Raw genomic sequence first — 72,089 nt, forward strand, 5'->3', positions numbered from 1 at the left:
TATATGAGGTTCCCGCTCAATGTTTGAACTTGCGTGTCCTAAACTGAAACTGATCAGTTGATAGGCATCAAACCCATGGGAACCTTGATAAGAAGGTTAACTATTTAGTGGTCTGGCCATGACCCTCCTGGTCATCTAACACTAAATCTCTACGTACTCAGTATGAGATGGCACTTCTCTACAATTAGTCCTAGCGTATTCAGCAATTCTATATATCAACCAGAGAGCAAATCCAATTAACTATAGGCAGACTAATATGACCCAAATTTTCTTATTAGCCCAGTAAAAATCTTTTCCCTCAACTAAACCTGCTGAGCCTTGTATACTCAGAGATCTTATTTATCAACCAGAAGACTAAAGCTATCATTAGTATGCAGGCTAATGTAATCCCTACTACCTCAAAGTTCTTTAGCACCATTAGAGGGCAGTTTGGGCGTATCAGACAGAATAGAAGGTGGATAGACCTATCCTGTCTGTAACGGCGTTTTAACACCGTAATAGTACCTCTAGCACTCTCCAAGAGGACGTACGCAGCCTTCTTTATGCGTATGCCGCCAGAGACGTGTCCTCACATGAATCCTGGCAAGCCAGTTACCATGGAGAGACGCTCCCAAGGGGCAAAAACACAGTAAAGAATTCCTAGTACCCTCAAGGTTGGTTCAATCATTCATGCGCAATCATACGTAGCAGCTTTTAGGTTTCTCCCTCCAGCATACGTATTATGTATCACAAGGATATTCTACGGTTCTTAGCGCTGGTATGTAAGAAGACAGACTATACTGTACCCCAAAAGCCGGTTCAGAGCATTTAGCAGAGGGGAGACACAGAATTTGTAAGAATCAATGGCTCTTACCTTCACCGGTGATTTTGATCTGTGTGTCCTCTAGGCCGTCAGTCTGCGGGTGCCGGATTTCAGGATACTGGGGTCTTCTGTTGTAACCAGCCCGCCCAAGGAGACGCCAACTGATGAGTTTGTGATTTGATCTTTATCTCTCAATGGGAGATCGATATGCTGGAAGGTTGCCAGATTATGGTCTGAGGCCTACTCGAGTAGCGGAGAACAAACACACACAGAGACAGGGTATGTATCTGCAGGATGTTCCCCCTTTCCTGATTTAATTAGGTAGCTTATATGCTCATTTGAGTAGGCGGTAACATTACATCATCACATTTCATTGGACAATTGATCATTCAACAGTAAGCATAAATGGTTCCAACCAATCATATTCATATTCGTTAACCAATCAGATTGTACTCGGCTGTTAATTATTAGTATTTGTGTAGACGTGCTGAAAGCTTTAATAGGTCTTGGGTAAATTACACAAGACCCCAATATCATTCTCATTAATCTATCCTCATGACAGTTATAGCTCCATTAGCCTCATTAACCTGTCTTACTAAGTATTCATGGCCCCAGTATCTACCTAATAGTGGACGTGTAGTTTCAATGTCCAACTGGGTGCAGTAAACAGTTTATCCATCACGTACAATTTCTTATGAAGAATAAGGTTATAGGTAATCATTATCATGAGACAGCATTTTCATATACAGAGTATGCATGTAAGACCCCAGAAATACATTGATATTAAAAGGACATACAGAATTCCCTGTCACATGTGATGAAGCTAGATTTGCATTTGTGCTGTGGGTTTCGCTTTAAGAGCTGATATTATGTGGCAGAGGCTCTGTGCTGGGGTTCAAGTGAAGTTCGTAGGCGTTGGCATAGTAACTGGGTCTGCCTGCGCATATCAATGAGCTCAACTGTCATTTCAATCGCCTCAGGGCACGTTTTGCCATTTCCTATTGAAAAGCATTGGAGACAGTGCATTCCAATGACGGGAAAAAAAAATTTCAAACGCAAATTGCGCAAAAACTACAAATCCGATCGACACGAAAAATACTTAGCACACCTCTCATGGACGCTGGCTTCGAAACGACACCTCAACGGAGTCTGTGCGTGTAGCGGTTCGGGCCGCATTAATTGCGGAAATCAACTTAATAATAATAATAATAATAAGAAGAACTAGATGTGTATTTCCTGAAGGAAGTACAGATAGTGGTTTGAAATGGTGCTCGGGCTGCCCCTTTAAGATAGATTTGCCTGCTGCCCCTGCAAGACTTTCAACTCAGGATCCGTTTTAACTGTGGGTGCCTCTCAGGGGCCACTTTGGCCAGTGGGGCCCCTCAGGGTCTGATTTGGTGGGTGGGGCACCTCAGGATCCGATTTGGTGGGCGGAGCCACTCTGGGTCCGATTTGGTGGACGGGGCCACACTGGGTCTGATTTGGAGGGCGGGGCCACACTGGGTCCGATTTGGAAGCCAGGGTTTCTCAGTCTCCAATTTGGAGGCTGGGGTGGCTCAGCCTTCGATTTCGTGCGCCGGCCCTCTAAGACTCATTTTGGTGCGCCGGGCCTTTAAGAATCACTTAGGTGCGTCGGCACCTTAAGAGCCAGTTTGGCGCACTGGGCTTCTAAACCCACTTTGGCGCACATTATCTTTCAGGGGCATGCGTCATATGATGAAGCTAGATTTGCATTTGTGCTTTGGGTTTCGCTTTAAGAGCTGATATTATCTGGCAGAAACTCTGCCCTGCTGGGGTCGTGTAGAGTCCGTAGGCATTGGCATAGTAACTGGGTGTGCCTGCGCATATCAATGAGCTTAACTGCCACCTCACGATAGCCCCATGTTTTCCCTATGGCAACATTTTCCCATTAAAATGCATTCAGACAATGCATTCCAATGACAGGAAAATGTTTTTTCAAACGCAAATTGAGCAAAAACTACAAATCCGATCGACACGAAAAATACTTAGCACACCTCTCGTGGACGCTGGCTTCGAAACGACGCCTCAACGGAGTCTGTGCGTGTAGCGGTTCGGGTCACATTAATTGCAGAAATCAACTGAATAGTAATAATAATACTAGATGTGTATTTCCTGAAGGAAGTACAGATAGTGGTTTGAAATGGTGCCCGGGCTGCCCCTTTAAGAGAGACTTGCATGCTGCCCCTGCAAGACTTTCAAGTCAGGATCCGTTTTAACTGTGGGTGCCTCTCAGGGGCCACTTTGGCCTCAGGGTCTGATTTGGTGGGCAGGGCCCCTCAGGGCTTGAATTGGTGGCCGGGATCCCTCAGGGTCCGATTTTGTGGGTGTGGCCCCTCAGGGTCTGATTTTGTGGGTGTGGCCCCTCAGGGTCCGATTTTGTGGGTGGGGGCCCTCAGTGTCCGATTTTGTGGGTGGGGCCACTCAGGGTCCGATTTTGTGGCCGGAGCCCCTAAAGGTCCGATTTTGTGACCGGGGCCCCTCAGGGTCCAATTTCGTGACCGGGGCCCCTCAGGGTCTGATTTTGTGACCTGGATCCCTCAGGGTCCGATTTTGTGGTTGGGGCCCATCATGGTCCGATTTGGTGGGCGGGTCCCCTCAGGGTCCGATTTGGTGGGCGGAGCCCCTCAGGGTCTGAATTGGTGGGCTGGGCCCCTCTGGGTCCAATTTGGTGGGCGGGGCCACTCTGGGTCTGATTTGGTGGGTGGGGCCCCTCAGGGTCCGATTTGGTGGGCAGGGCCACTCTGGGTCTGATTTGGTGGGCGGAGCCCCTCAGGGTCTGATTTGGTGGGCAGGGCCACTCTGGGTCTGATTTGGTGGGTGGGGCCCCTCAGGGTCCGATTTGGTGGGCGGGGCACTTCAGGGTCCGATTTGGTGGGCGGGGCCACTCTGGGTCCGATTTGGAGGCCAGGGTCAATCAGCCTCCAATTTGTAGGCCAGGGTCAATCAGCCTCCGATTTGGAGCCTGGGGTCACTCAGCTTTCGATTTGGCGCGCCGGCCCTTTAAGACTCATTTTGGTGCGCCGGCCCTTTAAGAATCACTTAGGCGCGTCGGCCGTTTAAGAGCCAGTTTGGCGCACTGGGCTTCTAAATCCACTTTGGCGCACATTCTCTCTCAGGGGCATGCGTCATGTGATGAAGCTAGATTTGCATTTGTGCTCTGGGTTTCGCTTTAAGAGCTGATATTATCTGCCAGAAACTCTGTCTTGGAGGGGTCATGAAAAGTTTGTAGGCGTTGGCATAGTAACTGGGTGTGCCTGCGCCAGGGCCGACTCCAGGTTTTTGAGGGCCCCGGGCGAAAAAGTCTCAGTGGGCCCCCCCTTAACACATACCACGACTCATGCCGTGTGACATCCGTGGTGACCGCCAAAAACGGACTTGTCTCCGCGTGGATCACACGGACACGCATGTGATCCACACAGACACTCGCTCTGTGGCAAAACACGTTCATGTGAAGGAGGCTACTGATTAGTAGTGTACGCATGAAAGAAAGAAGAGAGAGAGAGAAAGAACAGAGAGAGAACAGAAAGAAAGAAAGAGGGGAAATAAAGAACAGAGAGAAAGAATGGAAGGAAGAACAGAGAGAGAAAGATACAGAGAGCGAGAGAAAGAAAGAAAGAACATAGAAAGAACGAACAGAGAAAGAAAGAGAAAGAAAGAAAATAAAGAACAAAGAGAAAGAAAGGAAGAACAGAGAGAGAAAGAGAAAGAAAAGAACAGTGAGAAAGAGAAAGAAAGAGGGTAAAGAAAGAAAGAACAGATAGAGAAAGAGTGGAAAGAAAGAACAGAGAGAAGGAAAAAAGAAAGAAAAAGAACAAAGAGAAAGAAAGAGTGGACAGAAAAAAAGAACAGAGAGAAAGAAAGAAAGAAAGAAAGTAAGAGGGGAAAAAAGAACAGAGAGGGAGAGAGTAAAAAAGAGGGGAAGAAAGAACGGAGAGAGAAAGAACACAGAGAAAAAGTGTCAACAGAAAAAAAGAACGGAGAGAGAGAAAGAAGGAGGGGAAAGAAAGAAAGAACAGAGAGGTAGAGAGAAAAAGAAAGAGGGGAAAGAACAGATAGAAAGAAAGAGGGGAAAGAAAGATCAGAGAGAGAGAAAGAAAAAGAGGAAAGAGAGAACAGAGAGAGAGAGAGAGAGAAAGAACAGAGAAAGAAAGAAGGAAAGAAAGAAAGAGAACAGAGAGAGAGAAAAAAAGATTAGAGAGAAAGAACAGAGAGAGAAAGAAACAGAGAAAGAAAAATTCTATAAAGATACTATAGCAGCCCAGCTCCCATTGTAGTGCCCACCTGAGCCTCCTGGTGCAGGACATATCATGATCCGCTCACATGCCCGACATGCCCGATTCCAAGGCGATCCCGCTGTCCGCTCTGTCAGAGGAGGACACGGTGATGGATCTGAAGCATTCACTGAAGTGCCTCCATGGTTCCGTCACAATCTCCTACTGAAATTACCTCATTTCTGGTCAGCTTCCAGCACATCACTTCCGGCAGAACGTTACGTGCAAGTTTTAAATTGCTCCTTGGGGCTCCACTGTGTACTCCTGTGTCCCGCGGGGAAAGTATGCTCCCGGCTGGGGCACTCTCTCTCTCAAAATCAGGACTGTCTCGCTGGATCCGGGACGGTTGGGACTCGGGAGGTATAAATGCTCCCCACCATACACCTCGTACACACACGGCTCCGCTCCGTACACCCCCGGCTCTGCTCCGCTCCATAAACACACGGCTCAGCTCCGTACACACAGGGCTCCGTTCCGTACATCTCGTACACACACGGCTTCGCTCCGTACACATCGTACACACACGGCTCTGCTCCGTACACCTCGTACACACACGGCTCTGCTCCGTACACCTTGTAAACCCCTCCTGACCCCACCAAACAACACACACGGCTCTGCTACATCCACCTTGTAAAACCTCTCCTGACCCCACACAAGTACACGCACGGCTCTGCTACATCTACCTTGCAAAACACCTCCTGACCCCACACAAAGTACACACATGGCTCTGCTACATCCACCTTGTAAACCCTTCCTGACCCCACACAAGTACAAACACGGCTCTGCGACATCCACCTTGTAAAACCCCTCCTGACCCCACACAAGTACACACACGGCTCTGCTACATCCACCTTGTAAACCCCTCCTGACCCCACACAAGTACACACACGGCTCTGCTACATCCACCTTGTAAACCCCTCCTGACCCCACACAAGTACACACACGGCTCTGCTACATCCACCTTGTAAAACCCCTCCTGACCCCACACAAGTACACACACGGCTCTGCTACATCCACCTTGTAAACCCCTCCTGACCCCACACAAGTACACACACGGCTCTGCTACATCCACCTTGTAAAACCCCCTCCTGACCCCACACAAGTACACACACGGCTCTGCTACATCCACCTTGCAAAACTCCTCCTGACCCCACACAAGTACACACACGGCTCTGCTACATCCACCTTGTAAAACCCCCTCCTGACCCCACACAAGTACACACACGGCTCTGCTACCTCCACCTTGTAAACCCCTCCTGACCCCACAGAAGTAAACACACGGCTCTGCTACATCCACCATGTAAAACCCCTCCTGACCCCACACAAGTACACACACGGCTCTGCTACATACACCTTGTTAAACCCCTCCTGACCCCACACAAGTACAAACACAGCTCTGCTACATCCACCTTGTAAAACCCCTTCCTCCTGACCTCACACAAGTACACACACGGCTCTGCTACATCCACCTTGTAAAACACCTCCTGACCCCACATAAGTACACACATGGCTCTGCTACATCCACCTTGTAAACCCCTCCTGACCCTACACAAGTACACACACGGCACTGCTACATCCACCTTGTAAAACACCTCCTGACCCCACACAAGTACACACACGCCTCTGCTACATCCACCTTGTAAACCCCACCTGACCTAACACAAGTACACACACGGCTCTGCTACATCCACCTTGTAAACCCCTCCTGACACCACACAAGTACACACACGGCACTGCTACATCCACCTTGTAAACCCCTCCTGACCCCACACAAGTACACACACGGCTCTGCTACATCCACCTTGTAAACCCCTACTGACCCCACACAAAGTACACACACGGCTCTGCTACATCCACCTTGTAAAACCCCTCCTGACCCCACACAAGTACACACACGGCTCTGCTACATCCACCTTGTAAAACCCCTCCTGACCCCACACAAGTACAAACACGGCTCTGCTACATCCACCTTGTAAACCCCTCCTGACCCCACACAAGTACACACACGGCTCTGCTACATCCACCTTGAAAAACACCTCCTGACCCCACACAAGTACACACACGGCTCTGCTACATCCACCTTGAAAAACACCTCCTGACCCCACACAAGTACACACACGGCACTGCTATATCCACCTTGTAAAACACCTCCTGACCCCACACAAAGTACACAAACAGCTCTGCTACATCACCTTGTAAACCGCTCCTGACCCCACACAAGTACACAAACGGCACTGCTACATCCACCTTGTAAACCCCTCCTGACCCCACACAAGTACACACACGGCACTGCACCATCCACCATGTAAAACCCCTCCTGACCCCACACTAGTACACACACGGCTCTGCTACATCACCTTGTAAACCCCTCCTGACCCCACACAAGTACACACATGGCTCTGCTACATCCACCTTGTAAAACACCTCCTGACCCCACACAAATTACACACACGGCTCTGCTACATCCACCTTGTAAAACACCTCCTGACCCCACACAAAGTACACAAAGAGCTCTGCTACATCACCTTGTAAACCCCTCCTGACCCCACACAAGTACACACACGGCACTGCTACATCCACCATGTAAAACCCCTCCTGACCCCACACAAGTACACACACGGCTCTGCTACATCCACCTTGTAAAACACCTCCTGACCCCACACAAAGTACATACACGGCTCTGCTACATCCACCTTGTAAAACACCTCCTGAGCCCACACAAAGTACACAAACAGCTCTGCTACATCACCTTGTAAACCCCTCCTAACACCACACAAGTACACATATGGCACTGCTACATCCACCTTGTAAAACACCTCCTGACCCCACACAAAGTACACACACGGCTCTGCTACATCCACCTTGTAAACCCCTCCTGACCCCACACAAGTACACACACGGCTCTGCTACATCCACCTTGTAAACCCCTCCTGACCCCACACAAGTACACACACGGCTCTGCTACATCCACCATGTAAAACCCCTCCTGACCCCACACAAGTACACACACGGCACTGCTACATCCACCTTGTAAAACCCCTCCCTGACCCCACACAAGTACACACACGGCTCTGCTACATCACCTTGTAAAACACCTCCTGACCCCACACAAGTACACACACGGCTCTGCTACATCCACCTTGTAAACCCCTCCTGACCCCACACAAGTACACACACGGCTCTGCTACATCCACCTTGTAAACCCCTCCTGACCCCACACAAGTACACACACGGCTCTGCTACATCCACCTTGTAAACCCCTCCTGACCCCACACAAGTACACACACGGCTCTGCTACATCCACCATGTAAAACCCCTCCTGACCCCACACAAGTACACACACGGCACTGCTACATCCACCTTGTAAAACCCCTCCCTGACCCCACACAAGTACACACACGGCACTGCTACATCCACCTTGTAAACCCCTTCTGACCCCACACAAGTACACAAACAGCTCTGCTACATCCACCTTGTTAAACCCCTCCCTGAGCCCACCATCCCACACATAAACGTTACCTCATCCATCCAGACCAGCACCATAATGACAAGCGACCAGCACAACAGAGTGCTGCAGCCACCCTGATCATGTGACCCCTGACTCCTCCCCTCCTGTGACCTCATCACAGGTCCGGTGTCAACACCGCACACAAGATTACAGGCGAAGGAAGCGATGATCATTGCTGGCAGTAAGGCTGTGTGCACACGATGCAGATATCCAGTGGATCCGCAGCTGATTTTACCGCGCAGAAACGTTGCATATCCGCATTGTGATGTACAGTAGCCTTAAAATCAATGAAAAAAAAAACGCTGTGCAGACGCTGCGGATTTTTCAACGAGGTTTTCCTGCGGTTCAAAATCCGCAGCATGTTACTTCTTTTGTGCGGTTTTCCATCTCCCCTGTCTCCAAATCCGCAGGGGGAAAACCGTACAAAAACCGCAATAAAACCGCAGGAAAAATGGAAGAAATCCGCAGGAAAAATGCAGGTCATTTGACCAGTGGATTTATTCCATTCTGAGCGGAAAAATCCGCAGGGCCAAAAAGTCGTCTGCACTCAGCCTAAGGGGCTGCGTCACTGCGTGGGTCCCTCGCGGAGGGCGCAGGTTGGGGTCAGTACATGGGGGCATGGCGGCGGCCGGGGGTATCCCAGACAGCGTGAGTGGGCCCTCCCATTTCGCCAGGGCCCTGGCATTTGCCCGGGTGCTGACGCCGGCCCTGGCCTACGCATATCAATGAGCATAACTGCCACCTCACGACTGCACCGTGTTTTCACTATGGCAACATTTTCCCATTAAAATGCATTGGAGACAGTGCATTCCAATGACAGGAAAATGTTTTTTAAAACGCAAATTGCGCAAAAACTACAAATCTGATCGACACGAAAAATACTTAGCACACCACTCGTGGATGCTGGCTTCGAAACGACACCTCAACGGAGTCTGTGCGTGTAGCGGTTCGGGTCGCATTAATTGCGGAAATCAACTGAATAGTAATAATAATACTAGATGTGTATTTCCTGAAGGAAGTACAGATAGTGGTTTGAAATGGTGCCCGGGCTGCCCCTTTAAGAGAGACTTGCCTGCTTCCCCTGCAAGACTTTCAACTTAGGATACGATTTAACTGTGGGTGCCTCTCAGGGGCCACTTTGGCCTCAGGGTCTGATTTTGTGGGTGGGGCCCCTCAGGGCCTGATTTTGTGGGTGGGGCCCCTCAGGGTCCGATTTTGTGGGTGGGGCCCCTCAGGGTCCGATTTTGTGGCCGGGGCCCCTCAGGGTCCGATTTGGTGGCCGGGGCCCCTCAGGGTCCGATTTGGTGGCCAGGGCCCCTCAGGGTCCGATTTTGTGGCCGGGGCCTCTCAGGGTCCGATTTGGTGGGCGGGGCCCCTCAGGGTCCAATTTGGTGGGCAGGGCCCCTCAGGGTCCGATTTTGTGGGTTGGGCCCCTCAGGGTCCGATTTTGTGGCCGGGGCCCCTCAGGGTCCAATTTTGTGTCGGGGCCCCTCAGTGTCCGATTTTGTGGTTGGGTCCCCTCAGGGTCCGATTTTGTGGCCGCGGCCCCTCAGGGTCCGATTTTGTGGCCGCGGCCCCTCAGGGTCCGATTTTGTGGCTGCGGCCCCTCTGGGTCCGATTTTGTGGCAGGGGCCCCTCTGGGTCCGATTTTGTGGGTGGGGCCCCTCTGGGTCCGATTTGGTGGGCGGGACCACTCTGGGTCCAATTTGGTGGGCGGGGCCTCTCAGGGTCCGATTTTGTGGTTGGGTCCCCTCAGGGTCCGATTTTGTGGTTGGGGCCCCTCAGGGTCCAATTTTGTGACTGGGGCCCATCAGGGTCCGATTTTGTGGCCGCGGCCCCTCAGGGTCTGATTTTGTGGCAGGGGCCCCTCTGGGTCTGATTTTGTGGGCGGAGCCCCACTGGGTCCAATTTGGTGGGCGGGACCACTCTGGGTCCAATTTGGTGGGCGGGACCACTCTGGGTCCAATTTGGTGGGCGGGGCCACTCTGGGTCCAATTTGGTGGGCGGGGCCCCACAGGGTCCGATTTGGTGGGCGGGGCCCCTCAGGGTCCGATTTGGTGGGCAGGGCCTCTCTGGGTCTGATTTGGTGGGTGGGGCCACTCTGGGTAAGATTTGGAGGCTGGGGTCGCTCAGCCTCCAATTTGGAGGCCGGGGTCATTGAGCTTCCAATTTGGAGGCCGAGGTCAAGGAGCCTCCGATTTGGAGGCAGCGGTCGATGAGCTTCCGATTTGGAGGCTGGGGTCGATGAGCCTCCGATTTGGAGGCCGGGGTGGCTCAGCCTCCGATTTGGAGGCTGGGGTGGCTCAGCCTCCGATTTGGAGGCCGGGGTGGCTCAGCCTCCGATTTGGAGGCCGGGGTGGCTCAGCCTCCGATTTGGAGGCCGGGATGGCTCAGCCTCCGATTTGGAGGCCGGGGTCGCTCAGCCTCCGATTTGGAGGCCGGGGTCGCTCAGCCTCCGATTTGGAGGCCGGGGTCGCTCAGCCTCCGATTTGGAGGCCGGGGTCGCTCAGCCTCCGATTTGGAGGCCGGGGTCTCTCAGCCTCCGATTTGGAGGCCGGGGTCGCTCAGCCTCCGATTTGGAGGCCGGGGTGGCTCAGCCTCCGATTTGGAGGCCGGGATGGCTCAGCCTCCGATTTGGAGGCCGGGATGGCTCAGCCTCCGATTTGGAGGCCGGGGTCGCTCAGCCTCCGATTTGGAGGCCGGGGTGGCTCAGCCTCCGATTTGGAGGCCGGGGTGGCTCAGCCTCCGATTTGGAGGCCGGGGTGGCTCAGCCTCCGATTTGGAGGCCGGGGTGGATTAGCCTCCGATTTGGAGGCCGGGGTGGCTCAGCCTCCGATTTGGAGGCCGGGGTGGATCAGCCTCCGATTTGGAGGCCGGGATGGCTCAGCCTCCGATTTGGAGGCCGGAGTCGCTCAGCCTCCGATTTGGAGGCCGGGGTCGCTCAGCCTCCGATTTGGAGGCCGGGGTGGCTCAGCCTCCGATTTGGAGGCCGGGGTGGCTCAGCCTCCGATTTGGAGGCTGGGGTGGCTCAGTCTCCGATTTGGTGTGTCGGCCCTTTAAGACTCATTTGGGTGCGCTGGCCCTTTAACAATCACTTTGGCGCGTTGGCCCTTTAAGAGCTAGTTTGGCTCACTGGGCTTCTTTTAAATCCACTTTGGCGCACACATTCTCTCTCAGGGGCATGTTTCATGTGATGAAGCTAGATTTGCATTTGTGCTGTGGGTTTCACTTTAAGAGCTGATATTATGTGGCAGAATCTCTGTTCTGGAGATGTCATGTGACGTTCGTAGGCGTTGGCATAGTAACTGGGTCTGCCTGCGCATATCAATGAGCTCAACTGTCATCTCAATCGCCTCAGGGCACGTTTTGCCATTTCCTATTGAAAAGCATTGGAGACAGTGCATTCCAATGACGGGAAAAAAATTTTTCAAACGCAAATTGCGCAAAAACTACAAATCCGATCGACACGAAAAATACTTAGCACACCTCTCGTGGACGCTGGCTTCGAAACGACACCTCAACGGAGTCTGTGCGTGTAGCGGTTCGGGCCGCATTAATTGCGGAAATCAACTTAATAATAATAAGAAGAAGAAGAATAAGTTAGCAGCGTTCGGATTACAATATAGTGGTTTTTTCAAACCACTATAACTAGATGTGTATTTCCTGAAGGAAGTACAGATAGTGGTTTGAAATGGTGCCCGGGCTGCCCCTTTAAGAGAGACTTGCCTGCTGCCCCTGCAAGCCTTTAAACTCTGGATCCACTTTAACTGTGGCGGCCACTCGTGGGCCGATTTGGTGGGCGGGGCCAGAGAGAGAGAGAAAGAACAGAGACAGAAAGATTCTATAAAGATACTATAGCAGCCCAGCTCCCATTGTAGTGCCCACCTGAGCCTCCTGGTGCAGGACATATCCTGATCCGCTCACATGGCCGACATCCCCGATTCCAAGGCGATCTCACTGTCCGCTGTCAGAGGAGGACACAGTGAAGAATCTGAAGCATTCCCTGAAGTGCCTCCATGGTTCCGTCACAATCTCCTACTGAAATTACCTAATTTCTGGTCAGCTTCCAGCACGTCACTTCCGGAAGAACGTCATGTGCAAGTTTTAAATTGCTCCTTGGGGCTCCGCTGTGTACTCCTGTGTCCCGCGGGGAAAGTAAGCTCCCGGCTGGGGCAGTCTCTCTCTCAAAATCGGGACTGTCTCTCTGGATCCGGGACGGTTGGGACTTGGGAGGTATAAATGCTCCCCACCATACACCTCGTACACACACAGCTCCGCTTCTTACACCTTGTACACACGCGGCTTCACTCCGTACACCCCCGGCTCTGCTCCGCTCCATAAACACACGGCTAAGCTCCATAAACACACGGCTCCGCTCTGTACACTTCGTACATACACAGCTCTGCTCCGTACACCTTGTAAACCCCTCCTGACCCCACCCAAGAACACACACGGCTCTGCTACATCCACCTTGTAAAACCCCTCCTGACCCCACCCAAGTACACACATGGCTCTGCTACATCCACCTTGAAAAACCCCTCCTGACCCCACACAAGTACACACACGGCTCTGCTACATCCAACTTGTAAAACACCTCCTGACCCACACAAGTACACACACGGCTCTGCTACATGCACCTTGTAAAACCCCTCCTGACCCCACACAAGTACACACACGGCTCTGTTACATCCACCTTCTAAACCCTTCCTAACCCCACACAAGTACACACACGGCTCTGCTACATCCAACTTGTAAAACACCTCCTGACCCACACAAGTACACACACGGCTCTGCTACATGCACCTTGTAAAACCCCTCCTGACCCCACACAAGTACACACACGGCTCTGTTACATCCACCTTCTAAACCCTTCCTAACCCCACACAAGTACACACACGGCTCTGCTACATCCATCTTGTAAACCCCTCCTGACCCCACACAAGTACACACACGGCTCTGCTACATCCACCTTGTAAACCCCTCCTGACCCAACACAAGTACACACACGGCTCTGCTACATCCACCTTGTAAACCCCTCCTGACCCCACACAAGTACACACACGGCTCTGCTACATCCACCTTGTAAACCCCTCCTGACCCCACACAAGTACACACACGGCTCTGCTACATCCACCTTGTAAAACACCTCCTGACCCACACAAGTACACACATGGCTCTGCTACATCCACCTTGTAAAACCCCTCCTGACCCCACACAAGTACACACACGGCTCTGCTACATCCACCTTGTAAAACACCTCCTGACCCACACAAGTACACACACGGCTCTGCTACATGCACCTTGTAAAACCTCTCCTGACACAACACAAGTACACACACGGCTCTGCTACATGCACCTTGTAAAACTCCTCCTGACCCCACACAAGTACACACACGGCTCTGCTTCATCCACCTTGTAAACCCCTCCTGACCCCACACAAGTACACACACGGCCCTGCTACATCCACCTTCTAAACCCCTCCTAACCCCACACAAGTACACACATGGCTCTGCTACATCCACCTTGTAAACCCCTCCTGACCCCACACAAGTTCACACACGGCTCTGCTACATCCACCTTGTAAAGCCCTCCTGACCCCACACAAGTACACACATGGCTCTGCTACATCCACCATGTAAAACCCCTCCTGACCCCACACAAGTACACACACGGCTCTGCTACATCCACCTTGTTAAACCCCTCCTGACCCCACACAAGTACACACACGGCTCTGCTACATCCACCTTGTTAAACCCCTCCCTGACCCCACACAAGTACACACACGGCTCTGCTATATCCACCATGTAAAACCCCTCCTGACCCCACACAAGTACACACACGGCTCTGCTACATGCACCTTGAAAAACCCCTCCTGACCCCACACAGGCACGGCTCTGCTACATCCACCTTGTAAACCCCTCCTAACCCCACACAAAGTACACACATGGCTCTGCTACATCCACCTTGTAAACCCCTCCTAACCCCACACAAAGTACACACATGGCTCTGCTACATCCACCTTGTAAAACACCTCCCTGACCCCACACAAGTACACACGCGGCTCTGCTACATCCACCTTGTAAACCCCTCCTAACCCCACACAAGTACACACACGGCTCTGCTACATCCACCTTGAAAAACCCCTCCTGACCCCACACAAGCACGGCTCTGCTACATCCACCATGTAAACCCCTCCTAACCCCACACAAAGTACACACACGGCTCTGCTACATCCACCTTGTAAACCCCTCCTAACCCAACACAAAGTACACACATGGCCCTGCTACATCCACCTTAAACACCTCCCTGACCCCACACAAGTACACACTCGGCTCTACTACATCCATCTTGTAAACCCCTCCCAACCCAATACAAAGTACACACACGGCTCTGCTACATACACCTTGTAAAACACCTCCCTGACCCCACTGTCAAACACATAAACGTTACCTCATCCATCCAGACTAGCACCATGACAAGCGACCAGCACAGCAGAGTCCTGCAGCCACCCTGATCATGTGACCCCTGACTCCTCCCCTCCTGTGACCTCATCACAGGTCCTGTGTCAACACCGCACACAAGATTACAGCCGAAGGAAGCGATGATCATTGCTGGCAGCAATGCTGTGTGCACACGATGCAGATTTGCAGCGGATCCGCAGCAGATTTTACCGCGCAGAAACGTTGCATATCCGCATTGTGAAGTGCAGTAGCCTTAAAATCAATGAAAAAAAAAACGCTGTGCAGACGCTGCGGATTTTTCGGCGCGGTTTTCCTGCAGTACAAAATCCGCAGCATGTTACTTCTTTTGTGCGGTTTTCCATCTCCCCTGTCTCCAAATCCGCAGGGGGAAATCCGCACATAAACCGCAATAAAATCGCAGGAAAAATGGTAAAAATCCGCAGGGCTAAAAAGTCATCTGCACTCAACCTAAGGGGCTGCGTCAATGCGTGGGTCCCTCGCGGAGGGCGCAGGATGGGGTCAGTACATGGGGGGGCGTGGCGGCAGCCGGCAGGTATCCCAGACAGCGTGAGTGGGCCCTCCCATCTCGCCAGGGCCCCGGCAATTGCCCGGGGTCGCCGGGTGCTGACGCCGGCCCTGGCCTACACATATCAATGAGCATAACTGCCATCTCACAATTGCCCCATATTTTCCCTATGGCAACATTTTTCCGTTAAAATGCATTGAGACAATGCATTCCAATGACAGCAAAATGTTTTTTTCAAACGCAAATTGCGCAAAAACTACAAATCCGATCGACACGAAAAATACTTAGCACACCTCTCATGGAGGCTGGCTTCGAAACGACACCTCAACAGAGTCTGTGCGTGTAGCGGTTCGGGCCGCATTAATTGCGGAAATCAACTGAATAGTAATAATAATACTAGATGTGTATTTCCTGAAGGAAGTACAGATAGTGGTTTGAAATGGTGCCCGGGCTGCCCCTTTAAGAGAGACTTGCCTGCTGCCCCTGCAAGACTTTCAACTCAGGATCTGTTTAACTGTGAGGGCCTCTCAGGGGCCACTTTGGCCTCCGGGTCTGATTTGGTGGGTGGGGCCCCTCAGGATCTGATTCCTTGGCCTGGGCTCCTCAGGGCTTGAATTGTTGGCGGGGATCCCTCAGGCACCGATTTTGTGGGTGTGGCCCTTCAGGGTCCAATATTGTGGGTGTTGCCCCTCAGTGTTTGATTTTGTGGCCGGATCCCCTCAGGGTCCGATTTTGTGAGTGGGGACCCTTAGGGTCCGATTTTGTGGCCGGGGCCCCTCAGGGTCCGATTTTGTGGGTGGGGCCACTCTGGGTCCGATTTGGTGGGTGGGGACACTCTGGGTCTGATTTGGTGGTCGGGGCCCCTCAGGGTCTGATTTTCTGGCTGGGACCCCTCAAGGTCCGATTTTGTGGGTTGGGCCCCTCAGGGTCCGATTTTGTGGTTGGGACCCCTCAGGGTCCAATTTTGTGGCCGGAGCCCCTCAGGGTCCGATTTTGTGGCCGAGACCCCTCAGGGTCCGATTTTGTGGCCGAGACCCCTCAGGGTCTGATTTTGTTGGGGCCCCTCAGGGTCTGATTTTGCGGCCGGGGCCCTCAGGGTCCGATTTTGTTGGTGGGGTCCCTTAGGGTCTGATTTTGTGGGCGGAGCCTCTCTGGGTCCAATTTGGTTGGCGGGACCACTCTGAGTCCATTTTGGTGGGCGGGACCACTCTGGGTCCAATTTGGTGGGTGGAGCCACTCGGGGGTCGATTTGGTGGGTGGGGTCACTCGGGGCCGGATATGGTGGGGGGGCACTCGGGGGCCGATATGGTGGGCGTGGCCACTCGGGGGCCGATTTGGTGGGCGTGGCCACTCGGGGGCCGATTTGGTGGACATGGCCACTCGGGGGCCGATTTGGTGGGCGTGGCCACTCGGGGGCCGATTTGGTTTGTGGGGCCCCTCAGGGTCTGATTTGGTGGGCTGGGTTATTCTGGGTCCGATTTGCTGGGCGGGGCCACTCTGCGTCTGATTTGGTGAGCGGAGCCCCTCTGGGTCCGATTTCTTGAGCGGGGCCACGCTGGGTCCGATTTGGAGGCCAGGGTCGATCAGCCTCCAATTTGGAGGCCGGGTGGCTAAGCCTCCGATTTGGAGCCTGGGGTCACTCAGTTTTCGATTTGGCGCGCTGGCCCTTTAAGAATCACTTTGGCGCATCGGCCGTTTTAGAGACAGGGTGGCTCACTGGGCTTCTAAATCCACTTTGGCGCACATTCTCTCTCAGGGGCATGCTTCATGTGATGAGGCTAGATTTGCATTTGTGCTGTTGGTTTTGCTTTAAGAGCTGATATTCTGTGCCAGAAGCTCTGTCCTGGGGGCATCATGTGACGTTCGTAGGCGCTGGCATAGTAAATGGGTGTGCCTGCGCATATCAATGAGCTTAACTGCCATTTGAATTGCCTCAGGGCACGTTTTAAGTTGCCCATTGAAAAGCATTGAGACATGCATTCCAATGATGGGAAAAAAAATTTTCAAACGCAAATTGCGCAAAAACTACAAATCCAATCGACACGAAAAATACTTAGCACACCTCTCGTGGATGCTGGCTTCGAAACAACATCTCAACGCAATCTGTGCGTGTATAGGTTCGGGCCGCATTAATTGCGGAAATCTACTGAATAAAAAGAAAAACTTAGCAGCGTTCAGACTACAACATTAATACTAGATGTGTATTTCCTGAAGGAAGTACAGATAGTGGTTTGAAATGGTGCCCAGGCTGCCCCTTTAAGAGAGACTTGCCTGCTGCCCCTGCAAGACTTTCAACTCAGGATACGATTTAACTGTGGGTGCCTCTCAGGGGCCACTTTGGCCTCAGGGTCTGATTTTGTGGGTGGGGCCCCTCAGGGCCTGATTTTGTGGCCGGGGCCCGTCAGGGTCCGATTTTGTGGGTGGGGCCTCTCAGGGTCCGATTTGGTGGGCGGGGCCCCTCAGGGTCCAATTTGGTGGGCAGGGCCCCTCAGGGTCCGATTTTGTGGGTTGGGCCCCTCAGGGTCCGATTTTGTGGCCGGGGCCCCTCAGGGTCCGATTTTGTGTCAGGGGCCCCTCAGGGTCCGATTTTGTGGTTGGGTCCCCTCAGGGTCCGATTTTGTGGTTGGGGCCCCTCAGGGTCCGATTTTGTGGCCGCGGCCCCTCAGGGTCTGATTTTGTGGCCGCGGCCCCTCAGGGTCCGATTTTGTGGCAGGGGCCCCTCTGGGTCCGATTTTGTGGGTGGGGCCCCTCTGGGTCCAATTTGGTGGGCGGGACCACTCTGGGTCAAATTTGGTGGGAGGGGCCTCTCAGGGTCCGATTTTGTGGTTGGGGCCCCTCAGGGTCCGATTTTGTGGCCGGGACCCATCAGGGTCCAATTTTGTGACTGGGGCCCATCAGGGTCCGATTTTGTGGCCGCGGCCCCTCAGGGTCTGATTTTGTGGCAGGGGCCCCTCAGGGTCTGATTTTGTGGGCGGAGCCCCTCTGGGTCCAATTTTGTGGGCGGGACCACTCTGGGTCCAATTTGGTGGGCGGGACCACTCTGGGTCCAATTTGGTGGGCGGGGCCTCTCAGGGTCCGATTTGGTGGGCGGGGCCCCACAGGGTCCGATATGGTGGGCGGGGCCCCTCAGGGTCCGATTTGGTGGGCAGGGCTTCTCTGGGTCTGATTTGGTGGGTGGGGCCACTCTGGGTAAGATTTGGAGGCTGGGGTCGCTCAGCCTCCAATTTGGAGGCCGGGGTCGTTGAGCTTCCGATTTGGAGGCCGAGGTCAAAGAGCCTCCGATTTGGAAGCCGGGGTCGATGAGCTTCCGATTTGGAGGCCGGGGTCGATGAGCCTCCGATTTGGAGGCCGGGGTGGCTCAGCCTCCGATTTGGAGGCTGGGGTGGCTCAGCCTCCGATTTGGAGGCCGGGGTGGCTCATCCTCCGATTTGGAGGCCGGGGTGGCTCATCCTCCGATTTGGAGGCCGGGGTGGCTCATCCTCCGATTTGGAGGCCGGGGTGCCTCATCCTCCGATTTGGAGGCCGGGGTGGCTCAGCCTCCGATTTGGAGGCCGGGGTGCCTCATCCTCCGATTTGGAGGCCGGGGTGCCTCATCCTCCGATTTGGAGGCCGGGGTGCCTCAGCCTCCGATTTGGAGGCCGGGGTGGCTCAGCCTCCGATTTGGAGGCCGGGGTGCCTCATCCTCCGATTTGGAGGCCGGGGTGCCTCAGCCTCCGATTTGGAGGCCGGGGTGCCTCAGCCTCCGATTTGGAGGCCGGGGTGGCTCAGCCTCCGATTTGGAGGCCGGGGTGCCTCAGCCTCCGATTTGGAGGCCGGGGTGCCTCAGCCTCCGATTTGGAGGCCGGGGTGCCTCAGCCTCCGATTTGGAGGCCGGGGTGGCTCAGCCTCCGATTTGGAGAACGGGGTCGATCAGCCTCCGATTTGGAGGCCGGGGTGGCTCAGCCTCCGATTTGGAGGCCGGGGTGGCTCAGCCTCCGATTTGGAGGCCGGGGTGGCTCAGCCTCCTATTTGGAGGCCGGGGTGGCTCAGCCTCCGATTTGGAGGCCGGGGTGGCTCAGCCTCCGATTTGGAGGCCGGGGTGGCTCAGCCTCCGATTTGGAGGCCGGGGTGGCTCAGCCTCCGACTTGGAGGCCGGGGTGGCTCAGCCTCCGATTTGGAGGCCGGGGTGGATCAGCCTCCGATTTGGAGGCCGGGGTGGCTCAGCGTCCGATTTGGAGGCCGGGGTGGCTCAGCGTCCGATTTGGAGGCCGGGGTGGCTCAGCGTCCGATTTGGAGGCCGGGGTGGCTCAGCGTCCGATTTGGAGGCCGGGGTGGCTCAGCCTCCGATTTGGAGGCCGGGGTGGCTCAGCCTCCGATTTGGAGGCCGGGGTGGCTCAGCCTCCGATTTGGAGGCCGGGGTGGCTCAGTCTCTGATTTGGTGTCTCGGCCCTTTAAGACTCATTTGGGTGCGCTGGCCCTTTAACAATCACTTTGGCGTGTTGGCCCTTTAAGAGCTAGTTTGGCTCACTGGGCTTCTTTTAAATCCACTTTGGCGCACACATTCTCTCTCAGGGGCATGTGTCATGTGATGAAGCTAGATTTGCATTTGTGCTGTGGGTTTCGCTTTAAGAGCTGATATTAGTGGCAGAGGCTCTGTGCTGGGGTTCAAGTGAAGTTCGTAGGCGTTGGCATAGTAACTGCGCATATAAATGAGCTCAACTGCCATTTCAATCGCCTCAGGGCACGTTTTGCCATTACCCATTGAAAAGCATTGGAGACAGTGCATTCCAATGACGGGAAAAAAAAATTTCAAACGCAAATTGCGCAAAAACTACAAATCCGATCGACACGAAAAATACTTAGCACACCTCTCGTGGACGCTGGCTTCGAAACAACACCTCAACGGCGTCTGTGCGTGTAGAGGTTCGGGCTGTATTAATTGCGGAAATCAACATAATAATAATAATAATAATAACTAGATGTGTATTTCCTGAAGGAAGTACAGATAGTGGTTTGAAATGGTGCCCAGGCTGCCCCTTTAAGAGAGACTTGCCTGCTGCACCTGCAAGACTTTCAACTCAGGATCCGTTTTAACTGTGGGTGCCTCTCAGGGGCCACTTTGGCCTCAGGGTCCGATTTTGTGGGTGGGACCCCTCAGGGTCCGATTTTGTGGCCGGGGCACCTCAGGGTCCGATTTTGTGGGTGGGGCCCCTTAGGGTCCGATTTGGTGGACGGGGCCACTCAGGGTCCGATTTGGTGGGTGGGGCCCCTCAGGGTCCGATTTTGTGGTTGGGGCCTTTCAGAATCCGATTTAGTGGGTGGGGCCCCTCCGGGTCTGAATTGGTGGGCGGGGCCCCTCAGGGTCCGATTTGGTGGGCGGGGCCCCTCAGGGTCCAATTTGGTGGGTTGGGCCCCTCAGGGTCCGATTTTGTGGGTTGGACCCCTCAGGGTCCGATTTTGTGTCCGGGGCCCCTCAGGGTCCGATTTTGTGGCCGGTGCCTCTCAGGGTCCGATTTTGTGGTTGGGGCCCCTCAGGGTCCGATTTTGTGTCCGGAGCCTCTCAGGGTCCGATTTTGTGGGTGGGGCCCCTCAGGGTCCGATTTTGTGGCCGGGGCACCTCAGGGTCCGATTTTGTGGGTGGGGCCCCTTAGGGTCCGATTTGGTGGACGGGGCCACTCAGGGTCCGATTTGGTGGGTGGGGCCCCTCAGAGTTCAATTTGGTCAGCGGGGCCCCTCAGGGTCCGATTTTGTGGGTGGGGCCCCTCAGGGTCCGATTTTGTGGTTGGGGCCTTTCAGAATCCGATTTAGTGGGCGGGGCCCCTCCGGGTCTGAATTGGTGGGCGGGGCCCCTCAGGGTCCGATTTGGTGGGCGGGGCCCCTCAGGGTCCGATTTGGTGGGTTGGGCCCCTCAGGGTCCGATTTTGTGGGTTGGACCCCTCAGGGTCCGATTTTGTGTCCGGGGCCCCTCAGGGTCTGATTTTGTGGCCGGTGCCTCTCAGGGTCCGATTTTGTGGTTGGGGCCCCTCAGGGTCCGATTTTGTGTCCGGAGCCTCTCAGGGTCCGATTTTGTGGTTGGGGCCCCTCAGGATCTGATTTTGTGGCCGGGGTCCCTCAGGGTCCGATTTTGTGGCTGGGGCCCCTCAGGGTCCAATTTTGTGGGTGGGGCCCCTCAGGGTCCATTTTTTGGCCGGGGCCCCTCAGGGTCCAATTTTGTGCGTGGGGCCCCTCAGGGTCCAATTTTGTGGGTGGGGCCCCTCAGGGTCCGATTTTGTGGCCGGGGCCCCTCAGGGTCCGATTTTGTGGTTGGGGCCCCTCAGGGTCCGATTTTGTGGTTGGGGCCCCTCAGGGTCCGATTTTGTGAGTGGGGCCCCTCAGGGTCCGATTTTGTGACCGGATCCCCTCAGGGTCCGATTTTGTGGGTGGGGCCCCTCAGGGTCCAATTTTGTGGGTGGGGCCCCTCAGGGTCCGATTTTGTGGTTGGGGCCCCTCAGGGTCCGATTTTGTGGTTGGGGCCTTTCAGAATCCGATTTAGTGGGCGGGGCCCCTCCGGGTCTGAATTGGTGGGCGGGGCCCCTCAGGGTCCGATTTGGTGGGCGGGGCCCCTCAGGGTCCGATTTGGTGGGTTGGGCCCCTCAGGGTCCGATTTTGTGGGTTGGACCCCTCAGGGTCCGATTTTGTGTCCGGGGCCCCTCAGGGTCTGATTTTGTGGCCGGTGCCTCTCAGGGTCCGATTTTGTGGTTGGGGCCCCTCAGGGTCCGATTTTGTGTCCGGAGCCTCTCAGGGTCCGATTTTGTGGTTGGGGCCCCTCAGGATCTGATTTTGTGGCCGGGGTCCCTCAGGGTCCGATTTTGTGGCTGGGGCCCCTCAGGGTCCAATTTTGTGGGTGGGGCCCCTCAGGGTCCATTTTTTGGCCGGGGCCCCTCAGGGTCCAATTTTGTGCGTGGGGCCCCTCAGGGTCCAATTTTGTGGGTGGGGCCCCTCAGGGTCCGATTTTGTGGCCGGGGCCCCTCAGGGTCCGATTTTGTGGTTGGGGCCCCTCAGGGTCCGATTTTGTGGTTGGGGCCCCTCAGGGTCCGATTTTGTGAGTGGGGCCCCTCAGGGTCCGATTTTGTGACCGGATCCCCTCAGGGTCCGATTTTGTGGGTGGGGCCCCTCAGGGTCCAATTTTGTGGGTGGGGCCCCTCAGGGTCCGATTTTGTGGTTGGGGCCCCTCAGGGTCCGATTTTGTGGTTGGGCCCCTCAGGATCCATATTTGTGGGTGGGGCCCCTCAGGGTCCGATATTGTGGGTGGGGCCCCTCAGGATCCGATTTTGTGGGTGGGGCCCCTCAGGATCTGATTTTGTGGTTGGGGCCCCTCAGGGTTCAATTTTGTAGGTGGGGCCCCTCAGGGTCCGATTTTGTGGCCGGGGCCCCTCAGGGTCCGATTTTGTGGCCGGGGCCCGTGAGGGTCCGATTTTGTGGCCGGGGCCCCTCAGGGTCCGATTTTGTGGTTGGGGCCCCTCAGGGTCCGATTTTGTGAGTGGGGCCCCTCAGGGTCCGATGTTGTGGCCGGGGCCCCTCAGGGTCTGATTTTGTGGCCGGATCCCCTCAGGGTCCGATTTTGTGGGTGGGGTCCCTCAGGGTCCGATTTTGTGGCCGGGGCCCCTCAGGGTCCGATTTTGTGGGTGGGGCCCCTTAGGGTCCGATTTTGTGGGTGGGGCCCCTCAGGGTCCAATTTGGTGGGCGGGGCCACTCTGGGTCTGATTTGGTGGGCGGGGCCACTCTGGGTCCGATTTGGTGGGCGGGGACACTCTGGGTCCAATTTGGATGCCAGGGTGGCTCAGCCTCCTTTTTGTAGGCCAGGGTCTATCAGCCTCCGATTTGGAGCCCTGGGTCACTCAGCTTTCGATTTGGCGCGCCGGCCCTTTAAGACTCATTTTGGTGCGCCGGCTCTTTAAGAATCACTTTGGCGCGTCGGCCCTTTAAGAGCCAGGGTGGCTCACTGGGCTTCTAAATCAACTTTGGCGCACATTCTCTCTCAGGGGCATGCGTCATGTGATGAAGCTAGATTTGCATTTGTGCTGTGGGTTTCACTTTAAGAGCTGATATTATGTGGCAGAAGCTCTGTCCTTGGGATGTCATGTGACCTTCGTAGGCGTTGGCATAGTAACTGGGTCTGCCTGCGCATATCAATGAGCTCAACTGCCATTTCAATCGCCTCAGGGCATGTTTTGCCATTTCCCATTCAAATGCATTGAGACAGTGCATTCCAATGACGGGAAAAAAAATTTTCAAACGCAAATTGCGCAAAAACTACAAATCCGATCGACACGAAAAATACTTAGCAGACCTCTCATGGACGCTGGCTTCGAAACGACACCTCAACGGAGTCTGTGCGTGAAGCGGTTCGGGCCGCATTAATTGCGGAAATCAACTTAATAATAATAATAAGAAGAAGAAGAATAAGTTAGCAGCGTTCGGATTACAATATAGTGTTTTTTTCAAACCACTATAACTAGATGTGTATTTCCTGAAGGAAGTACAGATAGTGGTTTGAAATGGTGCCCGGGCTGCCCCTTTAAGAGAGACTTGCCTGCTGCCCCTGCAAGACTTTCAACTCAGGATACGATTTAACTGTGGGTGCCTCTCAGGGGCCACTTTGGCCTCATGGTCTGATTTTGTGGGTGGGGCCCCTCAGGGCCTGATTTTGTGGGTGGGGCCCCTCAGGGTCCGATTTTGTGGTTGGGTCCCCTCAGGGTCCGATTTTGTGGTTGGGTCCCCTCAGGGTCCGATTTTGTGGCCGCGGCCCCTCAGGGTCTGATTTTGTGGCCGCGGTACCTAAGGGTCCGATTTTGTGGCCGGGGCCCCTCTGGGTCCGATTTTGTGGCAGGGGCCCCTCTGGGTCCGATTTTGTGGGTGGGGCTCCTCTGGGTCCAATTTCGTGGGCGGGACCACTCTGGGTCCAATTTGGTGGGCGGGGCCTCTCAGGGTCCGATTTTGTGGTTGGGTCCCCTCAGGGTCCGATTTTGTGGTTGGGTCCCCTCAGGGTCCGATTTTGTGGTTGGGTCCCCTCAGGGTCCGATTTTGTGGCCGCGGCCCCTCAGGGTCTGATTTTGTGGCAGGGGCCCCTCAGGGTCTGATTTTGTGGCAGGGGCCCCTCTGGGTCTGATTTTGTGGGCGGAGCCCCTCTGGGTCCAATTTGGTGGGCGGGACCACTCTGGGTCCAATTTGTTGGGCGGGACCACTCTGGGTCCGATTTGGTGGGCGGGGCCTCTCAGGGTCCGATTTGTTGGGCGGGGCAACTCTGGGTAAGATTTGGAGGCTGGGGTTGCTCAGCCTCCAATTTGGAGGCCGGGGTCGTTGAGCTTCCGATTTGGAGGCCGAGGTCAAAGAGCCTCTGATTTGGAAGCCGGGGTCGATGAACTTCCGATTTGGAGGCTGGGGTCGATCAGCCTCCGATTTGGAGGCCGGGGTGGCTCAGCCTCCGATTTGGAGGCTGGGGTGGCTCAGCCTCCGATTTGGAGGCCGGGGTGGCTCAGCCTCCGATTTGGAGGCCGGGGTGGCTCAGCCTCCGATTTGGAGGCCGGGGTGGATCAGCCTCCGATTTGGAGGCCGGGGTGGCTCAGCCTCCGATTTGGAGGCCGGGGTGGCTCAGCCTCCGATTTGGAGGCCTGGGTCGATCAGCCTCCGATTTGGAGGCCGGGGTGGCTCAGCCTCCGATTTGGAGGCCGGGGTGGATCAGCCTCCGATTTGGAGGCCGGGGTGGATCAGCCTCCGATTTGGAGGCCGGGGTGGCTCAGCCTCCGATTTGGAGGCCGGGGTGGATCAGCCTCCGATTTGGAGGCCGGGGTGGCTCAGCCTCCGATTTGGAGGCCGGGGTGGCTCAGCCTCCGATTTGGAGGCCGGGGTCGATCAGCCTCCGATTTGGTGGCCGGGGTCGATCAGCCTCCGATTTGGAGGCCGGGGTCGATCAGCCTCCGATTTGGAGGCCGGGGTCGCTCAGCCTCCGATTTGGAGACCGGGGTCGATCAGCCTCCGATTTGGAGGCTGGGGTGGCTCAGCCTCCGATTTGGAGGCCGGGGTGGCTCAGCCTCCGATTTGGAGGCCGGGGTGGCTCAGCCTCCGATATGGAGGCCGGGGTGGCTCAGCCTCCGATTTGGTGTGTCGGCCCTTTAAGACTCATTTGGGTGCGCTGGCCCTTTAACAATCACTTTGGCGCGTTGGCCCTTTAAGAGCTAGTTTGGCTCACTGGGCTTCTTTTAAATCCACTTTGGCGCACACATTCTCTCTCAGGGGCATGTGTCATGTGATGAAGCTAGATTTGCATTTGTTCTGTGAGTTTCGCTTTAAGAGCTGATATTATGTGGCAGAGGCTCTGTGCTGGGGTTCAAGTGAAGTTCGTAGGCGTTGGCATAGTAACTGGGTCTGCCTGCGCATATCAATGAGCTCAACTGTCATTTCAATCGCCTCAGGGCACGTTTTGCCATTTCCTATTGAAATGCATTGGAGACAGTGCATTCCAATGACGGGAAAAAAAATTTTCAAACACAAATTGCGCAAAAACTACAAATCCGATCGACACGAAAAATACTTAGCACACCTCTCATGGACGCTGGCTTCGAAACGACACCTCAACGGAGTCTGTGCGTGAAGCGGTTCGGGCCGCATTAATTGCGGAAATCAACTTAATAATAATAATAAGAAGAAGAAGAATAAGTTAGCAGCGTTCGGATTACAATATAGTGGTTTTTTCAAACCACTATAATAAGTTAGCAGCGTTCGGATTACAATATAGTGGTTTTTTCAAACCACTATAATAATAAGTTAGCAGCATTCGGATTACAATATAGTGCTTTTTTCAAAGCGCTATAATAAGAAGAATAAGTTAGCAGCGTTCGGATTACATGATAGTAAAGCACAATAATAAATATTTAAAAAAAACAAAACAATAAAAGTACACATATTTGGTATGCAACGACCCAACCTATAGAACAGTTCCACCAGTTAACCCCTTTAGAGAACACCATACAAAAAATGCATAAAAAACAAGGCAAAAAACAGTGCTTTATCATCATACAGCCGAACAAAAAGTGGAATAAAATGCAATCAAAAGGATGGCTATAAACACACATGGTACCACTGAAAATGCCATCTTGTCCTGCAAAAAGCAATCCGCGACACAGCTCCATCAGCGGAAAAAATAAAGAAGTTATAGCTCTCAGAATAAAGTGATGCAAAAATAATTATTTTACTATAAAAGAATTTTTATTGTGTAAAAGCACCAAAACATAAAAAAAGTTCTACAGAGGGTACGGAAAATATTTAGACCCCTTTAAATGTTTCACTTTGTTTCATTGCAGCCATTTGGTAAATTCAAAAAAGTTCTTTTTTTCTCATTAATGTACACTCTGCACCCCATTTTGACTGAAAAAACAGAAATGTAGACATTTTTGCAAATTTATTATAAAAGAAAAACTGAAATATCACAAGGTCATAAGTATTCAGACCCTTTGCTTAGACACTCATACTTAAGTCACATGCTGTCATTTTCCTTGTGATCCTCTTTGAGATGGTTCTACTTCATTGGAGTCCAGCTGTGTTTAATTAAACTGATAGGATTTGATTTTTAAAGGAACATATCTGTCTATATAAGAGCTCACAGTGCATGTCAGACCAAATGAGAATCATAAGGTCAAAGGAACTGGCCAATGAGCTCAGAGACAGAATTGTGGCAAGGCACAGATCTGGCCAAGGTTACAAAAGAATTTCTGCTGTAGTCAATGTTCCTAAGAGCACGGTGGCCTCAATAATCCTAAAATGGAAGAAGTTTGGGACCACCAGAGGTCTTCCTAGACCTGGCCATCCAGCTAAACTGAGAAATCATGAGAGAAGAGGCTTGGTGAGAGAGGTAAAGAAGAACCCCAAGATCACTGTGGCTGAGCTCCATAGATGCAGTTGGGAGATGGGAAAAAGTTCCACAAAGTCAACTATCACTGCAGCCCTCCACCAGTCGGGCCTTTATGGCAGAGTGGCCCGACAGAAGCCAGTACAACACAAGCTCGCATAGAGCTTGCTAAAAACACATGAAGGACTCCCAGACTATGAGAAATGAGATTCTGATGAGATGAAGATAGAACTTTTTGGTGATAATTCTAAGCGGTATGTGTGGAGAAAACCAGGCACTGCTCATGACCTGCGGCCAAGTACAGAGATATCCTGGATGAAAACCTCTTCCAGAGTGCTCTGGACCCTAGACTTGGCTGAAGGTTCACCTTCCAACAAGACAATGACCCTAAGCACACAGCTAAAATAACAAAGGAGTGGCTTCAGAACACCTCTGTGACCATTCTTGACTGGCCCAGCCAGAGGCCTGACCTCTACCCAATTGAGCATCTCTGGAGAGATCTGAAAATGGCTGTCCACCAACGTTCACCATCCAACCTGACTGAACTGGAGATGATCTACAAGGAAGAATAGCAGAGAATCCCCAAATCCAGGTGTGAAAAACTTGTTGCACTATTCCCAAGAATACTCATGGCTGTACTAGCTCAAAAAGGTGCTTCTGCTCAATACTGAGAAAAGGGTCTGGCTACTTATGACCATGTGATATTTCAGTTTTTCTTTTTTAATAAATTTGCAAAAAGTTCAACATTTCTGTTTTTTTTCAGTCAAAAAAATTACATTTTTGAATTTACCAAATGGCTACATTGAAACAGAGTGAAAAATTTAAAGGGGTCTGAATACTTTCTGTACCCACTGCAAATGAGGTATTACTGTAATCATACTGATGTGAAAAATAAAACTGCCTTATGAATTTTACCACACATGGAACGGCATAACCTTCCAAAACAAGAAATTCCTGAATTGCTGGTTTTTGCTTGTCCTGCCTCACGAAAATCAGAATAGAAAGTTATCAAAAAATATCATGTGACCGAAAATACGAATATGGTACCAATAAAAATGTCAACTCGTCCTGCAAAAAAACAAGCCTTCACATGACTCTTTGGGCCAAAACATAGAAAAATTATAGCTTTCAAAATATGGTGATGCAAAAACTATTTTTGTAATAAAAAGCGTCTTTCAGTGTATGACAGCAACCAAACATAAAAACACAATATAAATCAGGTATTGCTGTAATAGCATCGACCCAAAGAATAAAGCTGCCTAATCACTTATACCACACAAGGAATGATGTAAAAAAATAAATTAAACCAATTCTTCACATGCTGTTGATTTTTTCATTCTTCCTCCCAAAGGTGGCAGCAAGGCTCAGTGCACATTTATCTTGCGCTCTGCGTTGAGCGCTCACACCAGGGTTTTCATGTAAATCTCTGAAATACGTGATTCAGACAGAACCTCTGGCGGAAGATTCCCTATAATGAGGCAGATGGAGGCACTGTGGACGCCGTCTGACCTGTGATCCGACAGTGTCCGTCTTTCTAGTATTGCATAAAAGTGCTGTCGACCACAGTTTTGTGCACTTCTGTAAAGAAGGACACCTCTGAGCAAAGGTCAGATGGTGTCCAGAGAAACTTTGCTGCATCATTTTAGTGAATGGATCCCTTGGGGGTTTCATCTCAATAGCGTTACTCAGAGATTTAGATGGAAACCCCTAAATAAGTTCTCAGCATAGAGCACCGGATAAATGAGATCCCAAATGTTGTATAAAATGTTCCCAATAAAAGTTTCAACTCAATCCACAAAAAAAGCAAGTCCTCACTCAGATCTGTTGGAAATATAGGGGGCTTCCACGTTATTGGTAGTAGTACAAAGAATCTGAAAAAGTGAAATGGCTTCATAACCCTCCAAAAGAAATTCAGAAAATTCTGTGCTAACAAATCCAAATGCCCACCTCCCTTATGAGCCCAACAGTGTACCTAAACCACATATAACGTCCACAAGTTTGTAATTTCTGAAGCAATGAGAGCCCACCTAACTTACGGGTGCATGCCTCCAAAAGCACGGGCTGGGCATAGCGTACTGGTGACTGCAACGTACTGGTAACTACAACATGCTGGTCATTACAATCGCATTTTGCAATTTTCACTCAGCAACATTCATTGTTGCTTGTTTCTGGAAAATAACCATGGAGTCAAAATCAGCACCACACCTGTAAATAAATTCCCAAAGAGGTATAATTTCCAAAATGGGGTCAATTGAAGGGGATTCTGCTCTTCCAGCAATTAGGGGCTCTGTATATGGAGTCTGCAAACTCTTCTAGGAAAATGTGCGCTCCAGGAGACAAATAGTGTTCTGCTCCTCCAGAGTCTCTCCGTATGGCTAAATAGTATTGTACAGCCACATATGGGGTATTGCTACGTTCAGTAGAAATTATGAGACAAATTTTGGTGCCATTTTTACCCTCTTCTTGTGTGAAAATGTAAAATCTTGGGCTAAAACTAAATATTGATGGTAAAAATGTAGTTATGTTTCTTCACTGTTCAATGGTATACAATTCAGTGACACACATGTGGTGTAAATATTATCACTGCAGCCCTAGATGAATTAATTGAGAGGTGTAGTTTGAAAAATGGGATCACTTGTGGGGTATTTCCACTGCTTAGGCACACCAGGGGCTTTCCAAAAAGATATCCGCTAATTGATTCCAGGAAATTTTACATTCAAAATGTCAAATGACTCTCCTTCCCTTCCAAGCCCTGCCGTGCATCAAAACAGTAGTTTTCTCCCTCATATTGGGTATCAGCGTACTCAGGAGAAATTGCACAACAAATTGTATGGTGCCATTTCTCCTGTTACCGTTATGAAAATGCAATATTTTGTGCTAAAAACATTTGTGGGGAAAATTTGATTTTTTCATTTTTACGGCTCACCATTATAAACTTCTGTGAAGCACCTGGGGGTTTATTACGCTCACCACACATCTAAATTATTTCCCTGAGGGGTCTAGTTTCAAAAATGGTGTCACTTGTGGGGGATTTTCATTGTTTAGGTGCATCAGAGGCTCTCCAAACTCGACATGGCGTCCGCCAATTGCTCCAAAAAATTTTGCATTCAAAAAGTCAAACGACGCTCTTTTCCTTCCAAGCCCTGCCGGTGGTTTTCTCCCTCATTTGGGGTATTGGCATGCTCAGGAGAATTACACAACAAATTGTGAGGTCCATTTTATCTTGTTACCCTTGTCAAAATAAAATAAATTGGATCTGAAGTCAATTTTTTGTGAAAAAAGTTAAATGTTATTTTTTTTTACATTCCTGTGAAGCACCTGAAGGGTTAAAAAACTTCTTGAATGTGATTTTGAGCACTTTGAATGGTGGAATTTATAGAATAGTGTCACTTCTGGGTATCTTCTATCATATAGACTCCTCAAAGTGACTTCAAATGTGATGTGATGTGTAATAAAAAATGGTTTTGTAAATTTTGTTGGAAAAATGAAAAATCGCTGGTCGTTTTAACCCTTATAGCTCCCTAACAAAAAAAATTGTTTACAAAATTGTGCTGATGCAAAGTTGACGTGTCATTTATTAACTTTTGTATGACATATCTCTGTGATTTGAGGTCATGAAAATTCAAATTTGGAATATTGTGAAATTTTCCAAATTTTTGCCAAATTTCTGCCTTTTTTCACAAATAAATGCAAGTCATACCGAATAAATTTTATCACTATCATGAAGTAAAAAATGTCAAGAAAAACCAGTCTCAGAATCACCAGGATCCGTTGAAGCGTTCCAGAGTTATTACCCCATAAAGTGACAAATTGTAAAAATTGGCCCTGTCATTAACATGCAAACCACCTTCAGGGGTAAAGGGATAAAAAAGATAATTTCATTTTCAACTTGCTTAACATTTCACAATAACAGTAAACTTTGACATGCTATTGTAAGGGGTAAATTGAAAAGTTGCCTCAGCTTTCCTTGCAGACAGTTGTGATAACTGAGGCCTACTTTTCTTATCATTTCTATGGTGTTATTGTCCTTCTGTAAAGCTGGAAATAACACAATTTATTACCGTGCCGACACAGACCACCCTCTGACACAGACTGCAGGGGGAGCCCAGAATCAGGAACTTCTCTTTGTCTGGCATGAAGCATCTCATTAACTTAAAACTGCAAACACAGATTAAAAAAAAAAAAAAAAGTGGTTTGGTACCGTGTTAGGCCGGTTTCACATTAGCGCTTTTTAAGCGCACGCACGGCCGGGGGTAGCTCCGCCCCCGAGCCGGCTCTCTGCCCGGCGTGCCCGCCCCTTGCTTGTATCGCCGCCTACTAGCGGACAGCGGCGCCTGCGATCGGCGCACCCTATCTTTAGCATAGGGTGCGCAGATCGTGCGCAGGCCGTGCGCTAGTTGCGCTTTGACCTGCGCTGCGCACTTTTGACGGTGCGCCGTGCGTGCCAAAATCAAACTTTTCGGATTTTGGCGCGCACGGCGCACCGTCAAAAGTGCGCAGCGCAGGTCAAAGCGCAACTAGCGCACGGCCTGCGCACGATCTGTGCACCCTATGCTAAAGATAGGGTGCGCCGATCGCAGGCGCCGCTGTCCGCTAGTAGGCGGCGATACAAGCAAGGGGCGGGCACGCCGGGCAGAGAGCCGGCTCGGGGGCGGAGCTACCCCCGGCCGTGCGTGCGCTTAAAAAGCGCTAATGTGAAACCGGCCTTAGCCAGTAGAAAAAAATATATATAAAGTGCTCTCAGTGAGAGAAACAAAATAGGAATCTTGTGGGTATGATACCTTTTAATGGCTAACAAATAATAGTGAATGTTGTTACAAAGCAAGCTTTCGGGACTGCTTATGTCCCTTCATCAGGCTGATATGACAAAATATTTGAAGAAACCTTATTTATATACAGTTATATAAATTGTGCACATATATATTGTGCAAAGCACATATATATATATTGTGTAAAGCACATATATATTGTGCTTTAAACTGTATATAAATAAGGTTTCTTCAAATATTTTGTCATATCAGCCTGATGAAGGGACATAAGCAGTCCCGAAAGCTTGCTTTGTAACAACATTCACTATTATTTGTTAGCCATTAAAAGGTATCATACCCACAAGATTCCTATTTTGTTTCTCTCACTGAGAGCACTTTATATAGATTAAAAAAAGAAACACAAGACGGATTTCTCCAAATCAGGTATCATGTTAATCGGTGTATCAGTGCCAACCAATACCTGGTTCATTTTAAAGAAGTGGACCCCACAGCTTCTTACACACTTTTCTTCTGAGCATGATGATATCCCATATGTAGACAAAAAATTCTGTTTGGACACACAGCAGGGCTCAAAAGGGAAGTAGCAACATTTGATATTTGTAAAATAAATTTGGCAGGAGAAGATTGCAGATACGATGTCTCATTTGCTGAGCCCCTGAGGTACCACAACAGCAGAAACCCCACAAGTGACTCCATTTTAAAAACTAGACCCATCAAGGAATTTATCTAGACATGGAAATAAAACATTTTAGTGGTAAAAATGTATTTTTTTAATTTGCTGGAAATTTATCAGTTACATAAGTGTTAGTAGGTGAAACTTGACCCCACAATTTATTGCACAATTTCTCCCAAACGCAGCAATTCACCAAATGTCATCAGAAACTACTTCGTTCACACATCAGGGCTGAGACGGCAGAAGCGCTATTCGGCTTTTGAAACACAGACTTTGCTAGAATAGTTTGCCGGTGACAGCAACAGCAGAAAAAAAAACAGAAGTGACCCCATTTAAAAAATTTCACCTCTTAATGAACACATCTATGGCTGCAGTGGCTATTTTATAGAATCCACACCATGCTTTATTTAGTGCCCATATGTTGTGCACCCATACACCTGAGTGATGGGCTGTTTTTGTGCAGGATAAAAGTTAGGGTTTTTCTTGGTAACATTTTTTGACTGATTTCAGTGTATGATCAGGATACATTCTTACGTTGTACGCTGAACACTTGCGTTGGGGTTTTGCGTAAATACCACAAAATGTGATTCAGACAAAACCCTCAAAGAAGTCCTTGACTAAACCACTTGCATAATGAAGCAGAAGTAGACACTTTGGACTCCATTTGGCATCTGATCCGATGGTTTTCATCTTTTTAGACATGCACAGAACTGTGGTTGTCCACACTTGTGCACTAAAAAGACACCTAAATTAATGTGACAGCACTGGAACAGAGACCAGACAGAGTCCAAAGTAACTCCATTTGCCTCCAAAGTGTGTGGTTCCATTGGGGGTTTTGTCTGAATCATGTTTTTTGCTTTTTAAACGGAAACCCCGACATAAGCGCTCAGCGAAGAGTATAGGATAAGTGTGAACTGAACCGTATTCTGATTTTTGGGAGGTGCAACAGTACAAGAACAGTTCTTATTTTTTTTTTGCGCTGTGCACCATGTGGTACAAGTGATGAACGGTTTTATTCTTCAGGGTTGGTGAGATTACAATAATATCATATATATGTATATAGTTTTTTTTAATGTTTTGCTACTATCACACAGTAAAAATGCTTTTTTTTTAAAAAATTGTTATTTAATCGCCATATTCTGAAAGCTGTAATTTTTTATTGTTTGGCGAACAGAACTGTATGAGGGCATATTTTTTGCACGACGAGTTGGAGATTTTTTGGTACTATTTTGGGGTACGTAACATTCTTTGATTGCTTTTTATTCAGATTTTTCTGACACAGAATGAACAAAAAAACAGGTATTCAGTTTTTATATATTTCTTTTTTGCACCGTGTGGTAAAAGTGATTAGACCTATATGTTTGTCGAGTCACTACAATTACATCAGTACCAGATTTATATTTCTTTATGCTTTACTACTTTTACAGACTAAAAACTGTATTTTACAAAAATGTATTTACTTTTGCATCACCATTTACTGAGAGCTGTAACTTTTTAATTTTTTTGCAAAATGAGTCATATTACAGCTTGATTTTTGTGGGACAATTTGGTGTTTTCATTTATACCATTTGTTTTAAATATGTCTGTTTGATTGGTTTTTATTTAATTTTTTTGTGTCAGTATGATGGAAATGCAAGATTTTTGGCATCTTTTTTATTATATTTTTATGATGTTCACTGTACGGAATAAATAATTTAACAGTTTTATAGATCGTGTCATTCTTTATGCGGCGATGCCTATTATGAGTACTTTTTTTGTTTATTTTTGTTTTAATACGAAGCTGCATTTTTAGTGGTGAGTTGGCTTTTCATGATTTTTTTTTTTTTTTTACATATTTCACTTAACGTTTTTGTACTATTTCACTGTGGACATGTATATTTTTTACTTTTATCACAGGTCTCATTCATTGCAGTGCATGAGTCCAGTGACCCCAGATTACCATGGCACTGATCAACAGCCTCAATTAAGATCACTTATGGTTGAGCCTGTGATAGGGGCTTTTTAACACCCTTTTAACCACTTAGATATCGCTGTCACAATTAACAGCGTTATTTAAGATGTTAATCTGCCATGATCGGTTCCAAAACTTGCCGGGACCAATACCTCAGTGAGGCAGCTGTTATGTAAAGCTGTCACCAGTGGGAATTTCGCCCTCATTGGGCTATTTACTTATTCCTGATTGCTGATTTAAAATGGCGATGAGGGAGTAAGGGCAGAGACACACTGGCGTCTTTTTCATCCGAGAATCGCATTGTAAAACTCGCCCTGGCTGTCGGCTCTCCTGACCTGAGCTTGACAGCTGCATAGTAATCCATCATGCTGTCATGCTCAGGTCAGGAGAGGTGGCGGCCAGTCCATTCAGTGCGATGTGATTATCGCAGGAGAAATACGCCAGTGTGTCTCTGCCCTTAGACTGCTGTTTTAATGTGTATCGGCAGTCGATAAGGGGTTAAAACATATTTTTACTCTTCTATAACACAGGTATAATTTATTATTGCTTATGGATCAGGGTCATCATGATTTATCTAACAAATTTCAGACTAAACACATGGCTGGCAATGGGTAAGAACCATCTATTTGGTCTGAAACGAGTTACAGTGGGGAAAAAAAGTATTTAGTCAGTCAGCAATAGTGCAAGTTCCACCACTTAAAAAGATGAGAGGCGTCTGTAATTTACATCATAGGTAGACCTCAACTATGGGAGACAAACTGAGAAAAAAAAATCCAGAAAATCACATTGTCTGTTTTTTTTTCATTTTATTTGCATATTATGGTGGAAAATAAGTATTTGGTCAGAAACAAAATTTCATCTCAATACTTTGTGATATATCCTTTGTTGGCAATGACAGAGGTCAAACGTTTTCTGTAAGTCTTCACAAGGTTGCCACACACTGTTGTTGGTATGTTGGCCCATTCCTCCATGCAGATCTCCTCTAGAGCAGTGATGTTTTTGGCTTTTCGCTTGGCAACACGGACTTTCAACTCCCTCCAAAGGTTTTCTATAGGGTTGAGATCTGGAGACTGGCTAGGCCACTCCAGGACCTTGAAATGCTTCTTACGAAGCCACTCCTTCGTTGCCCTGGGGGTGTGCTTTGGATCATTGTCATGTTGAAAGACCCAGCCACGTTTCATCTTCAATGCCCTTGCTGATGGAAGGAGGTTTGCACTTAAAATCTCACGATACATGGCCCCATTCATTCTTTCATGTACCTGGATCAGTCGTCCTGGCCCCTTTGCAGAGAAACAGCCCCAAAGCATGATGTTTCCACCACCATGCTTTACAGTAGGTATGGTGTTTGATGGATGCAACTCAGTATTCTTTTTCCTCCAAACACGACAAGTTGTGTTTCTACCAAACAGTTCCAGTTTGGTTTCATCAGACCATAGGACATTCTCCCAAAACTCCTCTGGATCATCCAAATGCTCTCTAGCAAACTTCAGACGGGCCCGGACATGTACAGGCTTAAGCAGTGGGACACGTCTGGCACTGCAGGATCTGAGTCCATGGTGGCGTAGTGTGTTACTTATGGTAGGCCTTGTTACATTGGTCCCAGCTCTCTGCAGTTCATTCACTAGGTCCCCCCGCGTGGTTCTGGGATTTTTGCTCACCGTTCTTGTGATCATTCTGACCCCACGGGGTGGGATTTTGCGTGGAGCACCAGATCGAGGGAGATTATCAGTGGTCTTGTATGTCTTCCATTTTCTAATTATTGCTCCCACAGTTGATTTCTTCACTCCAAGCTGGTTGGCTATTGCAGATTCAGTCTTCCCAGCCTGGTGCAGGGCTACAATTTTGTTTCTGGTGTCCTTTGACAGCTCTTTGGTCTTCACCATAGTGGAGTTTGGAGTCAGACTGTTTGAGGGTGTGCACAGGTGTCTTTTTATACTGATAACAAGTTTAAACAGGTGCCATTAGTTCAGGTAATGAGTGGAGGAAAGAGGAGACTCTTAAAGAAGAAGTTACAGGTCTGTGAGAGCCAGAAATCTTGATTGCTTGTTTCTGACCAAATACTTATTTTCCACCATAATATGCAAATAAAATGAAAAAAAAACAGACAATGTGATTTTCTGGATTTTTTTTTCTCAGTTTGTCTCCCATAGTTGAGGTCTACCTATGATGTAAATTACAGACGCCTCTCATCTTTTTAAGTGGTGGAACTTGCACTATTGCTGACTGACTAAATACTTTTTTTCCCCACTGTATATATCTCTTGATGTTCATGCTGCATAATTCATAATGTTTTTCATATTATGGAATTAAGAATATACCTTTTAAATAAGAAAAAGACTAAGTGCTGGATATTGTGAATTTATGAGATGCCTATGCCCCGACATGTTACATGAAAGTGAAGGTCCTGGTTGGGTGGGTGGACTTGTGCTGTGAGGTTGCTACGCTTGTTCATGCCGCATGTAACCGATGTTGTTGGCTTGCCAGGGCCAGATGTTTTACAGTTCAGGGAGGGAGACCACTGTTCAAAAATAAAGTCTTTACTAACAGGGAACATAGTAGAAAATATATGCAAGAGATAGCAGATACAAAATCTTATCAACACTTCCTTTACAGATCAAAGCATTTTCCACAGTTTCCTTCCTTCGTTTTCTCTATGGTTATCTATATCTACTGTTTTTCACTACTTCACCACATCCCAGCTTTAACACTACACTTCTGCTCAGCAAGAATTGTTCACTTGTCCAGTGGTTCTGTATACTCTTTTCTCTTTAGGGTGCAAGAATGGCAGGTAAAGCTGTAACTCCTGCCTGGGACACTTTACTCATCCCATGTACCCAGTCCTGTTCAGGCCGGTTACCTTCAAGCATCATAAGCTCAGGGTCTTATGGCTAGGTATGCTCTCCTAGGACCCATTGCCAGAAAGATCACTCTATTGATTAATTACTTCTGCTCCGGATCTTGCTATCCTTTTTCTTTCGGTCTCCTCTCATTTAGGGTCTCCCCAAAATCCAACACTGGTTACCTTGGACTGTTAGGTCAACTTATATGGACTCCAGGCCCTATCTAACTATCTGACAGAAAATTGTCACTTTTCCTGCAACTTAGTTCCTCCCACTCTGGGCCAGTCCCAAACACTAACACTAACTGTACCTACAGTCAAACTACACACATTATTAACCCCTTTTTGACATATGATATACTATCCCGTCCATGTGCCCTGGGCCTTAATGCCCATGGACGGGATAGTACATCATACACGATCAGCAGCGCTCACAGGGGGAGCGCGGCTGATTGCGGTCGGGTGTCAGCTGATTATCATAGCTGATACCTGGCACTAGGTGCCAGGAGCGGTCACAGACTACTCCCAGCACTTTAACCCCTGGCACACTGCGATCAAACATGATCGCAGAATTCCGGTGGCACAGGGAAGCATTGCGCAGGGAGAGGGCTCCCTGCATGCTTCCCTGAGACCCTCAGAACAACGTGATGTGATCATATTGTTCTGAGGGCCTCCTCCCTGCAGGCCCCCAGATCCAAAATGGCCGCGAGGTCCTTCCAGGTCCTGCAGGGAGGTGGCTTGTCAGTGCCTGCTGAGAGCAGGCATCGGCAAGCCTCCTGCACTGCATGTCAGATTGCTGATCTGACACAGTGCTCTGCAAAGTGGGACAATGTAAAAAAGTTAAACAAAAAATTATACTGTAAAAATATATTTTTAAAAATTCCTAAATAAAGGAAAAATTAATAAATATTTTTCCAATAAATACATTTCTTTATGCAAATAAAAAAAACAATAAAAGTACACATATTTAGTATTGCTGTGTCCCACCGACCCGACCTATAAAACTTTCCCACTAGTTAACCCCTTCAATGAACACCGTAAAAAAAAAAAAAAAAAAAAAGAATGAGGCAAACAAGGGTGCTTCATCATGATACTGCTAAACAAAATGTGGAAAAACACGCAATAAAAAAAAGAGGGATATAAATAAACGTGGTACCGCTGAAAACGTCATCTTGTCCCGCATAAAATGAGCCACCAAACAGCATCAGCTTTAAAAAAATAAAAAAGTTATAGCTCTCAGAATAAAGCGATGCAAAAATAATTATTTTTTATATAAAATAGTTTTTATTGTATAAAAGCGCCAAAACAAAAAAAAGAGGTATCTCTGTAATCGCACTAACCCAAAGAATAAAACTGCTTTATCAATTTTACCACATGCGGAACGGTATAAATGCCCCCCAAAACAAATTCATGAAATGCTGGTTTTTGTTCATTCTGCCTCCCCAAAATTGGAATTAAAAGCGATCAAAAAATGGCATGTGCCCGAAAATGGTACCAATAAAAACGTCAACTCGTCCCGCAAAAAACAAGACCCACATGCCTCTGAGGGCCAAAATATGTAAAAATTATATCTCTCAAAATGTGGTGATGCAAAAACTACTTTTTGCAATAAAATGCATCTTTAAGCGTGTGACAGCTGCCAAACATAAAAACCCCCTATAAATAGTAGATCAACCCCCCCTTTATCACCTCCTTAGTTAGGGAAAAATAATAAAATAAAAATGTATTTATTTCCATTTCCCATTAGGGTTAGGGTTTGGGCTAAGGTTAGGGTTGGGGCTAAAGTTGTGGTTATAGTTGTGGCTAAAGTTAGCGTTAGGGTTTGGATTAGGTTTAGGGTTGGGATTAGGGTTAGGGGTGTATTAAGGTTAGGTTTGTGGCTAGGGTTATGGTTAAGGTTGGGATTAGGGTTAGGGCTGTGTTGGGGTTAGAATTGTGGGGTTTCCACTGTTTTGGCACATCAGGGGCTCTCCAAATGCGACATGGCGTCCTATCTCAATTCCACCCAATTCAGCTTTGAAAAAATCAAACGGTGCTCCTTCCCTTACGAGTTCTGCTATGCGCCCGGTAATTTACCCCCACATATAGGGCATTGACATACTCGGGACAAATTGGACAATTTTTGGGGTCCAATTTCTCCTGTTACCCATGTGAAAATAAAAAATTGGGGGCGAAAAGATAATTTTTGTGAAAAAATATGATTTTTTATTTTTAAGGCTCTATGTTATGTACTTCTGTGAAGCACTTGGGGGTTCAAAGTGCTCACCACACATCTAGATGAGTTCCTTGGGGGGGTCTAGTTTCCAAAATGGTGTCACTTGGGGGGGTTTCCACTGTTTAGGCACATTAGGGGCTCGCCAAACATGACATGGCGTCCAATCTCAATTCCAGCCAATTTTAGCTTCAAAAAGTCAAACAGCGCTCCTTCCCTTCCAAGCTCTGCCATGTGCCCAAACAGTGGTTTCCCCCCACATATGGGGTATCAGCTTACTCAGAACAAATTGGACAACAACCTTTGGGGTCCAATTTCTCCTGTTATCTTTGGTAAAATTAAAAAAATTGGATCTGAATTACATTTTTTGTTAAAAAAAGTTGAATGTTCATTTTTTTAAACATTCCAAAAATTCCTGTGAAGCACCTGAAGGGTTAAAAAGCTTCTTGAATGTGCTTTTGAGCACCTTGAGGGGTGCAGTTTTTAGAATGGTGTCACTTTTGGGAATTTTCTATCATATAGACCCCTCAAAGTGACTTCAAATGTGATGTGGTCCCTAAAAAAAAATGGTATTTTAAAAATGAGAAATCGTTGGTCAAGTTTTAACCCTTATAACTTCCTAACAAAAAAAATTTTGGTTCCAAAATTGTGCTGTTGTAAAGTAAACATGTGGGAAATGTTACTTATTTAGTATTTTGTGTGACATATCTCTGTAATTTAAGGGCAGGAAAATTCAAAGTTGGAAACTTGCAAAATTTAAAATTTTCACCAAATTTCAGTTTTTTTCACAAATAAACGCAAGTCATGTCAAAGAAATTTTACCACTAACGTGAAGCAAAATATGTCACAAGAGAGCAATGTCAGAATCACCAGGATCCATGGAAGCGTTCCAGAGTTAATACCTCATAAAGGGACAGTGGTCAGAATTGTAAAAATTGGCCCGGTCATTAACATGCAAGCCACTCTTGGGGGTAAAGGGGTTAATATTACCAATACCATCAACGCACATCACAGTTCACATTATATTGCATAGCATATCACATCACATAACATTAATACTTGTTTCTTCAGGAAGTAAATGTGGGCAGCATGTCCATCTCCTTAGAGAACCTCCACCTTCGCTGTTGCCTGCAGACACTAATTGTACTTCTCTTCCTCTTCAGCCAATGCATGGCTTCCCATCTCCTATCTTACTCACCACTCCGGGCCATGCTGTCAGTTCTGTCCTCTGCCTTCTCCATGCTGTGAGCCTCATGTCTTTGCTTGCTGCTTACTTCCTGGCTGTATGCTTAGGGCAGCGGCGCCGGCACTTCCCTGAGTCTTATAGAGACAGACTACACCCCTAATTTAGTCCCAGCTATTACCAAGAGGTATTGGCTACTTATCAAGAGGAAAAAAAAAAGGTCTTACCAGCTCACTTAAAAACAGAGACAATCATGTGAACTCTGTCTTACTTTTCACTCAATAAATGGATCTTATAGTAGCTGGAAATTTTTTTCTTTTATCGGCTACTTATACTTATCACCCATAGGGAGATGCCTGAGCAAAAAACTGTCAGTCTGTACATAGCTGCTGAGTTGCCAGGTCCTGTCCGTTTGTGTGTTCATTACGTCTTTTGTTCTGCCTCCCTGAGGGCTGCATACTCAGGCCTGAACACCATGTCTTGAGCTTGTTCCCGTGTTTGTCCTTGTCTGTACCTAGTCCGTTCCTTGTACCTGTTTGCATCTTTGTCTGTTTCCTTCCCTACTCAGCTTTGTGTAGCCTTGTGTCTGCTCCCTGCTCCGCACCCTGTGTCTCTGCTCTTTGCTCCGCACCCTGCGGCTCTGCTCTTTGCACCACACCCTGCGGCTCTGCTCTTTGCACCGCATCCTGCTCTTTGCACGGCTCCTGCATCTCTGCTCTGCTCCTTGCTCCACACCCTGCTGCTCTGCTCTTTGCGCCACACCCTGCTGCTCTGCTCTTTTTTCCGCACCTTGCAGCTCTACTCTGCTCTTTGCTCTACATCCTGTGGTGCTGCTCTGCTCTTTGCTCCACACCCTGTGGCTCTGCTCTGCTCTCTGCTCCACACCCTGCAGCTCTGCTCTGATCTTTGCTCTGCCCCATAGCAGTTCTGCTCCACCCCCATTCTGCAACTTGCGATTACGCTTTGCTCCCATCCCGTGTCCTGCGGGTCATTGTCCTTCTAGTCTAAACTGGTTCCTAACAGTTCCTGCCCCTCCAGTCTGAACTGGTTCATACCTGTTCTGTTATATTACTCGTACGTGCCTGTGTTCCTGCCCTACCCATTACGGTTCTAGTCTCTCTAGTTTGAACTGGTTCCTATCTGTCTCTTATCCTTCCCGTGCCCGCCTGCCAGAGTGCCAGCCGTGCCTGCCAGAGTGCCAGCCGTGCCTGCCTGCCAGAGTGCCAACCATGTCCGCCAGAGTACCAGCCATGCCCGTCTATACTTGCCTGCACCTGTCTTTAGTGTTCTGTCCCCAGTGGGATCAGCTGCTACAGCCAGACACCAGTGTAATCTGGCTGGTGGCACAGTGGGGCCACAATCCTCGCTTGCGCCACCCAGTCAGGGCAGGAGCGTTAAGGCCTCGTATCACATAGCGAGATCGCTAGCAAAATCGCTAACGTGTCACCGATTTTGTGACGTAACAGCGATCTCGCCTGCGATCTTGCTACATGTGACACGCAGCAGTGACCGGCCCCCCTGCTGGATATCGCTGATAGTACAGGAATGTCCTGGGCCATTTTTTCATTGTCAGCATCCCGCTGGCCAGCATGTATCGCTGTGTTTGATCGCTGGATGGTTGCTGCATCGCTGAAGAGATCTGCCTGTTTGACAGCTTACTAGTGATTATTTAGCGATGCACCAGCGATCTCTACCAGGTTCTTATCGTTGTCGTGATCGCTGGTACGTCGCTAAGTGAAACAGGACCCTTACAGATTACATGAAGATACAGTAGGTTTCATGCAAGCCTCCACCAAAGATCTGTGGTTAGTAGAGATGAAGAGAAAGAGAAAGAACTCAGCTGACTATAGCAGCTTAAACTCTATTAGAAAGAGAGAAGACCCCACGGATGATAAGAGCTTACACTCTACAGAAGAGAAAGGGATCGTGCTGATCACGAGAGCTTACACTTTACAGAAAAGAAAGACTCTGTGACTCTGAAGATGGAAAGCGACTCTGCCTTACAAACTGTGATTCACTGGGAGCCGCTGATCTGTGATGCCCAAGGTAATGACCACCATTGTATCAGGTATGATAATCCATAAGAGGTCATAGCTGCAGGGCATTATGGGGAAGCTCTTGCAGCCATGCAAAAGACATTAAACTGCTCTCTGATGCTTTAGGTGTCAGAAAATTATTTTTTTTGCAAACCCTGAATGAAATTTTAAATTGTTAATATTTGCATTAAATGGCTAATTTCAGCAAAATGTACTTTCTTCTTAGTTTTCAAATTTCTTTAATTTTAAATATGAGAATACAGGGATGATTCAGATTTTTATATTACATGTGCCATTGATCCATGGCACATTGTGATATTCAAAGTTGTGATGTGCCTGAGGGTATAGAGAGCTACCCATATGTCCATACTGCACTTTGCAGCTTATAATCCAAGGCGCAGGTGCGCTGGACCTCCGCTGGACCCAGGTAATCCATGGCCCTATGACACTTTATACATATTACTCTGCTTATTTTTCCCATGAGCACTAAATCCCCTTTCCTACAACAGGAGTCCTTTGCAATCAGAATATCCTTTATACCGTTCATCAAACCTTCCCAACAGGTAATATGGGCTACATCTTTCCTTACTCTGCATTAACTTGACATTGAATGGGCACATCTTAGCAAAAGGTTATACACCCTACCAAGTATTTTTGACACTGTCAATTGTGGGGAATTCCCCTATATTTAAACATATCCAGTCACATTGATCATGACATTTGTTTCTTGTACCCTTTTCCCTTTAAGGGATTGCAATTTTTTTTGCATTTTCTTGTTTTGCTATGCGATGTTATTTGATGGTTCCTATGGCTTAGTCCAGACCTATACATTACTACTAGAGTTGAGCGAAACGGGTCGGCCAAATTCAGTTCAGAATCCGCCGACTTTGGCTAATGTCGGGTTTCGCCGATCAAAACCCGACCATAGCGTGAGGTCGGCCATTAGGTCGCCGACTTGAGCGCCAAAGTCGCGTTACCCACAATGCTTCCAGCGCCTTTTCTCATCCAATCATCAAGGACACACACTGTGGGAAACGCGATTACATAGGCAGCGACCCCCACCATGTTAGAGAAGGGCATTGAAGTGATTGGCTGGCTTTGTGTGGCGTCACAGTGCCTATAAAAGGCCGTGACCGCCGACCGCCATCTTACTTCTGCCGATCTTAGCATAGGGAGAGGTTGCTGCTGATCGTTCTCAATAGAGAGAGTGTTTAGGCAGGCCAAAAAAAAAAATTGCTTCTGCTGATAGCGAATGTCACTGTACAGCACAACTGTATAGTGTGCAGTGACAGGGGAGGATATATTTGTGTGCAGCAGCTCTGTTGGTTATTAGGCTGCCTTATAAGGCTCCCTGATAGCTCCATTGCTGGTTGCACACTGCTGTGCAGAGTGCTTTTTTAAAAGCAAAAATATTGTTATTCCTTTTTTCTGCACAGTAACCAATCCTTCATTTTTTCACACTTTTTTGTGCAGCAGCTCTGTTGGTGATTAGGCTGCCTTATAAGGCTCCCTGATAGCTGTATTGCTGTTTTCACACTGCTGTGCAGACTGCTTTTTTTAAAAGCAAAAATCCTTTTATTCCTTTTTTTCTGCACAGTAGATACTGAGCGTAAATTTTTTCACAATCCGTATAGAGGTGTATGTTCCTCACACACTACCATGTACCAGCTGGTATCACGGACAAATGCATGCTATATGTGTATGACTCCGTAAAAAAATACATGGAGATTAACATATTTCCATACATACACCGTATAGAGGTGTCCGATTATCAAACAGTATCGGATATCTGGTGTTCTTATTACGGTCACATCTACATTTAGTCAGGGTGTGTGTGTGACACTCCATAAATACATATACGGACATTTCCATTTCTTTATACACCGTATTGAGCAGTCCGATTCTCAAACAGTATCGGATATCTGGTGTTCTTATTATGGTCACATCTACACAGAGTCAGTGTCTGTGACACTCCATAAATACATATACAGACATTTCCATTTCTCTATACACCGTATTGAGCAGTCAGATTATCAAACAGTATCGGATATCTGGTGTTCTTATTACGTCACATCTACACAGAGTCAGCGTGTGTGTGACACTCCATAAATACATATGGACATTTCCATTTCTTTGTACACCGTATTGAGCAGTCCAATTCTCAAACAGTATCGGATATCTGGTGTTCAGCTGGTACTGATGGTGGTGGTGGTGGTGGTGCATGGGCTGGTTCTGGCAAAATCACAATAGCAGCTAAGGTAGGAGGTGTTTAGCCTGCATCATCGTCTGGCACAAGAAGGCCTTTAAGGTTCCCTTTTCTGGGAGTAGGTAAACCGCTTTTAAAGCTGGAGCATCAGGAACAGGTTTTGGCTTACGTTGCCGAAACAGCCACCAGCTCTATTGCCTCCTCTTCTGAATTTACAAAACTACAAGCACAGAGTCGTCAGTGCAGGCCTCTGGTCAGGAACAACACCTTTCCTTGTGTCCTTCACCCACACCAAAAGTGAAGGATGCTGCAGCACACACTTCAGATTACTCCATGGAGCTCTTTTCACATACCATTCCTGGGTTATCAAGTCAAATCCTGAATTCCCCAGTCCAAGATGAATCTGACATGGAGTGCACTGATGCACAGCCACTGCTAGATGAATCTGCTGGTACATTCACCCACAGCACTACATTGCCCTCGCAGTCTTCTGAGCCCGAATCGGACCATGATGAAACTCAGGTGCTCCTTCCCGCATACTATACCACCTTACACGGTGACAGAGGAAATTACAGAGGAAGGTGCAAATGACATTGAAGAAGAGGTCATGGATGACCCAGTTGTTGACCCGGATTGGCATCCATTGGGGGAAGAGCGTGCTGTGACAAAAAGGTCAGAACAGGAGAAGGATCCGCAGCAGGCATTGTCATCGCAGCAGCGGTTATCTGGCAGGCCCGTAGCTGTCAAAAAACTTGGCAAGAAAGCTAAAAGAGTTGCAGGACAGCTTGGCCAGACGGTCAAATTAGCACAGCGTGCAAGCCCTGAAAATTTGTACCATAGTAGGAAGAGTGCAGTGTGGCACTTTTTTAACAAAATCCTATTGATGACTCAAAGGTTATCTGTAGAGTTGAGCGAATTTGCCTTTTTTTGGGTCGAGTCGGGTTTCATGAAACCCGACATTCGCAAAAGTCGGGTCGAACGAAATCTGGCCGATTTTTGTGAAAAGTTGAAGGCCGACTGAAACACGAAACCCAATGCAAGTCAATGGGGAAGCAAAGTCGGCAGGGAGTGGAGGCCATGAAGCACACCTACAGTGCCCTTTTGAATGCCAAAAACATCAAACTTATTACTGAAGCTTTTCAACCTTAATTTACTTCATAATACTAGTTACGCACTGAAAAATGGGGTTTATTTGGCTAAATTTGTGGGGGGGGGGTAGGGCTGGCTAGAGGTTTTCATGTGCCCTGGGCCAAAGAGCGCCCCTTTAACACATACCACAACTCATGATGCTCCGATACGGCAGAGAAATAGCGGTATAGTACAATGAAAAATACTTCACTTTTTACATCTCATGACTGATATCCATTTTAAATTCTCCAATAGCTTCAAAAACGGATAGTATCTTACTCCATACAGTATTATGGCCACCGCATAGTGCGCTATACAGAGTAATGAGGCCCATATATTTCACCATACAGAATCATTGGTCCCATATAATGTTTGAAACAGTATATGATGAGCTCCACATAATGCTACAGTATATGTTGGTCCCCATGGATGAAGCTGCACTGTCTTATGGGCCCAAATAATGCTCTATATATAATGGGCCCCATTTCTAATGCTCTAGTTTATAATGGGCCCTGTAAATGCTGCTCCAGTGTCTGATGTCCACCTTTGCAAAGCTCCAGTGTATGGTGGGCCCCATATATCATTCTCCAGAGTATAGTGCTCCCCATAAATTGCTGTCCCAATATTGAAAACAATTAAATAAGTCTCCTCAAATAAGTCTCCTCGCTAGGGAATCCCTGTACTAGTCTGGGTATACAGACGTGATGTCATTGCGCTCTCTGATCAGAATATCACTGTCAGGAAACACGGAAGACGTCATGGCGGTGGAGCAGGGAGAGGTAAGTATTTCAACTTTGCAAGTGCTGTGATCCAGAGCAAGCAGGGGGGCCCACTCGTTGGCGACGGCACTGGCACAGGGCCCCTCATAGTACGGCGGTGTGTCTGACGGCGGGTGGGCCGAACCTGCACTTTCAGCTGCAGCTTCCTTTTTTGTCACTGTGTAAGGTGGTACAGTATATGGGAAGGGTAACCTGAGTTTCATCTGGGTCACATTCAGGCTGTGTAGAGTGCGAGGGGACTGTAGTGGTCTGGGTCAATGTACCAGCAGAATCATCTAGCAGTGGCTGGGCCTCAGTGCACTTGTGGTGCCCCCAGGAGTACGGTCGCCACAGTGGCATTACCTTCCTCCTAGGGAGTGTGATGTCATGCTTGGGAGCAACGAAGGATCTCTCTAACAGTTAAACCAACACACAACACATTTCCCACTCCAGGCCAGCAGGGAGACCTCTGAACCTGACTGCTGAGGAGCTGCTGTCTGTGGTCGGGAGGAGGTAAGTTAGGGCAGTCTGTGAAGGGAAGGGGAAGTGTGTGGACGTGAGAAGGGGTGCTGGAGGATGAGCAGATTCCGGTCTCCGAGTTTGTAGGGACACTGATGTTCCTGCAACAAAACCGGAGGAAGTAGCAGCTGTAAATGCTCTGTACCCGACTAAGGCTCGGAGGCCCCAGGAGCGACGTGTGGGAGCCAGAAGGAAAAGGCTACAGCTGCCTGCCATACGAGAAAGTTCCAAGAGAGAGTCAACAGGGGGAACTTCATTGAACTCAGCACTGCGAGTACCTCAGATAAGCGCTAGAATGGAGGCCACACTACCTATCTGCAGAGAGAGAATCAAAATTGGCTTCCAGGCTGACCAACTCCTTCTCCATCTGTACTCTGGGTCCTGGACAGCACTTACCAAGTACAGGTAAAGGAACTGAACGACTGTGTCTGTCATCTTTCTCCTGCGCCTGGCGCACGGCTCTGCTACATCCTGCACTGCACACCATCTACCAACTCTTTCATGTGCCCTGCGACAATGGCCATACCTGTGCAGGGCTTCTACATCTTAGCTGCACCACAACTTCTGTCGCAGAAAAGCGCCACTGCAGCGCTAGTCAATCTACTCAGAAACCACAGGTGGCGTCACGTATCATTCACCTATAAAAGTAATTCACCCCTTTGCATGGACCCCCAGGGCCACGGAACGGGTCACCACCACTGTAACACATCCCAGGGAGACACCGTCCCGGTACAGATTAACCCCACTGCCCTGCCTGGCCACCCACACTCCATGTCAGATTCATCTTGGACTGGGGAATTCACGATTTGACTTGATAACCCATGCATGGTATGATAGAAAGAGCTACATGGACTAATGTGAAGTGTGACCTGCTGCATCATTCACTTTGGGTGGGGGTGCAGGAGACAAGGAAAGGGGTTCTTCCTGACCAGGAGCCAGCACTTGATGACTCAGTGCTTGCATTTTTTGAAACTTCAGAAGAGGAGGGCATACTTGCTGGAGTCTGTTTCGGCAATGTAAGCCCAAACCAGTTCCTCATGCTCCGGCTTTAAAAACGGTTAACCTACTCCCAGAAAGGGTAGCCTTCCAGGCGTTCCATAGACAGACCATGACGCAGGCTCAACACCTCCTGCCTTAGCTGCTATTGTGCTTTTGCCACTACCAGCAGATGCACCACCACCATCAGCACCAGGTGGCCCCCCCACACCCACGTCCGCGGCCTCTTCCACCAAACTTCCAAATTTAGCACAAAATAGACACAAAATAACATCACTTATATGGTACTGTATCAGAAGCGTACAGCTCTATTCAGTCAAAGGATAATTGTCAATCTCCATATATATTCCATCAGTCACACAGAGATACTCCCAGGCTCAGTATGGATTAGACAAGAATATAAAAAGTAGACAAAGTGTACAGTATCATCAGATAGCAGGTATATAAAGCATAGTTTAAACATTAACAATGTACATCTATATATCATGAGTAGTGTTGAGCCACCCCGCTAGTGTTTTGGTTCGTCACACAGGAGGCAAGTTCGTCGAATGTTCGTCGAACCACACTGAAAACAATGGCAGGCAAACACAAACACATACTAACACATACAAAACAATTACAAAACACCTTAAAAGGTGTCCCAAAGCCGACAAAATGCTCAGAAGCCAAAAATAACATATGGAAAAGGGCAACTACATTTACAAAAGAGGTGGAGTAGTAAAAGGAGGAGGTGGAGGAGACACAGATTAAGGCTTGTCATGCCCTTATGAAGTCTAGAAAGTCTGGACTAAAAATGTAAAAACCAAACCCAAAAAAACAAAATCTGAAAACGAACACAATCATATACCGTCGTACTTCCCACCAATAAATTATGGCAACTGGCGATCGGGCGGCGTTATTCCCTTGAACCTCCAAACAGCGTCCATGAAGCCAAAGTGTTTGCTTTCCGGGGGCAGCATGATTGCAAAGCTGAACCTTAAAGGAATGTTCAAAAGGGCACCACCAGGAGTGGAGCCTGCGGCTTAATTGGACTCCACCCGGGAAACTACAACCATGCCACCTCAAAAAAAGATGCACACATTGAAAGCTTTGTCGATTGTGTGTGTGTGGTATGTCCGTTTGTAGTTGTGCTAGCGATTTGTCAGCTTTATTCCGTTAACGAACGAGACTCTGGCATGCCCCTGCGGTACGCGTAAAGCTTGCTAGAGGGATACGCGAGGCTCTGGCATGCGCGATCGAGCAATAACAGGGCTATCATGGCCTTCCATGTCCGGGGCTACATGCACGCTACACTGAAAGGACCATCTTTTGTCACTTACAGGTGCAGATAAGCCGCTGAACACCGTTAGTGATGGGGATCTGGGATTCCAATAATTCGCCGTGAACGATGATTTCCCAGTAAGTGCAGGTCAACAGCAATTCCTGATTTCGGCCTAACCGCCATTCCAGGAAAAAATGCAAAACATTAGGTGTCCAAACCACAGGTGCTGTAGCTTGCTTAACAGCTCTGCAGCCGTTCTCAGGCCTAGTATGGATTCTACAAGATTCGAGAAAGTTGATAAAGGGTACAGTTTCACCCGATAACACGTATATATGTTGCATAGTTTACACATTAAAAACCTATGTGTATCGATCAGGAGGCAGGCTCAGACGGTCTCAGGCCCAGTATGGATTAGACCAGATTGTACAAAGTTGAGATAGGGTACATTATCACTGGATAGCAGGTATATAGAGCATAGTTTAAACATTTAAAATCTCCGTGTTCTCTGCATGGATTACACAACAATCTTAAAACTAGAAAAAAGGAAATATATTTCAAGCGTACACCATGATACACTTTTGTTGGTATTTTTAAATCTTCATTTATATTTCTGTCTCAGTAAGACAGCCCAGACTCTCTGCAATAGGAAATTAGATGCATACAATTATTTACCTAAAGTCTAGTGATTGCAGAAATCTACAAATTACTATTCACGGGAACAACTTCCGTCACAATTCTCAGAGGTGATGCTGACCCTCAATTAGTTAGTGTGTGGACACAGCAAAAACCTTTCTTTGTGAAGAAAGTGTTGCTGTATCGCAGTACTGTTGACCCCATTGCCGTTACTCATATCCATCCAATTTTGATCACAGGGAGAGATGTAAACATGGTGCTCACTGCCTATCATGATCTGTCACGTAACTTTGAAGTGCAAAACACAGAAGCCACAGGCCGAAGGCGATTCAATTGGATTGACATGAGAGGGAGGGCACATTTAATAATGTGCGCTGGAATGTCACACGTCTGTGGGTAGGAAAACTGTTAAAGCTGATGAGCAACCACCACTGCATCTCATTGTGAGTCGATGTCCATAAGAAATGGAAGCCATTGATCATCTGAAGCTGGATCCCGGCCAGTGGGACAGGGCATAGCTACGTCTTAACCATCATCTTCTATCAGTTCACCAAATTTGAAGTGCCAGTCCCAGTGATGCATTTGACAGCCCAGACTACACAGTGGATGAGCAGGGAGAGGTAAACATTGCAAATGCTGGGGCCCTGCCCAAGCAAGGGGGGTCCACTCGTGGGCGTCGGCACTGGCACTGGGCCCCTCATAGTATGGCGGTGTGTCTGACGGCGGGTGTGCACCACCACTGTCAGAGACACTTGATTGCACTATGAGGGACCCTGTGCCAGTGCCCGTGCCCACGAGTCGGCCCACCCACCTGTCCAGGGCAATGGCACTCGCACGGTTGTGTGCGCTCGGTGGTGACCCCGGCCATTGGGGGGAGGAGGCCGCCCAGTTAGGGAGGTTTACAAAATGGCATATGTTGATGTGGGAAAGTCACCTGCTGCTAAAGGCGAAATTGGTCAAGTCCCAGGAACAGGCGGACCAAAGAAAACAATTTTTCTGGCAACCTATGTGTCATCAGGGTAAGGTGGGACAAAATCCTTGGAAACCCATGCATGGTTCATTTTAATGAAGGTTAGGTCATCCACATTTTGGGTAGACAGACGGGTCCTTTTTTCTGTCAGTATTGATCCAGCAGCATTGAAGACTAGAGTTGAGCGGTACCGTCCGATACTTCAAAGTATCGGATCGGAATGGATTGGCCGATCTTAAAAAAAAGTATCGGTATCGCCGATTCCGATACCGGAAGTCCCATTCAAGTCTATGGGACTTCCGGTATCGGAATAAGAAAAATCCTGTTTTTCCCTTGTACAGCCTCTCTGGGGTCTGTACGGGCCTTTCGGGGGGCTGTGCCGGCCTGCCAGGGGGTCTGTGCAGGCTCCGGTGGTCTGTGCCGGCCTGCCGGGGGGCTGTGCCGGCCTGCCAGGGGGGCTGTGCAGGCTCCGGTGGGCTGTGCCGGCCTGCCGGGGGGCTGTGCCGGCCTGCCAGGGGGGCTGTGCAGGCTCCGGTGGGCTGTGCCAGCCTGCCGGGGGGCTGTGCCGGCCTGCCGGGGGGCTGTGCAGGCTCTGGGGGGCTGTGCCGGCCTGCCGGGGGGCTGTGCAGGCTTCGGGGGTCTGTGCAGGCATCGTCCGATGGGACTACAAGTCCCATCGGGCGATGCCTGCTACCATGACAGTGATTGACACATTAGCCAATGATGGGACAGTAGTAGTCCCATCATCCGGCTAATGTGTTGAATGTAAAAAAAAATTAAAAAAAAAATTACATGCTACATACATACAACATGCATACTACATACATGCTACATTCATACTACATACTACATACATGCTACATTCATACTACATATATACTACATGCAACATACATACTACATACATACTACATGCAACATACATACTACATATATACTACATGCTACATACATACTACATATATGCTACATACATACTACATATATACTACATGCATGCTACATACATACTACATACATACTACATATATGCTACATACATACTACATGCTACATACATGCTACATATATACTACATGCATGCTACATACATACTACATGCTACATACATACTACATATATACTACATACATACCACATACATACTACATACATACTACATACATACTACATGCTACATACATACTACATATATACTACATGCATGCTACATACATACTACATGCTACATACATACTACATATATACTACATACATACTACATACATACTACATGCATGCTACATACATACTACATGCTACATACATACTACATATATACTACATGCATGCTACATACATACTACATGCTACATACATACTACATATATACTACATACATACTACATACATACTACATGCATGCTACATACATACTACATGCTACATACATACTACATATATACTACATGCATGCTACATACATACTACATGCTACATACATACTACATATATACTACATGCATGCTACATACAATACATTCATACAATACATACATAGACATACAGTACATATAACATAGAGTAACATACTTACCAATACTTGTCACATTGTTCCCCGAAGCCATTGTCTTTTACGGAATAAATATTAACATAACAAACCACAAAAATACTCACCCACGATCCGAAGCAGTCCACGAGTGTGTCCCACGACGATCTTGGGTAGAGAACTGCAGCATCAGCTGTTGCTGCCATTCTCTACGGGCTGCAGGAATCCAATGACGGAAGGTAGGTATCCTTCCGCACTGTATTCCTCCGCCACTTAAAAAAAAAAAAGTCCCTAGTCTCACTTTATGCCATTGCTGTGTGGGAAATTCCCACGCAGCAATGGCATAAAGTGAGACTAGGGACTTTTTTTTTTTTAAGTGGCGGAGGAATACAGTGCGGAAGGATACCTACCTTCCGTCATTGGATTCCTGCAGCCCGTAGAGAACGGCAGCAACAGCTGATGCTGCAGTTCTCTACCCAAGATCGTCGTGGGACACACTCGTGGACTGCTTCGGATCGTGGGTGAGTATTTTTGTGGTTTGTTATGTTAATATTTATTCCGTAAAAGACAATGGCTTCGGGGAACAATGTGACAAGTATTGGTAAGTATGTTACTCTATGTTATATGTACTGTATGTCTATGTATGTATTGTATGAATTTATTGTATGTAGTATGTATGTAGTATATATGTGGTATGTATGTAGCATGTAGTATGTATGTAGTATGTATGTAGCATGCATGTAGCATGCAGTATGTATGTAGCATGCATGTAGTATATATGTAGTATGTATGTAGCATGTAGTATGTATGTAGCATGCATGTAGTATATATGTAGTATGTATGTAGCATGTAGTATGTATGTAGTATGTATGTAGTATATATGTAGTATGTATGTAGCATGTAGTATGTATGTAGCATGCATGTAGTATATATGTAGTATGTATGTAGCATGTAGTATGTATGTAGCATGCATGTAGTATGTATGTAGTATATATGTAGTATGTATGTAGCATGTAGTATGTATGTAGCATGCATGTAGTATATATGTAGTATGTATGTAGCATGTAGTATGTATGTAGCATGCATGTAGTATGTATGTAGTATGTATGTAGTATATATGTGTTATGTATGTAGTATGTATGTAGTATATATGTGGTATGTATGTAGTATGTATGTAGCATGTAGTATGTATGTAGCATGCATGTAGTATATATGTAGTATGTATGTAGCATGTAGTATGTATGTAGCATGCATGTAGTATGTATGTAGTATGTATGTAGTATATATGTAGTATGTATGTAGCATGTAGTATGTATGTAGCATGCATGTAGTATATATGTAGTATGTATGTAGCATGTAGTATGTATGTAGCATGCATGTAGTATGTATGTAGTATGTATGTAGTATATATGTGTTATGTATGTAGTATGTATGTAGTATATATGTGGTATGTATGTAGTATGTATGTAGTATGTATGTAGCATGTAGTATGTATGTAGCATGCATGTAGTATGTATGTAGTATTTTTATTTTTTTTTTTAACATTTAACACATTAGCCGGATGATGGGACTACTACTGTCCCATCATTGGCTAATGTGTCAATCACTGTCATGGTAGCAGGCATCGCCAGATGGGACTTGTAGTCCCATCGGACGATGCTTGCACAGACCCCCGGACATCAGCACAGCCCCCCGGCAGGCCGGCACAGCCCCCCGGCAGGCCGGTACAGACCCCCACAGGGCGCACAGACCACCGGCAGGCCGGCACAGCCCCCCGGCAGGCCGGTACAGACCCCCACAGGGTGCAGAGACCACCGGCAGGCCGGCACAGCCCCCCGGCAGGCCGGTACAGACCCCGGGCAGTCCACACAGCCCCCCCCCGCAGGCCGGCACAGCCCCCCGGCAGGCCGGCAGAGACCCCCGGAAGGCCCGAAATGACGGCGCATCATGATGCGCACACACCGCGCATCATGATGACGTCAGGCTGTCAATCAACTTTGAACTTCCGATTCCGATGCCGACTTCCGATATTGAAAAAATATCGGAAGTCGGTATCGGAATTCCGATACAGCAAGTATCGGCCGATACCCGATACTTGCGGTATCGGAATGCTCAACACTATTGAAGACTCTTTCCGATAGCACATTGCAGCTGGGCATGCGAGCTCCTGTAAGGCATATTGTGCCAATTCAGGTCAGGTGTCCAGTTTAGCTGCCCAATAGTCAAATTGGAATGACCTGTGAGGGAGAACATCGATATGGGAGGAAAAGTAGTTTGTAACCATACTTGACAAGTGCTGTCTCCTGTCACTTTCAATCGATGCAGTATTACCAGTCGTGTGAGCGGGACTTGAAAAATCAGTCCACAACATTCTCATGAAACCCCTGTCTCCAACACCACTTCTGATGTGTCCACCACCAACACCGCTTCCAAGTTGCCCCCGGCCCCTACGGCTCATGTGAGAGCCATCACTGCTGCTGTGTGCTGGGAATGCCTCAACCAACCGGTTTACCAGAGTAGCTTGTATGTTAGCCAATATTAGGTCAAGGTTCTCCTGTGGCATGATGTTTTCGAATTTGCCTTTATAGAGTGGATCCAGGATGCTGGCCAACCAGTAGTCATCATCGTTCATCATTTTGGCAATGCGGGGGTCCCTTTTTAGGATCTGCAAGGCATAATCTGACATGTGGGCCAATGCTTCCGGTGTGAATGATGCACTGCGAGTGCTGGGTGGAGGAGCACTTTCTGTCAAATCCACATCTCTCCAGTCACGCACAAACCCTGTACCAGACCGTGCAAAGCCAACATTTTCTCTTGCCCCACGAGAAGCATCCTCCTCCCCTAAATAATCATCCCCATCATCATCCTCCTCCTCTTCCTCTTCTTCCTCCACCTCGTCCACGACAGTTCCCTGACCAGACAATGGCTGACTGTCATCAAGTATTCCCTCCTCCTCTTCCTCCTCATCAACCTTGGCTGCAGACGCCTGCTCCTTGATGTGCGTCAAAGTTTGCATGAGCTAACGCATAAGTGGGATACTCAGCCTTATGATGGCGTCGTCTGCGCTTACCAGCCGTGTGCATTCCTCAAAACACTGAAGGACTTTACAGAGGTCTTTCAGCTTCGACCACTGCACACCTGTCAACTCCATGTCTGCCCTCAAAGTGCCTGCCCGTGTATCCTCCCACAAATGGATTATGGGCTGCCTTTGTTCGCACAGCCGCTCAACCATGTGCAGGGTGGAGTTCCACCTTGTTGCAACGTCGATAATGAGGCGGTGCTTGGGAAGGTGGAGCAATCGCTGCAGCTTCTGCATACGACTGGAGTGTACCGGCGACCGGCGGATGTGCGAGCACAGTCTTCGAACCTTAAGGAACAGGCCTGTTAAATCTGGATAATTAGTGAGGAAGCACTGCACCACCAGGTTCAAGGTGTGAGCCAAGCAAGGTATGTGTCTGAGTTTTGAAAGGGCTATGTGTTATGATGAGTCACCGAAGGAGGAAAAAACAAAATACTAGCTAAGTCCAGAAAAACCAGAGAGGTTGGCAGCTATCGGATTGCAGACCCCTGAACCTATCCACAACAACTAGCAGTAGCCGTGGGGGGTTCCTACGGTGCCCTAGACCCCTCGATCACAGCCGGAGAACTACATAGCCTAAAGACAGAAAGGGGAAAAACTAAACTGCCCCAGAGCAGACCCCAAAGCAATAAGCAGCCCCCAACATATAATGACGGTGAAGCAAGATGAAAACACTAACACAGATAGAAAGATAGGTTGAGCAAATGATGGGGCCCAAGCTAACTAAAATAGGACAGGATAGGAAAGCTGCTGTCTGCCATCCGCAAAAACCCTATCCAAAATGTGCCAACCGACTGATAGGAAAAACAGGCCCTGAAGTCGCTAGGCTTCAAAAGACTAAATCAGCACTCAGGTATATTCTGAAGGCAGAGCAAAAGATCAACAGATCAGAGACAAAAATGGAATTCAGCTCACCCCCGGCCGGGGATGGCAGAACTCCCAAAAAACAAGGCAAAACAAAAACAAAACTGAAGTGTACAAAGCAGAGCAGAAAAACTTAGCTTTGAGACGCAGGAATCAGACTGGTCTCCAAGAATCTAGCAGGATCACCAGCAAGGCAGAAGGGCGTCGGCTGCCTTATATCCAGTCCTCAATTCCAGCCACCCAGTCATCATCTAGCTGCCCAGGTGTTTGGTAATCAGCCTCACTACCTTCCTTCACCAGAGGAGGGAGTTCATCAGACCTCAACGGTGAAGGGAAAAATGAACTCACAACAGCTGTGGCTGCCACAAAATTCCGGCCGTTATCACTAACTACCTTGCCTGCCTCAAGATGTAGACTGCCCAGCCGTGACTCAGTTTGTCGCTGAAAGTAGTCGGCCAGTACCTCTGCGGTGTGTCTGTCGCCCAAACACATCATCTGCAACACAGCCTGCTGCCGCTTTCCACTAGCTGATTGATAGGGGGACACCTCGTTTGCAACACTGTCAACTGCGGATGAAGTGCTCGTGCGACTGCGCTCTGTGGACCAGCTTTCGCTTCTGGAGGAGGAGGAGGAGGAGGGTCGAACGCCTACAGCCAACTGTTTCCTATACCGTGGGCTAGGCAGCACTGTGCCACCACCGCTGTCCCCTGTGGACCCTGCATCCACCACATTAACCCAGTGCGCAGTGATGAACACGTAATGGAACTGGCCATGCCTACTGGACCATGCATCAATTGTGAGGTGCACCTTTCCACTCACTGACAGCTTGAGTGCATGGACAATGTGGTCTTTAACATGAAGGTGGAAGGCTGGGATGGCTTTGCGAGAAAAGAAGTGGTGACTGGGTAGTTCATAGCGTGGAACTGCGTAGGCCATTAGTTCGCGGAAAGCTGCGCTTTCAACCAACCGATAGGGCATCATCTCTAATGAGATTAGTTTGGCAATGTGGGTGTTCAAAGCCAGTGTACACGGATGAGAGGATGAGTACTTTTTTGTCCTACTCATAGTCTCTGGTAGGGTGAGCTGGACTTGAGAGCTGGATATGGTGGAAGTAGCAGTGGACATGGCGGACTGAGAGAGGGTTGATGATGGTGATGGAGTTGGTGTTCTTTCTGATGGCCTAGATTTTTCAGTCTTTCGTTGCAATAACAGTGTGATTCCCTGAATTATTTGCCCTTGCGACGACAACTCAACATTTGCTGCTGGTGGTGTGCTAACTGGTGGACTTACAGTGGGGGAAACAATGTTGCGTTGCTGACTACCTTCTTTGGGAGCAGTAGCACATGTGGTACGTGAGTTTTGGTAGTCCATCCACGCTTGCAAGTGCATGGTGGTTTAATGTCTTAGCATGCAACTGGTATGCAAATTTCTCAGATTTTTCCCTTGGCTAAAGGTCTTTGCGCACTTCTTACAGATTACCTTTGCCTGATCATTAGGATTTTGTTCAAAAAAGTGCCACACTGCACTCTTCCTACTAGGGAAGACAGTTTGAGGCCTTGCACGCTGTGCTATTTTGACCGTCTGGCCAAGCTGTCCTGCAATTTTTTGGGTTTTTGTAACCTGTTTTTGGACTGCTCCGGGCCTGCCAGATAACAACTGTTGCGATGTCGATGCCCGCTGCGGATGCTCCTCCTCCTCTTCTGAGCTATTGGCAGCGGCACACTCTACTCCCAATAGATGCCAATCTGGGTCAACAACTGGGTCATCCATCACCTCCTCTTCAATGTCATGTGCACCTTCCTCTGTGTCACCATGTATGGTGGTATAGTATGCGGGAGGGGGCAACTGAGTTTCATCAGGGTCAGATTCTGGCTCAGTACACTGCGAGGACAATGTAGTGCTCTGAGTGAATGTACCAGCAGATAAATCTAGCAGTGGCTGTGCATCAGTGCACTCCATGTCAGATTCATCTTGGCCTGGGTAATTCACGATTTCACTTGATAACCCAGGCATGGTATGTGAAAACTGCTCCATGGAGTAATCTGTAGTGTGGCCTACCGCATCCTTCAATTTTGGTAGGGGTGAAGGACACAAGGAAAGGTGTGGTTCATGACCATGAGCCTCCAATGACGACTCAGTGCTTTTATTTTTTAAAACTTCAGAAGAGGAGGCGATAGAGCTGGAGGCTGAGTCAGCAATGTAAGCCAAAACTTGTTCTTGAAGCTCCGGCTTTAGAAGCGGTTTACCTAGTCCCAGAAAAGGGAGCCTTCGAGGCCTTGTGGAGCCAGACGATGACACAGCCTCAACACCTCCAGTATTAGGTGCTATTTTGCTTTTGCCACTACCAGCAGATCCACCACCAAAACCAACACCATCATTACCAGCTGCCAACCCCCGCCCACTTCATGGACTCTTCCACCACACTTACTCATTTTTGGAAAAATTTACCCAAATTTACACCAACTCTCTGGTACTGTAAAACAAGGTACAAGGTGTATATAGTACTGGGGAGAATTGGAATGTCTCTACACTTCAGGACACTGTGGGATTCAGTCAGGCCCTGTTTATTTAACACCGCAATATGACAGGCAGATTCTCTATGCTGTTAGAAGGGTATATAGAGGACTGTGTAGAATTGGAATGTCTCTACACTTCAGGACACTGTGGGATTCAGTCAGGCCCTGTTTATTTAACACCGTAATATGACAGGCAGATTCTCTATGCTGTTAGAAGGGTGTATAGAGGACTGTGTAGAATTGGAATGTCTCTACACTTCAGGACACTGTGGGATTCAGTCAGGCCCTGTTTATTTAACACCGCAATATGACAGGCAGATTCTCTATGCTGTTAGAAGGGTGTATAGAGGACTGTGGAGAATTGGAATGTCTCTACACTTCAGGAGACTGTGGGATTCAGTCAGGCCCTGTTTATTTAACACCGCAATATGACAGGCAGATTCTCTATGCTGTTAGAAGGGTGTATAGAGGACTGTGTAGAATTGGAATGTGTCTACCCTTCAGGACACTGTGGGATTCAGTCAGGCCCTGTTTATTTAACACCGCAATGTGACCTGCAGAAATTGCCTAGTGTATGACAAACTACAAGGTGTATATAGAATTGGGCAGAACTGGAATCTCCCTACAGTGTAGGTCTGTAAGAACGGAACAACTCCTCGACTTATCCTTACAGAGTCACACATAGATAGCTTCACTGTTGCCGTGATAACAGCCATTACACGGTGCTGAGAGAGGATCGTGCACGTACACCGCTGTCCAGTGTATGTAAAATTGTCAAGCTCCGTGTTTTAGTATATGGACTGACACATGCTGTCTCTCTATAGTTTTGAATGTAATCAAACAGCAAATATGCTAAACTGTTTGAAAACCAGACAAAACTAAAAGGTGGAGGTCTGTAAGAACGGAACAACTCCTCTACTTATCCTTACAGAGTCACACACAGATAGCTTCACTGTGGCTGTGATAACAGCCGTTACACGGTAATGAGAGAGGAGCGTACATCGCTGTACGGTGTATGAAAAATGAACGCTCAGTAACTCACAAGGACAAAACAATAAAATCTGGATTGCTTTGAAAAAAGCAGTTTGCTCAGCAGTGGGCACACAGCAATGCAGCTACCAGGTAGCCTTAAAAGGCAGCCTAATAACCAACAGAGCTGATGCACCAAAATATAGCCTCCCCTTACACTGCACAGTGACTGGTGTGTTGTACAGGCAAAATCGCTAGCAGCAGAATCAGTTTTTGGTATCTTCTTCCCTGCCTAATACTCTCCCTACAGAATCAGCAGCAGCTCTCCCTATTCTGAGATCAGCATGAGTAACATGGCGGTCGGCGTCCCCGCCCTTTTATACCCCCTGTGACGCCCCACACAGCAAGCCAATCACTTGCATGCCCTTCTCCAAGATGGTGGTGACCGCTGCCTATGTCATCACGTTGCCCACAGTGTCCGTTCTTCCTGATTGGCTGCAAAAAGGGCGCTCAAGCATCTTTTGAAATGCGACTTTGGCGCTAAAGTCGCCGACCTCGTGGCCGACCTCACGCTAAGGTCGGGTTTTGTTTCATGAAACCCGACTTTGGCGAAAGTCGGCGACTTTTCAATTTTTTCGACCCGTTTCGCTCAACTCTAGTTATCTGTAAGAAGTGCTTAGACATTTAACCAACATGCACTTGCAAGCGTGGATGGACTACAAAAGCTCAGGTAGCACATGTGCACCTGCTCTGACTGAAGTTAGCCGGCAACGCTTCATCGCTTCCCCCACTGTGAGGCCACCGCTAAGCACACCACCATCAAGAAATGTTGAGGTGTCGTCGCTAGGCCAAAGCAGTCAGGCAATCACAATATTTTTGCGAGGAAACACTGAATCTAGGCCATCAACACCCTCACCATCACCAACCCCTTCTCAGTCCGTCATGTCCAGTGCTAGTTCCCCCATATGCATCTCTCAAGTCCAGCTCACCCTACCAGACACTCTGAGTAGGACAAGAAAGTACTCATCCTCTCATCCGCGTACACTGGCTTTGGACACCTACATTGCCAAACAGATTTCATTAGAGATGATGCCCTTCCGTTTGGTAGAAAGCAAAGCTTTCCGAGAGCTCATGGCCTACGCTGTCCCACACTATGACCTACCCAGTCGGCACTTCTTTTCTTGAAAAAACATCCCTGCCCTCCACCGGTATGTGAAATACTGCATTGTTCATGCACTAAAACAATCAGTGAGTGGAAAGGTGCACCTCACAACAGATGTATGGACCAGTAGGCATGGCCAGAGCCGTTATGTGTTCATCACTGCACACTGGGTTAATGTGGTGGATGCAGGCTCCACAGGGGACAGCGGCGATGCAACAGTGCTGCCTAGCCCACGATATAGGAAACAGTTGGCTGTAGGCGTTAGACCCTCCTCCTCCTCCTCCAGAAACGAAAGCTCGTCAACAGAGTGCAGTCACAAGAGCACTCCATCCACATCTGTCTGTGTTGCACACGAGGTGTCCCACTATCGAACAGCTAGGGGTAAGCGGCAGCAGGCTGTTTTAAAAATGATGTCTTTGGGCGACAGTAGACACACCACGGAGGTACTGGCCGACTATTTGCATCGACAAACTGAGTTATGGCTGGGCAGTCTACATCTTGAGCCAGGCAAGGTAGTCAGTGATAGTGGGCAGAATTTTGTAGCAACCATAGCCCTTTCAAAACTCACACACATACCTTGCCTGGCTCACACCTTGAACCTGGTGGTGCAGTGCTTCCTAAATAATTATCCGGAGTTAACAGCCCTGCTCCATAAGGTGCGAAGACTGTGCTCACACATCCGTCGCTCAAACGTCCACTCCAGTCGTATGCAGAAGCTGCAGCGATCACTCAACCTCCCCAAGCACCGCCTAATCATAGATGTTGCTACAAGATGGAACTCCACCATGCACATGGTTGAGAGGCTGTGCGAATAGAGGCAGGCTGTAATGCATTTGTGGGAGGATACACGGGCAGGCACTTTGAGGGCAGACATGGAATTGCCGGGTGTGCAGTGGTCAAAGCTGAAAGACCTCTGTAAAGTCCTTCAGTGTTTTGAGGAATGCACACGGCTGGTAAGTGCAGACGACGCCAACATAAGCATGAGCATACCACGTATGCATCTGCTCATGCAAACTTTGACGCACATTAAGGATCAGGTGTCTGCAGCTGAGGAGCAACAGGAGGAGGAGGAGGGAAGCCTTGATGACAGTCAGCCATTGTCTGGTCAGGGAACTGGCGTGGATGAGGTGGAGGAAGAAGAGGAAGATGAGGAGGAGTATGAAGGGGATGATTATTTTGGGGAGGAGGATGCTTCTCAGGGGCAAGAGAACATGTGGGCGTGCCAAGGTCAGGTACAGGGTTTGTGCGTGACTGGAGGGATGTGGATTTGCCAGAAAGTGCTTCTCCACCCACCACTGGCAGTGCAGCATTGACACCTGGAACATTGGCCCACATGTGTTACTATGCCTTGCGGATCCTAAAAAGGGACCCCCGCATTTCCAAAATGATGAGGGATGACGACTACTGGTTGGCCAGCATCCTCGATCCACGCTATAAAGACAAATTACACAACATCATGCCATAGGAGAACCTAGAGCTAATATTGGCTAACAAACAAGCAACTCTGGTAAACAGGTTGTTTGAGGCATTCCCAGCACACAGCAGCGGAGCTGGTTCTCCCATGAGCCGTAGTGGGCAAAATGGAAGAAATGTTTGTGGTGCACACAGCCGAACTGGCGTTGGAGACAGGGGTTTCCTGACCATGTTGTGGTCTGATTTCTCAAGTCACGCACACACGACAGCTAATACAGATTGATTGCAAGGGACAGGAGACAGCAGTTGTCAACTATGGTTACAAACTACTTCTCCTCCCATATCGAGGTTCTCCCTCAGAGGTCATTCCCCTTTGATTATTGGGCCTCAAAACTGGACACATGGCCTGAACTGGCACAATATGCCTTACAGGAGCTCACTTGCCCTGCTGCTAGTGTGCTATCTGAAAGAGTCTTCAGTGCTGCTGGATCAATCCTGACAGAAAAAAGGACCCGTCTGTCTACCCAAAATGTTGATGATCTAACCTTCATTAAAATGAACCATGCATGGGTTTCAACAGATTTTGTCCCACCCTCCCCGGATAACACATAGGTTGCCAGAAAAAAGGCTCGCTTTTGTCCTCCTCTTCCTCTGACTTCTCCAATTCCTCCATTTGCAGCAGCTGAAAGTCCAGCCTACACATCAACATATGCAATTTTTTAAACCACCCTAAATGGGCTGCCCCCCCACCCCAGTCCCGGGGTCAACACCTGCAGCACCCGGGCAAGTGCTGTTGCCCTGAACAGGTGTGTGGCCCCACCCTTCGGTGACGGCACTGGCACAGGGCCTCTCATAGTACAATAAAGTGTCTCTGACAGTGGGGGGGCCCACTCGCCATCAGACACACTGGCGTACTATGAGGGGCATGGAACCAGTACCGGTGCCCACGAGTGGGTCCCCGCTGCTTGCTCAGGGATACAGCATTTGCAATACTTACCTCTCCATGCTCCACCACTGTGTAGTCTGGCCAGTTAAATCAGTCACAGGGATGGCCACTACAATTTTGGTGTACTGATCGATGATGGTTAAGATGTAGCTATGTCCTGTCCTGCTGGTCTCTACCTTCAGATTACCAATGGCTACCATTTGTAATGGACGTCAACTCCCAATCGGATGCAGTGGTGCTTTATGATCACCTTTCACATTTTTCATAGTCACAGATGTGTGACATTCCTGCCACCATTTTTCAATGTCTCCTCTCATGGCAATCCAATAGAATCCCCTACGGCCTGTGGCTTGTGTGTTTTGCACTCCAAAGTGACCAGACAGATCATGATAGGCAGTGAGGACCTTGTCTACAGCTCTCCCTGTGATCACAATTTGATGGAGATGCGTTACAGTGATGGGATTGACGCTACTGCGATACAGCAACCCTTTCTTCACTAATTTGCGTTTTAGCTGTATCCACAGTTAAAGTTATTGAGGGTCAGCATCGACTCTGCGAATTCTCCCAGGATGTTTTCCTGTAATTACTTATTCAAAAACATCTAAAATCACTCGACTTTATGTCTGTACTTTTATCCATCTACCTTCCTCTAGTGGTGAGTCTGGACTGGCAGACTGACACTGAAATATAAACGAAGATTTCAAAGTACTCCAACACTGTATACTGGTGTACGTTTCGAATACATTTCCATTTTTCTCATTTTTATATTTGGTGTAATCCATACTGAGCCTGTGAGAGTTTGTGTCTTACTCTGGTAAAATATAAGGAGATTTAAAATAACACCAACACTGTATGCAGCTGAACGATTGTAAAACATTACCCTTTTTCAAGTTTTTATATTCTTGTGTAATCCATACTGATCCTGTGATTGTCTTTGTCTGAAGCCTGAAGTATAGATGGAGATTTACAATTACCTCTAGACTGAAAACACATGGGATCTGCTGATAAAGTACCTTTTTGAAACATTTTGTATTACGGTTAACTACATACTGACTCATAAATCGACCAAGTAATAGAAGACAGAGATGCCCGTATGAAAGGTTCTGCAGCCCTGAGACCATCTTCCAAATCTCGGCTGGACTCAAAGAAACCCGCTTCTTCCGCATCTGAGGACAATTACCAAAAATACTACCACTGTGAACGAGATCAAGAATCAGCAATGGAATTCCTAATACCTGCCACCTGAGAAGCCGTCACATGAGCATTAAGCATTAAACAAGTCAAAATTAAGTGCCGCAGGACTCAAATCACTGGAAGAGAGGACACCGTCAAGCTATTAATGGAACACACAACTTCCATGTTGTCACAATTAAAGCCGATCCTTCTGTCGCAAAACTCCTCCTTCCATAGGTTCACAGACACCAGTATAGTCAAAATATCCAACCAAGCAATATTCCTAACAAGGCCCAGCTGAAACCACTCCTCAGGTCACGCAGCCGCGCACCACAGGCCCCTATAATATGACCCAAAACACACTCCATCACACGCATCTGTGAACAACTCCAAGTCATCATTTACAACTGCCTCCTCCATGAGCCAAAAACGCCCGTTGTATTGCTCCAAAAAATAGTCCCACAATTCCAAATCAGCCTTATGTTCACTGTAAAGCCGAACAAAATGATGCGGAGCCCGCACTCCCGCCGTAGCGCTCGCCAACTGCTGAGAAAAGACCTGACCCATTGTAATAATGCGACAACCAAAAGACAAATTCCCAAGTAGTGACTGCACCTATGTCAGCGACAATTTCTTCAACCGTCTTGCCCGAGACACCTCATCCCACAATGCCTTTAGCTTAGCCTCCGTCAAACGGAAATCACATCTTAACGAATCAATCACGATTCACAAAAAAGATAGGCACGTACAAGGCCCCTCTGTTTTCCCGTGAGCAAGCGGTACAACAAAACGCTCCACCACCCATTCCGCCGTTCTAAGTAACCTCTCCCAACAATTAGAATTAAATTATCACCACCGATACACAAACAATCATCCAGGTAATGAATCAAGGAATCAAAAGCCGAGACTTCACGGACAACCCATTCGAGAAAAGAACTGAATGCCTCAAAAAACGCATAAGACACCGATCAACCCATTGTGAAACACCAATCAACCCAACTTAACACTATCCGGATGAACAGGGATCAACATAAACGCTGACTCAGTATCCATTTTAGGCAAAAGTGCCCCCTTCCAACATTTCCGGACAAACGCCTCCTAAAATGACTTATAAAACAAAGAGCACAGCTCTGGGTCAATTCCATCAGTCACCGACCTACCACGAGGGAAAGACAGATGATGAATGAGCCTGAACTTATGCTGCTGTTTCTTAGGCAGGGGCGAGGCTAACAAATCCTCAAACGGAGGATCCATAAACGGCACAGACATCCTTGCCAACTTAACCTCCTTCCCCAACTGTTACGACACCACCTCAGCATATTGGTCAGCTGAACTCAGATTGTAAATCACCCATGGTATCTCAAAAGGAGGGGCGGGAATTTTAAAACCGTCACTGAAAACGGACAACAACAGTTCCGACTTAACCCCATCAGGAAAACAACTTACATAAGGTACCGTCGCGGCCAGGTTCAATGACGTCTACCGCTTTTGAATTTGCACTCTCACTCTGCTTCTCTTTTCTGCTTCCTAAAGCTTCTGGAACCACCATGCGAGGTTCCTTTGCAATGGGAACAAAGGTGCTTGAATTTGCAGCAATGTAGCCCCAATTTACACTGACCATCATTCAATTGCCAGCTGAGACTCTGCTTCTGGCTTACCAATTGCCCCGAGTGACCCCCTTGCCCCTTGTCCACTGGACCCCCTTGCCCCTTGCCCACTGCTTTGTGCATTTCACGAACCGGCACCCCCGGCACCCCCAGGAAAGGAATGGCCGAACTTAGTCGGCGTCATAACCTTCAACCACAGACGTACATCTTTCTTTTCCCACCGAATTGCCGGACGAAACGCCTTCCTATGCCTAAACTGTTTGTCGTAATGGAGCCAAGCCTGAACCCCCTACACCCTATAAGCCTCCCCAATCGAATCCAAAAAACAAAAAAGAGGAGAACAATTCTCCGGCGCCTTCTCTCCAAACACGCTAGCCAAAATATCGAATGCCTGTAGCCAATTAGATAGTCTGTGTGGAATCAATCGCCATCTTCGTTTTTCCTACTTTTCTTTTTGGCTATCATCCTTCTTCCCTTTGTCCAACTTTAACTTTTACAAAGGAAGCAGTGACAAAATCGCGACATATTCATCCTTCTATATCTTTTCCCGCACCTCCTTCTTACGATGAGCGCCCAGTGGGCCCTCAAAGCATACATATACCTCCCCATGCGCCCTGTCATCTACATTGATCCGACATTCCTTTTCCTTCTCAGTCTGATCCGAAACAGACACAGGGTCAGCTCGGCCAACTGACACCCTGGTAACCGCCCCTGACAAACTGGTCCCTCACTCCTGCGACCCCACCCAAGCGGCTAAATGCATCGGGTGTGCTCCAAATCCCTCCATCCGTGACAACGAATCCCGCATGGAAGTCAACATCTCCCCCAGCCCCCCAATCCATGAAGGAACTTGGTCCACAACTCCCTGACCTAACACCACCGGCCGGCCCCCCAACCCACTCCCAACCGCAGGGGACCTCACTAGAGATGAGGACAAACAAGACATGGAGCCATACTCACTGGGCTGCGATGACGCAGTGACTGCTCCAGCCGCCAATCCCGTATCCTGCTGGCCGTCGACTACGGAGCTTCCCCTCAGACCCTCTGTCCCCAGAGGTCCGCCACCTTGTGAAACAGGCTTTATCGATGCCGCCGCAATCACGGGGAACTCCGTTCATGGCTGTTTGCTTCTCCGGCCCCCGCTGAGGTAAGCGGACTGCACAGCCACGGGGGCTTCCGCCTGCGGACACCCACCCCCTGCAACCCCCACCGACTGTCTGACGCACCATCCATACTGATCCACTGCCATTGTTCTGGTCAGGGTGCCCGAGGTAATGGGCATAGCTGACAGCCTCGGGTGACAGGGGCTGCTGCCCGATGACCCCCCGCTGGGTAACTCCCACCGCTGCCACAAGAAGAGGAGGCAGACCGCCCGGCTCCATGATGGCCTGCAGTGACGTCATTGTTCATTGCCGACCTGGCGAGTGCAGGCCCCGCATCCCACTGCTTGGGGAGAAGGACTTGCAACCACCACTGTACCCAGCCCAGCTCGTGGATTCCTCCCAGCCCAGGCCTGCGTGCACACTTACCAGCAGGCACACGACCCGGAGGGTCCCTGGAAGGGTCTCCGTCACCAGCGTTGGGTCCTGGGATCTGCGTCGGGGGATAAGCGCTCCATGGCCCTTGACCGCCGCCTCGAACGTGAAGAGACACCAGTGGCCGACCCGCTGCTTCCACTGATGATCCCCGCAACCTGCTCCACAATCCACGCCCACAGGCTGCAACTACGCTGCAGAGCGCAGCCTATCCAGTCCAGCTGATATGGACTCCATGCCGTCTGGCCGTGGGACAGTCTCTGCGGCTCTTTAGTGGGAACTGAGGTAACCGCCCCATTAGCCGACTTCAAATCCCCCCCCTTATTTCCATACTCCACCCCCCAGGGACAGTTAACCCCCTCCCTCCAACCCACTGTCATGTGGGCCTCCACTTACGCCTCTGGGGAGGGGGGTTTTGGCTCGCTCTGGCCCCTGTCTTTAGGGAGACACTTAGGCCTGTAAACAGAAGTTCTTATGTGCTTGTGCTGAACGCAATTGTTGGGTACAGTTAGGGTGCAGTCAGAGGGGAGGATTATCTTGTGTGCAGCAGTGCCGATTATTAGCCTGCCTTATAGCAGTATTGCTGTGTGTACACTGCTGTGCAGACAGTTTTTTACACAGCACTAATACTTTTATTCTTTTTTTCTGCACAGTGAACGAATGTTCATTATTTCCCACACCGTATACAGCTGTACGCTCCTCACACAATACCGTGTCCCGGCTGGTATCACAGAGAAATACATGCTGACTATCTGTATGTGACTCGGGAAATATATAGGGCGATTTACATTTTCAGTTATACTATATACACCAGGTATCTGATGTTCTAAATTTGTTAGTATGGTATAATCCATAGTGAGTGAGCGTGTGTGGTTTAGTCCTTCTATATATACGTAGATAAAAAGTTTACTCTATACTATATACACCTCCTATCTTGTGATACAGTACCTTTGATCGACATTTTGTATTACGGTCAAATCCATAGTGAGTGAGCGTCTGAGGGTGACGACGGAAATCGACCCAAGATGTAAAATTTGCCCAACACTGGAAAAAGCTGTACGCTAATGATACAGTACCCTTTTTTGCTATTTAGATTCTGGTGTAATCCATACTGAGCCTATGAACGTCTGTCTGTAAGTCCAGAAATATATTTGTAGATTTAAGATTACCCCAACACTGTATACAGCTGTACGCTTGTGATACCTTACCCATTTACTGCTTTTTATATAGTGGTCTAATCCATACTGAGCCAGTGAGAGTCTGTTTCTGACTCTGGAAATATCTACTGAGATGTACAATTACCCCAACACTGTATGCAGCTGTACGCTTCTGATGCATTACCCTTTTACTGCTTTTTATATTGTGTAATCCATACTGACCCTGAGAGCATCTGTGTCTGCCTCCTGAAAAAAATAAGGAGATTTATAATGTATAAACAATACTATATGTACCTTGTATCTGGTGATACAGTAACCTTTTTATACTTTTTATATTCTTGGCTAATGCATACTGGGACTGAGAGCGTCTGTGTCTGCCACATGAAATGTCTACGGAGATTTAGAATGTTTAAACTATACTATATATACCTTGTATCTGGTCATACTGTACCCTTTTTCAACTTGTTACATTACTGTCAAATCCATACTGAGCGTGTGAGCATGTGTCTGCCTCCTGAAATACATACGAATATTTTTTGTATTTTAAGTATACTATATATACCTTGTATCTGTTGATCCAGTACCCTTTGTGCCCGAAATTCATCCTACACCCACCACTCAAAGTGCATCATTGACACCTGGAACATTGGCACACATGTGTGATTATTTCTTGCGGATCTTCTTTTTATACTATGGTGTGATCCATACTGAGCCTGTGAGAGGCTGTGTGTTACTCTTGAAATATATATGTAGATCGCCAAATGACCCCAACACTGTATGCAGCAGTACGCTTGGGATCCATTCCCCTTTTACTGCTTTTTATATTGTTGTGTAATCCATATTGGGCCTCAGAAAGTCTGTGTCTGCCTCCTAAAATAAATACAGAGATTTTGAATGTTGAAACTATACTACATACACCTTGGATCTGGTGATACTGTGCCCTTTTTCTACTTTTTAGATTGCTGTCGAATCCATACTGGCCATGACAGCGTCTGTGTCTGCCTCCTCAAATATATACGTAGATTTATAATGTTGAAACTATTTAATATATCCCTGTTATCTGGTGTTGAGACGCCACGCAAGGCCGGGGGTTACTCAGTACCGGGCCTTTCAGGCTCTTTTAAGGGGGAAGTATGTCACGGTGGTGATTGGGACCAGGTCCATGGCCCTGGGTGTCCAATAAAGAAGATGACAGTTCAGATGAGGGGGAAGATGTTATGATAATTAATTTGGAAAAGGGGGATCGTGACGCCACCCGTGGTACTCGGTTAGGGTAGCCGACGCTGCAATGCAGATCCTCTGGGCCGGTGTTAAAGTAGCCAAGATGATGAAGCTCTCCACGGGCAGAGCTGTATCCCAGGGCAGTTGAGATGGTGTTTGTGAGCCATTGACAGTGATGGTGAGTGTAGCATGTGTAGCAGGCGAGTTGTGAAAGCCACCAAGGACACAGATGGGTGCAGTTGCTGATTTTTTCTTCAAAAGTTTTGTGCACAAGATGACCCGATTGGTACTGTGTCATCCGAGGGAAGGGTCCAGCAAACTCCAAGGTAGATCAGGAACACCTGTTCAAGACTCCTCCTTGTGTATCCTTTCTAGGTCTTGTCTCTGCGCTGATCTCTCCCTTCCTTCCTGCTGTGCGCCTTCGCAAACAGTGTCCCAAGCTGGCAGCCACGGATCACACCGGGCGACGTGAGTCAGGCTCCGGGGTCCTTTATTCCAACTGCTGCCTTTTTGAGTATTGAATGCAGCTGCGACTGAAGCACTTAAAGTTACCTCAGCCTCCGTCTTTCTAGCTGAGCCCTGTATTTCTCCACTTCCTTCAGGAGCCACCTTCCCCAACGAGGCCTGGTCCTTCCTTCTCCAGAAACGGGCTTCACAGGTGGCTTATTGCACTTCCCGTGCCCCAAGGACCCCTTCCTTCCAGTCTAGGAGCTTGGACAAGATTTTTTTCTCTTCTCTGACCCTCAGCCCTCTCACAGCAATCCTGCTCTTACACTTTCCTGTCACCGACAGACAACTCTCCAGAAAGATCCATTTACCTCAGACTCACTCCACCCATCAACTGTCAGCTTGCTCTCTCTGATTGGATGCCCACAATCACTCAACTACCTAAGCTCCTCCCACTGTACCTACCTTCCACGCTAACCCCTAACACCCTTTCCTAGTCAGTCTGGGATGAGGCCATCCTCCCGCCGGGTACACCCAGAAGGCACTGACTAACTAGTGTGTGTGTTGAGTGCAGGGTTAGGGGTCCTGAGTGGTGATCCCTCCTTACCTGAGGGTGGGATACCACACCTTTGGATGAGGTGCAGTACCTCTGTGGGGACCGTACCCTCAGGGGCGCCATAGTACCCTTTCTCAACTTTCTATATTGTTGTCGGATCCATACTGGGCCTTAGAGCGTCTGTGTTTGCCTCCTGAAATGTATTCGGAGATTCAGTATATTTAAACGATACTATATATACCTTGTATCTAGTGATACTGTACCCTTTTGCAAATTTTTATATTATGGTCTAATCCATACTGAGCCTGTGACCATCTGTGTCTGACTCAT

Source organism: Dendrobates tinctorius, unplaced genomic scaffold (assembly GCF_039654945.1).
Source record: "Dendrobates tinctorius isolate UK_male_01 unplaced genomic scaffold, ASM3965494v1 ptg000031l, whole genome shotgun sequence".
NCBI lineage: Eukaryota > Metazoa > Chordata > Amphibia > Anura > Dendrobatidae > Dendrobates > Dendrobates tinctorius.